At 36.6% G+C, this 72089-nt stretch overlaps 4 protein-coding genes and 1 non-coding gene across 11 annotated transcripts in view; 4 read left to right on the top strand and 1 right to left on the bottom strand.

Moving 5' to 3' along the window:
* The window catches only part of LOC129265621 (radial spoke head protein 9 homolog), a gene marked incomplete at its 5' end in the record, with an annotated part of 3410 nt that extends 1994 nt beyond the window's left edge, over positions 1 to 1416 (top strand). Inside the window, 2 exons of the mRNA XM_054903595.2 lie at positions 33 to 179; positions 580 to 1416. Coding sequence (XP_054759570.1) covers positions 33 to 179; positions 580 to 743 — 311 coding nt within the window. The remainder of the gene's footprint in view (positions 1 to 32; positions 180 to 579) is intronic.
* A 5977-nt stretch (positions 1417 to 7393) lies between these two features.
* Positions 7394 to 9358, top strand: LOC129265622 (uncharacterized). Its single transcript, XM_054903596.2, has one exon. It carries the CDS (start codon positions 7394 to 7396, stop codon positions 9356 to 9358), a length of 1965 nt encoding a protein of 654 aa, XP_054759571.2.
* A 4400-nt stretch (positions 9359 to 13758) lies between these two features.
* TRNAG-UCC (transfer RNA glycine (anticodon UCC)) lies at positions 13759 to 13830 on the top strand. The gene has a single exon. It is a non-coding gene; the product is annotated as a tRNA-Gly (tRNA).
* A 17645-nt stretch (positions 13831 to 31475) lies between these two features.
* LOC129264074 (galactose mutarotase-like) lies at positions 31476 to 47923 on the top strand. Of its 3 annotated transcripts, none has more exons than XM_064101586.1 (8): positions 31476 to 31640; positions 37941 to 38142; positions 39390 to 39544; positions 40170 to 40382; positions 42593 to 42677; positions 43441 to 43576; positions 44644 to 44818; positions 46668 to 47923. In XM_064101586.1, the coding sequence occupies exons 2-8, from the start codon at positions 37956 to 37958 to the stop codon at positions 46743 to 46745; spliced, it is 1029 nt and encodes a 342-aa protein (XP_063957656.1). In that variant the 5' UTR covers positions 31476 to 31640; positions 37941 to 37955; the 3' UTR covers positions 46746 to 47923. The 3 variants fall into 3 exon arrangements, with proteins under 3 accessions (XP_063957656.1, XP_063957658.1, XP_063957657.1); XM_064101588.1 differs by having other exon boundaries at positions 44644 to 44868; XM_064101587.1 differs by having other exon boundaries at positions 31521 to 31607.
* LOC129265169 (protein-cysteine N-palmitoyltransferase HHAT-like) lies at positions 46941 to 71279 on the bottom strand. Of its 5 annotated transcripts, XM_054903167.2 has the most exons (12): positions 70744 to 71279; positions 69298 to 69482; positions 67372 to 67439; positions 62195 to 62311; positions 61569 to 61763; positions 59266 to 59499; positions 58415 to 58586; positions 57622 to 57772; positions 57086 to 57121; positions 55072 to 55273; positions 54234 to 54378; positions 47371 to 50803 (listed from the first exon to the last, which is right to left on the bottom strand). In XM_054903167.2, exons 2-12 carry the CDS (start codon positions 69476 to 69478, stop codon positions 50679 to 50681), a joined length of 1626 nt encoding a protein of 541 aa, XP_054759142.2. In that variant the 5' UTR covers positions 69479 to 69482; positions 70744 to 71279; the 3' UTR covers positions 47371 to 50678. The 5 variants fall into 5 exon arrangements, with proteins under 5 accessions (XP_063957654.1, XP_054759142.2, XP_063957652.1 ...); XM_064101582.1 differs by lacking the exon at positions 61569 to 61763 and having other exon boundaries at positions 70744 to 70833; XM_064101584.1 differs by lacking the exons at positions 67372 to 67439; positions 69298 to 69482; positions 70744 to 71279 and adding an exon at positions 63914 to 64031 and having other exon boundaries at positions 46941 to 50803.
* Between the last annotated feature and the right edge of the window lie 810 nt (positions 71280 to 72089).

Here is a 72089-nt window from a genome sequence, read left to right as displayed (position 1 = left end):
GTATTTTGTTTTATTTTATGTATAATGGTCAGGACTCTCTGTCACTGAGGCGGGGAAGCTTCACAACTACTTCCACTTCCGAGAGGCAGTGCGATTGAATGAGAAGACTCTGTTAGAGAAAGCTGACCTTGATAAATCAATAGACTTTCTAGATGCTATCCATGAAGACATTCCAAGAGGTAAGTTATTTTACTTCTCAGTTTGCGGGAATAGACTTCAGTATGTGGTTCATCCCAACATTAAAATCGTATTGGGTAAAATATTCTGCCATTTTTTCCCCGAGATCAAACATGCTTAATATGGCATATTTTTATGTTTGTTAAGAAGTTTCTTTTAATCCAATGATTTGTGAATTTATTTCACTCAACATGGTTGCTTGATATAAACTGCCAAGGGAGAAAGGAAAAGGGGTGTTAGATTACTGGCAGGTCACTTTTATTGAAAAGGAATACAATTCAAGATTGAATCTGACATTGCGGTCTTTATATACATGTAGTTGCAAAAGCTGCTTTAACTGCATAACACTTAAGTTAGTGCAATTGCTTATATTAGAAATGTTTTTTATTATTACCGTTCTAGGCGGTTCCTGGTCCTTGGACTTTGCACGTGGGAGTGGACTGGTAATCATACGCAGTCTTCTTTGGCCTGGGTTGAGTTTCTATCATGTGCCAAGCTCAACAAAGTTTGGTTATATCTACAGTGGTACAGGAGAACAGAACAAGGATCTTCCTTTCATGCTTTGAGTCAGATTCTTGTCTTGAGTTGACTCTTTAAAAATAAGTAAGGAAGCCCCAAAACTGAGCAACTTTTCTGCATGTTTAAATTCAACCTTTTACCGCAGTAGAGCTCTTACTGATACATGTTAAGCAATGTTATTTCATGTACATGTATTTGACAGAGTTTTTATCTTTACAAATGACTTGATGTCAGGGGGAGGATAGAAATGACTTTAGAAATTTGGAGTTGAAGAGCTATGGAAATCCATGAAAAATTAGTTCCCTGAGGCAGCCAAAAATCAAAGCATTTATATTTACCACATGTATACAAATTTATGCTGTGGTCATTCAATTCTAAACCTTTCATTGTACTTTGAAAGGAATAAAAGATTTTACCGTTTAACACTTTATTTGTGTGTATTAAACTAGCAATTTGTTTGTCCAATTTCAAGTGTAAGAAAAAATGAATAGTTTATATTTTGGTTTATGGGGGAATTTCAGCCAAGGTGTTACATATATGTCATCTAGGAAAAAATAGTTTAACTGGTTATGTTAAGGCCTTCTGTGTCCGATTTTTTACAAAATCTTTAATTGAAAATATGAGATCTTGACAGTTTTGTCTGTAATATATTACAGCCATTTCATCCTTCATTTATTATGTAAATATGTAAATAAACTTGATGAGAGGTACGTTTTATTATCACAGTGTGAGATGGTCATTCTTCTCAGCATATTATTTATTGCCTGGACAATAAATAATATCCATGTCCGTGTTGAAGCACATAGCAATGTTTTAAGGTATGTGTTATACAAGAACTGAGTATTATTATCATTGTTGTGTCTTCTACCATTGTCATCAATCAAAATGTCATGTCAGCATTCGTTTTGAAATTAGATATTTGATGTCTCTAAAAAATATATAAAGTTGAGGCAAAAGTTTACAAACACCCAATGGAATTCAGTGAAATTTGTTCGCTTGCCACATAAATAGAAATATTACCTTGGCGAATTTGGTATCAAATGAAAGAGCAAATTAAGCTCTTTCACATGATTGGTACGCCGTTGGGATTAAAGTATATTTCAGGTGGAATTTTCTTTGAAGAAAAAAAGTAATATTCATGCCAAATGTATGGTTATTATATTTTCAAACATCGTTTCATATAAATATTTAAATGTCAAATCTCTGATTTATATTACATTTTCTATCATGATAAGTCACCACTGAACAAAAAAGTGTATCTGAAATGTTTGTGTTGAGAAGTAACTAGCACAAATATGAAATGTTTTCGTCAAGTTTTTATTTTTAATTCGTCCAAAATATGAAGATTTTTTTGGGAAAAAATGACACCTAAATATTTTTCAGCTCATGATGACAAAGCAATGTGATGAAGGGGCATGATTTACTCATTTGTTTGATATCAAATTTGTCATAGCGCAAATATTTTGTACGATAAAGTAAATTTTATGTTTGGCAAATGTCAACTTTCCTTTCAATTTCCTGGGTGTATGTAAACTTCTGGCCTCAACTTTATATATATATACTGTATATACAGTATATATATATATATATATATATATATATATATTTATATACAGTATATATGTATATATATATATATATTTATGCATGAGTCACTTTGTTGGAAACACCTTCATTCTTTGATTAATTTATTATACTAAAGTATGAATAATATATCTCACAAATGGTATGCCATTTTTGATGGGGGGGCGGGGGCAGGGGCACCTAAGGAACGGGAAACGTCATTATTTTATTGAATAATATGGTTAATATAGAAATACACAACACAAATATTTTTTCAGTCTATATTTCCCCCGATTACTGAGGAAATCATAAAGGTGTAGAGGCCATCCACACTGTTATAGTGCTGCCCCTGGAAGCAATTTTACAGCAGTCATGAACAAATAAGAAATTGCAGTGTCTAACATTGATATTACATGACATTTGTGCCAGCTACAAGCTGGAAATTTCAATCAATAACTTTGAAGCTTTGTAACTGATTTTATTAAAATTTTCATAAATTTTCCTCGTTTTTTTCCACCAATTTATCTTTAGAAAGGACATTCCATGTAATTGCAAACCAATTCTGAATTATCTGTTTATTGCAGGAACATCAAGTTCATTTAGTTTGTCAGAAACAATGTTTTAAGTATTCTTCTAAAGGTATGTGAATGTTATTTCAATGTTACACATGAAAGGTGACACAGTAAAGGCACGTTATTGTTTTTTGAAAAGGTTGTCCAATTATTTATTTGTTTGTTAAGGATGTATTCCTTTCTTGTAATAAATTACTTTATCAAAATATGTAACTAATGATGTATTTTTTTTCTTTTATCTCCTGTACTTATTTTCTTCTATATGAATATAAAAAATTCCCCAAACCCTTGGCAGATCAATTCGAGCTAATCAAGGAAATAAAATCTATTTACATGTTTGTCCAAAGTTATTTTGGTCAGTTTTTTCAAGTTACTTATTAGTAGAATTCTGATTCTGGGATATCAACTTACACAGAAAATGGGCTCATACACTCTTAAAATGTTGGGCAACATACTGTCCACACAACAATTGGTTAAAAAAATTATCCAACTCTGGGTAGCTTTCAACCAATACCGTGTAGTTTTCACCCAAAGCACACATTACTGGTTTAACTACCCAGAATTGGATCCCGGGAATTTGATAAAGTTTTAACCAGTTGTTGTGTGGACAGCATGTTGCCCAACATTTTTAAGAGTGTATGCAAGTAACAATTTCCAATGTTTAACTCAGTTTTGGTAGTTATCAAGTAGTCAAGCGTTAAAGATATGCACAAAAAGATGATTTCGCTTGCATTTACTAACGATTTTTCAAGCTATCTTATGCGAGCTCAAGCTTTTGCACAATCTGATTTTTTTACTTTTCGGAATCATATTTTAGGAAGAACGTAGCTGAAATGTTGCACGAATGAAATTAGTTATTAGAAATAAAAAAATATCTCATTTCAAGACGAAACTGAATACCTGCCAGATTGTCTGGTTACAATAAAGAAAGATGTAAGCTATCCACATATGGCAGTCAATAAAGCTGCCTTTCATTTTTTTTCTCGGCTTGACTGCTAAACCAAACGCAAATGCTAGCTCGAGGCAACGGATGGCCAGTGAGGGGAGTGGCATGTGCTTGCACGAGAGGAGTGAATGGTCAGGCGACAAGCATATAATGGTAATGAATGGGAAATTGAACATATGATTTAGTTTGCTTTCTCTGAGCAAACATTTGTTAGTCACACTAGTTCGAACTCAAAGAGTTATAAGCTTTCTGTTACCAGCAATTGCTTATTCGTATACATGTATATACCAATTCAAGCAAAGGCTACCAAATTGCTAGAAAAAGAAACTGCTACTTTTCATGTATTCGGCTCATTGTCTAGAATGTCACAACTGAATCTCCATTTACCTTCACCAAGCTTTTGGGAATCTTTATTTGATAGTTTGATCACTTGTATAATCATGATCAAGATCAAATATGTAAAATCCATTGAGGGGATGCGGCTGCTAGTTGAACACTTTTAAACAAAGTGTTTTTAAAAGGTTCAAAATGATGAATATAGCAATTATGTAATTACATCAGGTATCTGACAGAGTCTGTTATAGCTGGCATGAATAATTCTATTAGAAAATTGATCTAATGTACCGAAAACCGAGAACTTTCAAGGAATTGAAGAAAAAAATCCTATTTGAATATAGCAATATTAGCAGCAAATGGCTGTTCGCAATGTTACATGAAACTCTACAAACATGACAAGGCAAATGCAGACGTCTCACTTATAGCAGATGCCGATAAAATAACAATTTATTGTAACAGGTGAAACACATCACCAGGGTAAGGACCATATTTTGCCGTTATTTGAATATAACTAGTTGAAAGACGATACAGGCGTAAATTAATTTATGCCATACTATACTCTTGACTCAATTATATAGCACGTCACATCTAGTTATTCATAAAGATCATACTATTTATAAAAATAAACGGCTTGTAAAACTCCATCCTGGATATGGCATGTTGTTAAAACCCAATCCATCTTTACTAAAAGGTCTGTTGTCGCTAAAATGCAATTTGTCAAATTGCTTGCAGAACTTGCAGAATGTTATATATATGTATATATATATATATATAAATCAAAGAGTTATATATATATATATATATTGTTACTGCGACGCATTGCGCGCATTAATTGTGATGTAATTAGTGTAATTTTAATCTTGATTGCTGCGTCATGGTTGCCATGTATATTTGCGCATAATAATAATAATAATCATAATAGTTGCGCGCGTATTATAAATAATTGTCATTGTTTAAGTATTACGAAGGAAAAGAACTGTGTCCAGTCCAGTATACAGAAAGAAACAGAAAGCCATATGTGGTAAGTTTGATTACTTTTATTTGATTATTAATTGCACTCTGTTATTTACCAAATATTTATTATGAGAATAATGATGAATGAATGTTGTTTTTATGTAAATATGAATCTAATGTGTAAACGAGAAAATAATATGTCTGTGTATTTATGATTCTTGTATATCTGTTTTATAATTTTCAGAATGTTATCTGCAACGCTAAATCTACAAAATATTTCTACGATCATTAATCGACAATCATCTATATTAAAGAGTTCTTTAAATCGTATGAAACTTGTCCTGTCATTCGTCGTATATTATTGGAAACTCCTCTTTTATAGACACAGCCACAATAACATTCAAATTAAGCATCAAGCTGAATAACATTCAAAAAGCTGACAATGGACATGATGGAGAGAAAAGATAAGCGTGATAAGGAAGAATGCGGATCTCTCAAGTCAAAGTGCAGTTCCACGAGGACCGGAGTAAGTCTAGCGGTCTCTGTAGAGCTGGAAATGTTGGAGTTAAAAAAGAAGGCCGCCGCCATGCAAGCAAAATTGTCTTTCAAAGAAAAGGAAAAGAAAGTAAAGGAAATGGAAAGAAAAGCCAAGATGGCACAAGAAGCATACGAAGAGATGCAAGATGCATTAGTCTGCGAGATAGAACTCGCAGAAAACGAAGCTAAGTTAGAAGTGCTGGAAGAATTTGGAAAGGAGAATGGATTAGAGAAATCATCCCTATTGGAAGGACTTGATATCAATAAAGAAGCTGATATGGAAAGATTTCTGAAGTCATGCGAGGCAGATGTAACGCCTCCTCCAAATCTTGTAGCGGGGCAGTCGCCGCAGAATTTCCAAGTACCTTCTACCCAACAGTCAGGATGGGAGCATATTGCCAAATCACTGGAAAGATGTGTTACTCAGCTCGGCAACGTAAGTCTCCAACAATGTGCCGCTAATCAGGAAATGTTGGCATCTCTTCAGCTACCTAAGATAGACATTCCCATCTTTAATGGAGACCCCATGACCTACCCAATGTGGAAGCATGCATTCATAAGTATGATAGATAGCAAGCCAATGGGATCTACCACCAAGTTGATGTACCTGAATAATTATGTAACAGGAAAACCAAAGGATGTCGTCCAGCATTTCATGCTGATAGGAAGTGAAGATGGCTATGAAAGAGTGATGAGTGTCATAAGTGAGAGATATGGAAATCCAAGCATCGTTAGCACAGCCTACATGAATAAACTTGCCGCCTGGCCAAAGATAGGACCAAAGGATTGCAACGGTTTGATGGAGTTCGCAGATTTCCTAGGAAAAGTAAAGGCAGCAAAGCAATCAGTAAAATCTCCTGGAATCTTAGATTATCCACAGGAGAATGCCAAACTTCTAGAGAAATTGCCTGTATATCTCGAAGGAAGATGGAGAGATGAGATTGACCGTCAAAGAGAAAACATCGACCAACAAGAATATCCATCATTCTCAAAGTTCGAAGAGTTTGTGAGAAGGGCAGCTAACAAGGCCAACATCCCTGAACTTGCAGGCCTCAGAGAAACCTCGAGAAGTCTTGGAGCATTGGGTCCTAAAGCAAGAACCTTCGCTACAGATGGAAGGAGGGTAAAATCGGAATGGTCGAAAAATGGAAGCTATGCAAAATGTCCTTGGTGTAAGGAAGACCATACCCTAGATGAATGTGATGATTTCGTCACCAAGCCTATGTATGACCGGAAGGCATTCTTCAAGCGGAGACTGTGCATGGGATGTGGGAGGACAGATAGTCATCGTATCAAGGAGTGCCAAGATCGACGATCGTGCAAGGAATGTGGCGGTAGCCATCTGTCCTGTCTACACTATGCTACCAAGAAGACTGAGCATGCAGGTTTTGTCAACTGTACTACAGTATGCTCAATCCAGGATCAAAACGGCAGAGATCATAGTATGATTGTACCAGTCTGGGTGAGACATCAAGAAAATCCAAGTAAAGAGTGCCTTGTGTATGCAGTGCTTGATGATCAGTCAAATGTAAGCTTCATGTCAGAGAAACTGCGTGACAAACTCGGCGTAAAGGGAGCTTCAACAAATCTGCAGCTGACAACAATGCATGGAAGTTCTAACATCGAAAGTAAGAAAATCAAGGGTCTGGAGATACAAGACTATAATAAGGAGCATGTAATTCAACTACCAGTGGCCTTTGCAAGACAGGAAATACCAGCCAGCAGGTCACAAATACCCAAGAAGGAGGTGGTAAATCACTAGCCTCATCTTCGTCAAGTTGCGGATGAAATGATACCCTATGATAGAAACATTGATGTGTCACTCTTGATCGGAAACGATTACCCAAGAGCTATCCGGCCTCGACAAGTAATCACTGGAGGGGAGGATGATCCCTATGCTCAAAAATCTCTCCTAGGTTGGGGAATTATTGGAAAAGTCTGCCTGACATCTGAAAGTTCAGGTGCTGTTGTTTGGAACAAAGCTACAAGTTGTGAGAGCGTGAAGTTTGCAGTCCCGTCAACAGCGAAAGAAATCCTCTGCCCGCAGAAAGTCATTGCGATTCTCGAGAAGGACTTTGCTGATGAAAACATGGGAGGGCAGTCTATCTCAATGGAGGACAAGAAGTTCCTGCGAATCATGGAGAAAGGAATAAGGAAACGACCAGACGGACATTATGAGATGCCCCTCCCTCTCAAGACGCCTAACACATCGCTACCATACGATCGCAAAGTAGCAGAGAACCGATGGAAACAACTAAATGCCAGGTTTAGAAGGAACCCAAAGTTTATGGAAGACTACATAGAATTCATGAAAGATGTGCTTGAAACATGTGCTGAAAGGGCTCCCTCTAGCTACAAACAAGGAAAGGTAAACTATGTACCCCATACTGGTGTCTATCATCCCAAAAAGCCAGGGAAAATACGTGTGGTCTTTGATTGCTCAGCAAAGTGTGAAGGAATCTCACTCAATGACAACCTCCTACAAGGACCAGACTTGACTAATGGCTTAGTTGGAGTACTGTGCAGGTTCCGCCAAGAAGAAGTTGCTGTCGTTGGAGACATCAAAGGAATGTTTCACCAATTCTTCGTGTCGGAGGAAGATCGGGACCTTCTCCGTTTCTTGTGGTGGGAAGATGGTGACCCAAACAAAAACGTGATCGAATACAGGATGAAGGTTCACCTATTCGGCGCTACTAGCTCACCTGGATGTGCTAACTATGGCTTCAAGAAAGCAGCAGATGATGGCGAAGCTGAGTTTGGGTCCGATGCAGCTTCATATATTCGAGATGACTTCTATGTCGACGACAGACTTAAGTCAGTCGCAACCCCAGATGAAGCCGTGAGTGTCATGAAAGCAAGTCAAGCAATCTGCAGTAAAGCTGGACTGAGATTACACAAGATGATGTCTTACAATAAGGAGGTTCTGCAGAGTTTTCCTATCGAAGACAGAGCTAAGGGTATTGCTGACTTGGACCTAGAAGTTGATCCACTACCAATAGAGAGAGCATTAGGTGTATTCTGGTGCGTGGAAAGTGATACATTGCAGTTCCGAATTGAGCTTAAAGATCGCCCTCTTACTAGACGGGGAGTTCTATCCACTGTTGGCTCAATTTATGACCCTATCGGCCTTGCAAGTCCAGTGACTCTGAGAGGAAAGCACATTCTCCAGGACCTCTGCAGAAGGAAACTTGATTGGGACAGCCCCTTACCCGATGACGTCAGACCACAGTGGGAGAAATGGAGATTTGAAATAAGTGAACTCGAGAAACTAAACGTCCCAAGATGCTACAAGCCTCCAAACTTCGGCAAAGTAAAGCGTACAGAGTTACATCACTTTTCAGATGCAAGTTTTGATGGTTACGGACAGTGCTCTTATATTCGCCTGGTGAATGAAGAGGACAAAGTGTGTTGCTCTCTCGTGACAGCCAAATCAAGAGTAACCCCACTCAGACAGATGACTATTCCCAGACTCGAACTGACGGCTGCCACTGTATCAGCAAAGATGAGTACATTTCTAAGGAAAGAATTGACAGTGGCTAAACCTCAAGAATTCTTCTGGACAGATAGTCAAGTGGTCTTGGGTTACATTCGTAACGAAGCAAGGAGATTCCATGTCTTCGTGGCAAATAGGGTGCAACAGATACATGACGAAACAAACCCCAAAAGATGGTTCTATGTGAACACAGAAGACAACACTGCTGATGAGGCGTCTCGAGGGATGACAGCAAAGGAGCTCGTTGAAAGTAGCCGCTGAATGGTTGGACCGAAGTTTCTTCATGAGAAAGGAGAATTCAAGATTCCTACAGAGCAGTATAAAGCCAGCTGTGAGAAAGATGACCCAGAAGTTAGACATGTGTCGACTTTGTCTACAATGACTGCTAGAGCCAACCACTTCGAGATTAGTCGCCTCCAGCATATCTCAAGCTGGCAACGTGCCAAGAGAGTGGTAGCACTATGTATGATGTTCAAAAGTAAACTACGAAAGAGAGAAGTGAAGAGGAAGACAAGCCCTAAATTGAACCGTCCACTCCAACGTGTTATCTTGACAGTTGCAGAAGTCGATGCAGCAGAAACTGAAGTAATCCGAAACTTGCAAATAGAACATTTTCGTGACGAATTGATGGTACTTCGCAACTTAGGCTCTGGTGAGCAAAAGGACAGACAAACAGCAAGGAAGAGAAACAGTGAAATCAAGCCAATCAGTTCTCTATATCGTCTAGATCCATACATTGGCAGTGATGGTATCATGCGAGTTGGTGGACGAATCGACAAAGCTGCCGTACCTGACGAAATCAAGCATCCCGTCATCATGCCGAGAAATTCTCATATGACGACATTGCTCATAAGACACAAGCATGAGCAGGTTAACCACATGGGAAGAGGAATCACACATAATCAACTGAGACAAAATGGATACTGGGTGATTGGTGGTTCTTCTGCAGTTTCCAGTATCATATCAAAGTGTGTCTTGTGCAGAAAAATGAGAGGACCATTGCAGCAACAGAAGATGGCAGATCTGCCAAAAGGTCGCCTAGAACCGGCACCCCCATTCACATACTGTGCTGTGGATTACTTTGGACCTGTCAACATCAAAGAAAAAAGAAGTATTGTGAAAAGATATGGAGTACTTTTCACTTGTATGGCATCGAGAGCCATTCATCTAGAAGCGGCAAATAGTCTCACAAGCAGTAGCTTCATCAACTGCCTCCGGCGGTTCCTCACTCGTCGTGGACCAGTCAGACAGATCAGATCTGATAGAGGGACTGCTTTCGTTGGCGCTAGAAACGAGTTGCGGGAAGCAATGAGAGAGTTGGACCAGGAATCTATCCAGACGTATCTACCAGAGAATGGAGTTGATTGGATACCCTTCCAGATGAACACGCCGAGTGCATCTCACATGGGAGGAGTTTGGGAGCGCCAGATTGGTACAGTACGCAGAGTCCTTGAACCCCTCTTAATGAATTCAGGGTCACAACTAGATGATGAATCCTTCCAGACGTTCCTTACTGAAGTGGAGTCAGTTGTCAATTCCAGACCACTGTCTACAGCTAATCTATGTGCAGGAGATGCCCCTGAACCGTTGACTCCGAACCATCTTCTAACCATGAAGGCAAAAGTTGTAATGCCTCCCCCAGGCAAGTTTCAGCGAGAAGACGTATATGCTCGGAAGTGGTGGCGTCGTGTGCAGAATCTAGCGAACGAATTCTGGAGTAGATGGAAGCGTGAATATCTCCAAGACATCCAAACAAGACAGAAGTGGGTCCATCCAAAGCGTGACCTCGCGATAGGCGACATCGTTATTGTAAAAGACTGCAGCGATACTCGAAGTCAGTGGCCACTAGGAAGAGTGACAGAAGCCTACAAATGTGATGACGGCCGAGTTCGTAAAGTGAAACTGATCATGGCTGATCGCGATCTTCGAAAAGACGGTAAACGTAAGCATGAGCCTAGATTTTTGGAAAGACCCATACATAAGCTCGTTTTGATCCTAGCAGATGACTAGATTTGTTCTTAATGTGATACTGACACTATAACAGAAAGAGACTGCTTTTCACATGGGCTAGTATAATCCACGCGAAAGACATTTAGGGATTCCCCCGCAAGGAGCCAAACACAAGAACAATTAGACTGTTATATTATTATCGTTTATTTTTATATCAATAGGCAATGAGCAGATTGATATGCAAAGTTATTGATAGCTTGGGAAATTGTTTCTGTGCTATTTGAATATGTGATCTTTCATTTTGTCTTGTTTAACCAAATGAGCGAAACATTGCTTATATTGCAGTGTGCATTTTTTGGCATGATACATATACAAATTTAATATATTATCTTCTTGATGTTTCAAGAATCAAATTGGATAAAAAGAAATGCATTTGAAAAGAAAAAAAAAAGTCTTGCTATATTTTCAGATATCGTTCAAAATATTATATAATGCATTCTTTTATTTATCATTTTATGATTTGATCGTATAGTTTTGACCTGAATTTGCTTTCGAACGCTTGAAACTTCGATATATTAGAATTATTCACTTATCAAACTGTGATGAGAGCATGCAAGCATAATACTAAAGCATGAATACTTTATTGTTTATTGTTATTTTTTAATAGTGGTTTATAGTGTTATTCTTTTTATGCAAGCGCTATATATATTTCTAATTGAAGTTTATAAGTATATATAAGTAACTGTTTTGGATAATCAGTTAAAGGAGCCATGTTACTGCGACGCATTGCGCGCATTAATTGTGATGTAATTAGTGTAATTTTAATCTTGATTGCTGCGTCATGGTTGCCATGTATATTTGCGCATAATAATAATAATAATAATAATCATAATAGTTGCGCGCGTGTTATAAATAATTGTCATTGTTTAAGTATTACGAAGGAAAAGGACTGTGTCCAGTCCAGTATACAGAAAGAAACAGAAAGCCATATTTGGTAAGTTTGATTACTTTTATTTGATTATTAATTGCACTCTGTTATTTACCAAATATTTATTATGAGAATAATGATGAATGAATGTTGTTTTTATGTAAATATGAATCTAATGTGTAAACGAGAAGATAATATGTCTGTGTATTTATGATTCTTGTATATCTGTTTTATAATTTTCAGAATGTTATCTGCAACGCTTAATCTACAAAATATTTCTACGATCATTAATCGACAATCATCTATATTAAAGAGTTCTTTAAATCGTATGAAACTTGTCCTGTCATTCGTCGTATATTATTGGAAACTCCTCTTTTATAGAGGCAGCCACATGTATATATATATATATATATATATATATATATAATGTATATAAATGAGGCAAAGTGGTAATGCATTGTAATTAGTTCCAACAGTTTATTTTGAATTCCAAATTTTCGACGTTAAATGAACTGAAATAATAACATTTATGATTGTGGTAGTCATGGAACCGCGCACAAAACAGCATCACCATCATAATAATAATTAAAAAAAGCATATTGGAGGCGCAGGCTGTAAAAATTATCGCGTGAGGATATCATTGTTACGTAACAATCACTTATTATGACGCCACCACAATCATGAAAATGCAAGAATAGAAAGGATAAAGGCTTATAATATATCAAGAAAATAAATTACGATAAAAGGAGGTGACAATGGCCTCCCAAATCACTCTATCTTGAAATCAACTGTTAATAATGTATGGAGGAGAGTAGAGCAATAATAATGATAATAAACCTATGAGAAATTCTTGAAATTATTTATAAAAATTGTATTTGTCCAGCCAAGACAGATCCTTGTTTAGGCCATACTGAAAACTTCGGCTATGAATAATGGCTCGAAGTTCAGCGAGTTTCCTCTCTTCCGCGGACTGATAACCTCCTCCGAAAAGGACTATTTTGAGATCACTGATAGAGTGATTTTCTCTGTTGAAGTGCTCAGCTACCGGGAAACCATCGCGGTGATGTCGGATAGTAGACCTGTGATTATTGAATCTTGTCCTAAATTTAGTACTGGTTTCTCCAATGTATGTTACATCTGGGCATTTGCTACAGAGTAAGCAATACAGAATATTGCTTGAATCACAGTAGGTTTGATTGCATAACCAGTAGGGAGGTGTACTGAGCTGTCGGTTATGATGTGCGGACATATTTGACAACGGGCTTTTCAACAGGGTTGGTTACCCTTAGGTTGAGGGGGTCCCGGTAGCCGACTCTTCACGATCAACCTTTTAAGGCTGGGAGGCTGCCTCTGTGCATGCAACGGGGCCTTTGGCATGACCTTAGTGAGATGCTTGTCCGCCGTGATTTCACCCATTTCACTCCACTCTTTCTTGACCGTCTGGGCAAGCTTTTTAGTTTGAGGGTGGAATGTGGAAACGAAGGGAATTCTACCTTCATTTTTATCTTCATTTTTGGATTAAGTAGATATATATTTATATATACTCTTAATATAAAGTTTCACGTATTGGCTTCAGTAATGTAACAAAATAATGCTGATGATAATGCTTTGATTGCCAATGAAGTTTTTATTATTCACTCGAATTTTCGACGGTCCTCCCTCTGTCTTCTTCAGGAGTTTACAATGTGGTATCAGATCAAACAGAGAAAATTAAAATTGGTTTGTGTCGGAAATCTGTTTATCTGACGGTCAATCGGATCGGGGTCGCCCTAGCCACTAACCCGTCTCTGTGTACTAGTGGTTAAGGCACTGGCGTTCCAAGCCGGGGGCCCGGGTTCGATTCCCGGCAGAGACATGCATTGCTCTTCTAGTCATTGCATTGCAGAATATTGTGATGAAGAATATATATCTTATGCTGAACAGGCATGAGTGAGTAAAACAATTAATGGCATCCCTTAGTATATACATAATTATATTCAAATTCCCCATATATTGATTTGAAATTGTCACATTTCATAATCATCATCATATACCTGTATAATTATATCGGTGATTAATCGAAACATTTTGTCCATTAATAATACACTATGTAAACATTTACACACATTTTCTTAAAAAAAAACCTGCCATATACTCGGTGGTCAATATTCGTAGATATTCTGTCAAATAAAATTGAAGAAAGCATTATTAGAGTCATGGGCTGCGGAGTAGAGAGTCTAGTAGAGGATTATCCTTTGGGTGACATCTATTGCTGCGTCCCCCAAATATCAAAATATTGTGTTTTATGGAGCAAGCACAAAAATAAAAAGAAAGAAAATTAAAGGATTGAAATATTATTTTCTGAGTATTTTGTCATTATCTATCAAAATATTGTAGAATTTTGCATCTTTTTAGATTATTTGCTCCACCCTCCATTTCTGTCCCCTAAAATTGTTGATTATTATCCCATTACAAGCAAGATTACCTTATTACACAGCCCTTAATTAAATTTGCTTGTGATTCACATTGTATGCACATTAAACATGAATGTTAACATCCTTGCTTATATAATCACAAAATTAGTGTACATGTACATGTATAAAGTGAAAAACGCGAGTGCATTCCCAGAATAATGGGACGTTGCAAGAAAAGATACAATTAAAAATCATACATATGAATGGGGGTTGCAAAGAAGTTGACATTGAACACAAATCTACAAAATTTGCGTTTAATTAACGGACTTATACTTGACTTTGACCTCTGCTTGATTTGGAACTGAATGTATAAGTTTCTTGCAGCGTTGCAGCTGCGAATTTCACTTAAAATATTTGTTCATATAAAAATAATAAAAAATTATATTCACTAAACCACGATTTATTGCATACCATCTACATCAAAGCAGCATTAAAACAAATTTAGTAATACAAAACAGGAATAAAAACATTCATGGGAAAATTTACCAAAGCAGATGAGATTTTGTTACATTAAAAAGGCGATATCATGTTCGTAGAGAAAGAATGCTAATCATGATCATGATCACCCTTTGTGTATTTTGCTGTGAACATTCTCAAAAACGTGAACAAGAAATTTCCTATGATGCAGCAAATGGTTATGATAGCAGCTTTATGTTCAACAGATGACGCGATCAGCTTCCCGAGTTCAGCATTTTCTGACGCGGGGATATTGGATAGCCTTGAGGGACTCCTCAGATCTGTCAGTACGCTTTGTTCTGGACAATCGTTGGGGTTCGCCGTTTTGACCAGATCTGACATGTCAATGGTGATCTTCACTCGATAAACACATCATACATTGAGGTACAGGTCTTGTGTTGGCGAAGCTGTGCATTCGCAGAACGAGTGCCTCTGCTATCAGAGATGCACCTGCGACGACTACCATCGTACATAAGTAATTGGCTGGAAAATAGATGTTGGCGATATAGTAAATTATATGAATATTATATCACAAACACGAAGACAGACAAGAAGACAACAGTGAATGAAACCGCTTGGTTTGTTAAACTTATCATTAATTGCTCTTGATGTAAGATCTCCAAGTGGACCCTTCAAAATTATGATGTAATTGTTAAAAGTGTCTATTTATGCTGCGCACAATAGATAAGAAAACAGAAGGTATCACACTCTTCGTCAATGCCCACGGTGTGACAAAAATGGAGATTCAGAAACAGTCGGAAAAAAAACACGTCCGTATTATGACTGTTTTCGGAAACATATTTTGAACTATTTTTTGTCATACCTTTGATTGGCACTGACGAAGAGTATGACGTTGCCATTCATTTTTTAGAGCTAAGCTCCGTTTTATTTTAAAATCTATTATTTCAATTTGTTTGAGGCATTCTTCTATTACTAATCGTGATATTTCTTGCATTCTTTAGATGCCAAGGAGGCTAATTTTTTATTTACACATAGACCTATTCATTTCTATCGCAATATATATATATATGCGTGAAACTCAGAGTTGCAATTAAATTTGATGAACCTCCAGTCAACCTTGTGAACTTGTGTTTATTATTCAAAGCTCTTCCTGTGAAGGACATCGAGTACTCTATACAAGGATAGAATTCCCGAAGTACATATATATATATATATATAATACACACACACACACACACACACACACATATATATATATATATATATATATATATGTGTGTGTGTGTGTGTGTGTGTGTGTGTGTGAGGGTGTGTGTGTGTGTATACATATACAAGTACATATATATGCTAATTACCAAAGATTGGAGAACCTGTCGGTGGCATGGCAGATCGGACTGTTTCTTGGCATGGCTAGAAGATTGGTGATACCAAATGAGATCTTCTCTCCAGACTCTGGAGGCAGTAGAAATATTATCATGGTTGATAGAGAGAGTAAGACGGACGGGATAATAATATCTATGACGTACACCTTCGATTTCCTCCTGAATGTGATGGCATAACAAATCTCCACAAATGGTTCGGGAGCGGTACTGTAGGTTTCTTCAGTCCTATATGCTGTGTCATCCAAGATCTCCCATACGCCGTTGTCAACGTATCGGTCTGTGGTCGTTTCGTTACGTTCAAAGAAGTAGTCCATGTCCTGAATGTTCACGGGATTCGACCAGGGCCCCCATACAAATTTACAAGTTTGAATATCGAAAGGGAAGAGTTTGACATCAATGAGGCATAAACTGGTGATCATAGCAGGAGAAAGCCAAATAACCATACCATTAGAAAATACATCCGCGCGACGGTGATTCAAAGTCAAGAATTCCTTGCTGTTACTGTATATAGTAAGAATAAAAAACATGACTAAGTATTGGTTAGCCCCACGCCCCACGTACGGTCAGTCTTTTAATCTTGCAAGGACAATTAGCCACCTTTTATGGTCTCAGACCATCGGCCCCGGGACGATTTTTTTTTATTCGTCAGTACTTGTGCACCCGACGCGAGAGCAGTGGCGTAGCTAGGATTTTTTTCCTTGGGGGGCACTGGGGGGGTCCTTGCTTTTTCAGGGGGGCACCATTTTTTCGGTGTGTGTGTGTGTATGTGTCACAAGGGCGGATCCGACTTTCGCCAATAGGGGACGGTGCCCGAAATTATCTTCACCTATATTTTCCCCGATCAGTCACTTCTTAGTTTTATTCTTATAAAACAACATTAACATGAAATAAGCCTTATAAAAAGTGCGAGCGCGAAGCGCGAGCGATTTTTTTTTATACTTTTATGTATTTTGTCCTGAAAATTTAATATTCTGGGCAATGTTATGTGTGATCCTGAACAAGATTCGTATGTAACTAGATGGTTACTGCGAACGCCAAGCGCGAGCAGAATTTTTTTTAAATGAATTGTTCTAGCATTATTGAAAAGGGACCTGTTAAGGACTGCTTACAGTTACCCACGAAGACGGTATATATTTCAATAATTCGAGCGCGAAGCGCGAGCAAATTTTTTTGACATTCCGACCTAAAAATGGTCATTCTAAGCACTTTTTGTATTAATAAATGGGATAGGTATGTAACTAAACAATTGATGCGAGCGCGAAGCGCGAGAGGTAGAAAATTGAGATTTCAGACCTAAAAGCGGGACACTCTATTCATATTTTGTAAATCATAAATAGGATATAGTTAATTGGGTATCATTAATAATGCGATCATGAAGCGTGAGCAGACAATTATTGATATTCTGACGTGAAACTGGATAATTTAAGTACATTTTAAATAAAGAACATGCAGGCCATCGCGCATGTTTTAGATTTAGACCTAGAATCTGGGCATTCTGAATACATTTGTTTAATGGAACATTATGGAATACACCTAGTGAGCTTAAAATGCTGATATGTAGACCATAAAAACAAACATTTTACAGAGCACTTAAATTTGTAAATGAAAAAAAAATAATGAAAGCTCGATGTCTGAGCTAAAACATGTTTTGTATATAGACTTCAAAACTTGCTCCATATCAGCCTATTGAGCAAGATATGAATCTCATTGAACAGGCAATTCTGGCGCAAAGCGCAAGCAAAAAATTTATAGGTAACATGATAGATTTTTTTTTTGCAAGTCTTCCCCTCACATTATTTCATTCACTCGTCTTCCTCTTCTTATCTTCCTCTTCCTTTTTGTTCTTCTGTCTTTCTTCTTTTTTCTTTTTCTCTTTTCTTCTTTCTCCCTTTTTTTTTTGCTCTGCCAATTTTTTTCAGGGGGGGCACCTGGGGGGGGCACACCAAATCTCAGGGGGGCAAAGCGATCTTGAAAACTACATCGCGAGGTGGTTTTCCAAACTGGTTTGAAAGATCGCTTCCAAGACCGCTTCGACCGTTCTCACTACGCGTTAAACTAGTTTCCACTAAACTAGTTTCCAGTAAACTACACTGTTGGTCATAAAGGTGGAATAAAATATTTTTAAATAAAAATCGACAGTTTTGTTGGTATTTGAAAGGCTACGCGTAGACAAAATGGTAATTGAGTGATTACATAATGTTTCCCCATTACACAGGTGACATTATAACATGAGAAATTTGGATTACGTAATAAATTCTTTTGTTATAGACTATAGCCTATGCATATGATATTCTGTCCCATTCCCTGATTTAGCACTGTGTATAAGAAGGTGGCATTTTTTCGAGTTCCTTTTACCGTTTGAAATAAAAATCGGTAGAGACATTCACTGGACTATGCCTGGTCCAACGGCAACAGCAACACGCGAGAGAGTGGTAGCACTGCGACAGGAGGGCTACAAGCAGATTGATATCGCAGAAGTCCTAGGCCCGGGGGGGGCACTCGACCAAAAAAGTAGTAGGGGTGTGCCGCGGGCGAGACAAAAAACGGGGGCCTTGGAGCGGGCTCATAGTAAAAAGGAGGGTCCTCGGAACGGGCTTCGGAACTACAAATGTTTGTGAAAACGGGGGTCCTTGGAACGGGTCGCCTGCGTGCGAGTGCGTATGCATCCCTATGGAACGTACGTGCAGCTAGCTCGACGGCACGACTGACGGGCGCGCTAGCGCAGAGGCGATGGTCGGACAGCGAGCTGCGGCCGCTTTTCACCAAAATTGCGACCGGAACGGCGTAACGGAAAATATGCGAAGCCCTGGAGCGGATTTTTTTCTTCTTTTTTCTCGAGAAGAAGAAAATGCTATGCTCTGGAGCGGCTTTCTTTGTTCTTTTTCTCAATAAGACAAAAATGCTATGCCTCGGAACGGAAATTTGAGTGTAAACATGGGGGTCCCCTCCGCGGCACATACCCACTATGCATTATATACTGAGTGCCCCCCCCCCCGGGGTCCTAGGGATATCACAGAGTGCAGTCTCTAAGATCCTGAAACGTCAACGTGAGGCGGGGAATGTGCGGCCACGCAAATCTCCAGGACGTCCCAGGTTGACCACAAGAAGAGATGATCGCCAACTGTTGAATTTCAGCCGCAGAAACCGGAAATTGCCCACGAGCCGTCTTCGTCGCTTGTGGAGGAGATATCATGGGATAAACGTTTCCCGGTCAACCGTTAATCGCAGATTGCTCCAACATGGTTACCGAACACGACGGTTGACCAAATGTCCACGCCTGCCTGTTCGCCACAGAGTAGCTCGTCTTCTTTGGGCTAGGGAGCACAGAAGGCTTCATCCAGGACATTGGCAACATGTACGTGGTCTTCACGGACGAGAGCCGGCTCATCCTTGACCGAAAGGATGGGAAATAACGAGTTCGTCGATGAATGTATCTACGAGACGACTCAAGGCGGAGGCGGCTCAGTGATGATATGGGCCGGCATCCATTATGGAGGGAAAACGCCACTGGTGGTTCGACAAATGCAGAAGTTTAAAAAGTGAACTCCAGGGCCCCGCCTTACAAAGAGTTACGATAAATCCAATCAATCGTAACTCTATGGAAATCCATCAGTGTCATAATTTCTTCTACAGGAAATTTGTAAAAATGTCCTTTGTAAACAAAGGAGAACATACCAGATTGTCAAGAAATCAATGACTTTATGGATATACATTCATATCTAGAAATTTTTTTGAACAAACATGCATTTCATATGTTGACGTTGCTGGCCGTCCATAGTTGCGATTGATCGGATCAATCGCAACTCTTTGTAAGATGGGGCCCAGATGTTATCTCGACTAACTACAGAAGAGAGCCTTATGACTATCATTTAGAGTGGAGAGGGGAAAGGCCAATATTTGGCCTGGTGGTCAGATACAAATTTTCTGGACTTCGGAATCTGTTGAAGAGGAAATAATCTTTCCATATATCTACAGATATATTTATTTCCTTCTTCATAAATGAAAGAGAATGTAAAATGTACCTCTTTCCCACATTTCTGATTTTAAAATCAACAGTACTTGTTAACTTTTTTTATGTGAATTTTTCATTTCATGCAATGTGAGATTTAATGTGTGACAAATTTCAGCAACTTAAAACACGAGTACAAAAACGCAGATATATGAGAAACAAAGGGTGTGTACTACATTCCGGGTCATAAAAGTAAACGTCTTTCACAAATCATGATTTGGAGGAAAATCTAAAACGTCGCAAAATATGCGTTTGTAAACGCAGTCAGCTCAGATTACGATCTTCAGCATTAAACACAATCGATTTTGAAATGTCTTTAAAAATTAAATTTGCTCTCGCAGTGGAAGCCTACAAAAGCATCTGCCAGAATTGACATTTCTTGTAACAGGTCAAACTGCGCACTAAAGCTAACGAAAGATGATCGACAAATAATCAGTTTTATAATTTCAACAGTGAACAGTGCCCCGCTGATCGTGTTAGTGTTCTGTGTTTTGTGGAATGTACATGTAACTGAGTTTTCAATCATGATTCATGTTGCCATTTGAATTAAAAAATTGACATTGAGCACACCCTTAAGTGTTCCAACATACATGTACATGTAGTGATAATGCTATATTTGTGCATTATATGCTCCAACACTCTTTTATCTTTTGATAAAAGGTCCAAAGCAAGTTGCCAAACTCCAAATGGTTCCACATGATGTCACAGTATTGTCATACTGAATTTATTTTCATCATACAGTGCGTCCAAGAAAAAAGGATACCAGAATTCAGTGTAATTTTTGCCACCATAATTACAAATTTGCTTTATAAGATGTACATCAATTAAAAGATGCACTTAATAATAATAATAACGGCATATTTACCCAGGGTAGCCACTTCAGTTCCTAAAACTGTTCTCCCAGCGGGCCCTGCTAATATTATTACCCGGCTAAGCTAGGCTACCGGTTCAGGTGCACACAGCTTTTGAGGAATTATTCCCTATTTCATTTGAAGCCTATCTCAATGTAATGCATGCATGACTGAGTTAGAACAATTGAAAGTGGTGCTAGCAAATTTCCATTTGCACGAGCAAATATCAAATTTGAGTGAATTTTTCTGGCTTTTACTGCTATATGTACTCAGAACACAAAGTTCATAAATTTAAAATTAATTTTTTCATCTTTCGTTTGAGACCTCGTGCAAAAAATATGATTAACGCATTGTCAAGAAAAAGTTGCATGAAAACACAATGTGCTTGATTTCTACCTGTTGGGCGGATCATTGAAAAATGAGCATTCCCAACAAAGCGGCAAAATACAGGCTTTTTCTCGACCATGCGTCATTCATATTTCATGCATAAGGTCTCATTTTGAAGAGGAAAAGATGGATATTGAAGTTATAAATTTTTTTTCCAAATAGCAGTAAAAACCAGCAAAACTCATTCAAAATCATAATTTGCTTAGGCAAATGAAAATTTGATACCTCCCCTTTTCGTTGTTCTAACTAAGTCATGCGTGCGTTGTTGGAATGGGTCTCAAATGAAAGAAGAGAAACTTTATCTTTCTATTCATGTACATACAACATTTTATGAGGCAAATATATGATCATGATGGGAAAAATTTACACTGAATCTCGGTTTCCTTTTTTCTGGGACGCACTGTATATCAAGTCATTATATGATGCATGTATTATTGTCTGGATGGGCATAATACTATGTGCTGTGCTGTGCAGTTTAACTTTTAATAATACCTCTGGCTTTGCATAAATTGTTCCCTAACCAAGCCATAAGTTCTCTTTCACAAGACAGTCAGGAATATATTGTGAATTTTGGTTGAAAATGTATAATGTGAATTTCAAATTTATTGGAAACTAATGTTTGAATTTTCGGAAGTATACAGTGTGTACATATTTCAATTCTCCCTAAAGGAAATATGCAAATAGAAGGAAAAAATTATTCCAAAATATAAGACTACGTGTACACATAAAAATGTTGCATCTTGGGTTAAGGATCCAGGGGCCCGTTTCTCAACAACGTCATAACTCTAACGTGCCCCCCCCCTGAGATTTGGTGTGCCCCCCCAAGGTGCCCCCCCTGAAATTAAATTATCCAGTTTCAGATCAGAATATCAATAATTTTCTGCTTGTGCTTCACGTTTGCATTATTAATGTAGGAAGATACCCAATTACCCATCCTTTCATGATTTACAAAACATGAATAGAGTATGTGTCCCGTTTTTAGGTCTAAAATCTAAATTGTCTTCCGCTTGTGCTTTGCGTTCTCATCAATTGTTTGCATACCTATCCCTTTTATGATTAAGAAAAGTGCTTCGAATGACAATTTTTTTGGGGGTCGGAATGTCAAAATTTAATTGTTGAAATATGTATCATCTTCATGGGTAACTGCAAACAGTCCTCAACTGGTCCCTTTTTTGATCAGACCAGAAGGTTTATTAAAAATTTCTACTCACGCTTGGCGTTCACGGTAATTATCTAGTTACATACAAATCTTATTCAGGATCACAAACATTGCTCAGTATGTTACAAAATGCATAAAGTTCCAAAAAAATTAGCTTGCGCTTTGCACTCCCACTTTTTATACAGGTCTCATATGAGATTATTTCAGATTTGTGTCGTTTTATAAGAATAAAGCTAAGAATTTACTGTGAGGACTACCCCTTAAAACAAAGAAAAATTAACTTTGAGCGGCTGATCGGCCCCACCTTCTCATTGGCGAAAGCTGGATCCGCCCCTGCGACACATACACACACAGGTGCCACCCCCCCCCCATTAAAAAGCAAGGACCCCCGACCCCAGTGCCCCCCCCCCCCCTCCCCCAGGAAAAAAATCCTAGCTACGCCACTGCACGGTCCACATGTGATTTTATAGTCATGAAATGAATTGTTCATAATTTAATTTTTCTCAGCGATAGAATGCTCCAGTCTGCATGGAGTAATTTAGGCCTAAGTTTGCTATTATTTTCATTGGATGTATTTCCCAACACATCACATACATGTAATTGCAGTTTTATCATAATTTTGCTTTTTGAAAATTATGCTATTTTGTGACCAAGGCTACGTCTCATCAAATGCCGATAGTATTGATATCAAGGGATTCTATTTAGGAAACCTTTTGTGAAACGGATTAGTAAAACAAAACTAGACAAGTTTTGGTCTGCGTGGCATTATGTTCTGCAGTCTTGATCCTTTTCCAACTTGGTTGCTCAAAGACTGTATTGATGAACTTCTACCGCTTCTCATAAACATTATCAATTCATCACTCACAACAGGTGTTGTCCCTGAATCATTCAAATCATCACTAGTTCTTCCTCTGTTGAAAAAGCCCAATCTTGATCCGAATGACTTTGGCAATTATCGCCCTATCGCCAACCTGCCATTTGTTAGCAAGGTTTTGGAGAGAATCGTCGCATCCCAGCTCATGTGCTATGTGGACAGTCATCATTTGCTTCCTGAGAAGCAGTCAGCATATCGCAACTTTCATTCAACAGAAACGGCTCTCTTGAAAGTACTCAACGATCTACTGCTTACCGTCGACAAGGGTAACGAAGCTGCACTCCTTCTACTGGACTATTCTGCGGCGTTTGACACTTTAGACCACTCAGTGTTGCTCCAGCGTCTTGCACATGACTACTCCATTACCGGAACGGCTCTAAATTGGATTGAGTCATACCTGCAAGATCGTACTCAGCGGGTGATTATCAATGGAACTTTCTCAGCACCTTTCGCTTTGAGCTGCGGAGTCCCCCAAGGTTCTGTTGTGGGCCCTCTCCTATTTCTTCTGTACACTGGTCCTCTCGCAAAAATTATCACTAGCCATCGGGGTGTGAGTTATGCCATGTATGCAGATGACACGCAAATCTACGTATCCATGGCATCCGACCAGAAGACATATGCTGTTAATCTACTGAGTGACTGCCTCAAGGACATCAAGGTCTGGTCAGCGAAGAACAGACTCTGTCTCAACGAAGCCAAATCAGAACTGGTACATCTTTCTTCGCAATTTAGAGCTACGGAGCCTCTGCCAGACTTCAATATGGGAGAGGGCATACTTAAGATGTCTGACTCTGTCAAAGACCTTGGTGTCACTTTAGACAAGCACCTTACCCTCCAGCCACATATCAGGAACATCTGCAAATCAGCATCATGTGGTTTATTTAGGATTGGTAAGGTCAGGCGACTACTCGACCAAGCCTCTACTGAAAAACTCATTCATGCCTTCGTCTCATCCCATCTAGACTATTGCAACTCCCTCTTTGCCGGCCTCCCAATTTCTTCCATCTCTCCCCTCCAGCGAATCCTCAACACTGCAGTGAGAATGGTAACCTTGAGCAAGAAACACGAACACATCACCCCTATTCTCCGATCACTTCATTGGCTTCCGGTTCACTCTCGCATAACGTTCAAAATTCTACTCATTGTATACAAAATTACCCATAATATGTCACCCAAATATCTCCAAGACCTTATTTCCCTTCGTTCTTCCTCTTCTGTCAGATCCTTACGTTCATCATATTCCAATAATTTAATTCATGGCCCTCGCACTAAGACCCGATATGGTGATCGTGCATTTTCTGTAATTGCTCCCACCCTCTGGAATAAACTCCCAATTCATATCCAAAATGCTCCCTCCGTAGAAATTTTCAAATCGTCACTTAAAGCTCACCTTTTCTCATAACTTTTTTTTTTTTTTTTTTTTTTTTTTTTTTTCCCCTTTTTTCCCCCTTTTTTTCCGACCGATTGACTGTATATTATTATAATCTGCCAACCTGTGCGCTTTGAAACACCAGTATAAAGCGCCCTACAAATGTTATTATTATTATTATTATGTTCACGCATGGGATTAGTAGTTACTGCATTGGCACAGCAAAGCACAAATAGCACAGATAGCAACTTATCCAAGCTAGGAAGACAATGTACAGTACAAGATAGACCTGGAAACTTGACTGCAGACACAACTGTATTTTTCCAGTAGATGCGGTATAAACGGTATAAACGTATAAAGATATGACTAACTTGACCGAGCTGGCAATTTTCAAAGTACATTGTAGCTGTGATAAAGCTGGCTTTAAAGTGACGAGCACTCTACTAGAATTCATGTCCATGCAAGAAGTACATTGTTAGTTAATCAAAAAATGAAAATCCATATTTCATTGTTCGAAATAGACATGGATACTGCCTTTAAAATGTCCATGCAAGGCCTACATTGTAAACATTTTACAATAGGGGACCCCCAAATTCCGGCACTTGCATCCTATTTGACCTTTCATCTCTCATTTTAATGATAAAACCCTCTAGGAAATCATTCGCTTATCTGTCAGTGTTTGCTAATTCAAAATGAAGTCACTATCCAAATAGTTGGCCCCTTGGAAATGAGTGCCACATGGCACGTTCCTGATGCATGTAAGCTGATTCTTCATATTACCTACGCAATGTTGGCCACAAGAGGGCTAACATATTCAAGAAAATGTTCTTTGTTTTTTAAGTTTATTAGAATAAAAAGCACTGGAATAAAGAGACAGTGGAGATTTTTTTTAAGCATTTTTCTTTAAACCCATCAAAATTCAATACTTGGAATTTAATACATGCATTATAAACAATTATTATCATAATAATTATTTATAATCACTTATTAAATTATAGTACTTGTTATGTAATAATTTTTATCTATAAATTGTTCTAGCTTCAAAACCACATTTTGTAACATCGCTAATCTAATGTACGTCATAACGAAGCGGTTCAAGGGTCAGACCTATTGTATTTGCTTTGTTGACAAACTGATCGAGGGATCTACACGAGATTGGTCTGGTAAGAAACCTTCAATTTTTCACCTTTTTATTAACCAATTTTTGGAACCTTCACACGCATAAATCATTAGGTGTATGAAGGTGTAAAAATAAATAAAATCACACACATTTACGTGATTTCTATGATCTCAAAGATGGACTTCCTAGGGAAATCCATCTTTGTTATGATGTGTCTCTCCATGATGAAGTATAGGGGTCACATGAGTATTACAGACCCCCATTCACTCACGTGTTAAATCATGATAGCTCATCAAAAATCAATCCCACGTACGATAGATTTTGCTTTAAATCAGTGACATTAGTCACAATTAACAGTACATTAAAACTTGATATGTCAATCGGGTACTTGTCCAGCTCAATCAAAAGTTAAATGGCTTGAAATAAGACTAACCATAATTTTGACCAGTTCATTGCCAGAAAAACCCAAACTGCATTGTGGGTAATAATAATTAAAATGAAATACAAAAATGCAGTCTAGCCTCCCCATGGGCCTTAATTATGAAAGAGTATGAACATGACATTGTTTCTATCATTTATATTTTGTACAAACATTTTGTCTGTTTTTAATGAATTATTTTTATCAATAAAGTCATGTGATCTTTACTTACGCCTGCTTTACGACATGCTTTGCTCGCGGATGAATTACTCTAATGTGTCCTATGGCTATATATGTCAAAATATTTGAAAATATCATCATGGAGTCCTCAACGGGCTCAAGGCTAACTTCGCGACCCCTATCTCCAGTCCAGATCTGATTAATATTTTTGAATAACTTTGATTTGAATTAACAATAGTTGGGTTTCCCTTGTCAGTTTCAATTATTTTAGCCCTAATTAAAGAAAACAGGTATTGTAAGAACCAGGTGATAAGAACCCCTGCATTTTCATTAGAACAGTATTAATCAATGGTCGACTGTAGTGTCCCAGGACAAAAAACCAGTTGAAACCAATTGGAGGCAACTGGTTTCAATTGGTTCCAGTTGAAACCAATTGGAGGCAACTGGTTTCAACTGGAACCAGTTGAAACTAATTAGTTTCCAACTGGATCCAATTGGAAATTCCAGTTGGAATGACTTAATTAGTTACAAATTAATTAGAATTTGCACTAACTATATTGCTCATGCCAACAAAGAAGCAGTGCTTTATGTTTATTAATACCAATGTAAAGGGCATTGATAAAATATACATTCTTAATGTACATAAATTTATATGAGAGATCTTCAAATATATGTATTTGTATTTGATGTAATTTGGTAACAGTTAGTGGTGTACTAATTATCTTATAATCTGTTTTAATTATAATCTATAACATTTATGAACATGGTTTTCACTGCTAAGCATTTTAAACACTTATCTGAAACAAGTATGGTACTTGAATTTTAAATGATGATGAATCACATAAACCATTAATCTGTGCACACTGGCAGATAATATGCAAATAAACTGGTTTCAATTGGAACCAGTTGGGTAACTGGAAAATTTCCAATTGGATACCAATTGGAAGTCATTTCCAGTTACCCAACTGGATCCAGTTAGGATTTCCAGTTACCCAACAGGATCCAGTTAGAATTAATTTCCAGTTAATCACCTTTCCAGTTAGAATTCATCTCCATTTACCCAATTGGTTCCAGTTACCCAACTGGTTCTAGTTAAAAATCATTTCCAGTTGGAAGTCATTTCCAGTTACCCAACTGGTTCCAGTTAGGATTTCCAGTTACCCAACTGGTTCCAGTTAGAAATCATTTCCAGTTAGAAGTCATTTCCAGTTACCCAACTGGTTCCAGTTAGGATTTCCAGTTACCCAACTGGTTCCAGTTAGGATTTCCAGTTACCCAACAAGTTCCAATTATAATTAATTTCCAGTTAATCACCTTTCCAGTTAGAAGTCATCTCCAGTTACCCAATTGGTTCCAGTTAGGATTTCCAGTTACCCAACTGGTTCCAGTTAGAACTCATTTCCAGTTAGAAGTCATTTCCAGTTACCCAACTGGTTCCAGTTAGGATTTCCAGTTACCCAACTGGTTCCAGTTAGAAATCATTTCCGGTTGGAAGTCATTTCCAGTTAGCCAACTGGTTCCAGTTAGGATTTCCAGTTACCCAACTGGTTCCAGTTAGAAATCATTTCCAGTTAGAAGTCATTTCCAGTTACCCAACTGGTTCCAGTTAGGATTTCCAGTTACCCAACTGGTTCCAGTTAGGATTTCCAGTTACCCAACTGGTTCCAGTTAGAAATCATTTCCAGTTGGAAGTCATTTCCAGTTACCCAACTGGTTCCAGTTAGGATTTCCAGTTGCCCAACTGGTTTCAATTGGAAATTGTTATATTCCAGTTAAAACCAATTGAAACCAGTTGAAACCAATTGAAACCAATTGAAACCAGTTGGAAATCCAACTGGTTTCAATTGGATTTTGGTCCTGGGTCCGGACGGAACCGTCAACGCCGCCTACAGGGATATCTTGGAGTTCCACTGTCTTCCATATGCAAAACGAGTGTATGGGCACAATTTCCGACTGCAGGATGACAACGCTAGACCGCACAGGGCCGCTGCAGTAAGGGAATTCCTGGAGGCAGAGGGCGTCGTACAGTTGCCATGGCCAGCTTGTTCGCCGGATATGAACCCCATAGAGCATGCATGGGATGCCCTAGGCCGAGCCATCAACGACAGAGAGGTCATTCTTCAAAATCTGCAGGAGTTGGCAGATGCTCTGAGGGAAGAATGGGACGCTATGCCTGTTGACGTCATCAACAAGCTAGTGGACAGCATGCCACGACGTCTGCATGCGCTGGTTCGTGCCAGGGGTGGACATACCCGATACTAGTGACTGAGTAAGAACAATGACTCAAGTTTGATACAAATTTGTCCATGAAATCACAAAAAAGAAGTCATCTGGAATACTGAGAGAGATTGAAAATAAATATATCATGATCCTTTAATTTACTGTATATTGTCGTCATTGTTGTTCTATGCTCATGACATCCATCGCTTAGGAGATAAACTTGTAAAATATCACTGTCAAACGTGTATAAAAGGCAGAATAATAAAGTAAAGTGGTTATCATGCACCATAAAGGCCATATTCAAATCATGTTGTTATAAATACGCTGTGAAAATTTGGTGAAAAGAAATATTCCACCTTTATGACCAACAGTGTAGTTTTAGGAACGTAGTGAGAACAGCCTCAGGCTCAGGTATATGCATTACGCGCGAACCTCGACGGTCAATTCTATAGGCCTATTTTTTTTCTCGACCCCCCCCCACTATAGCTTTAAAATGTTTCTTCTTTTCTCATCCCTTCTCTCTTTTCCCTTCTTACTTCTTCTCTTCTCTTTCTTCTCTTCTTATCTTTTTCTTCTCTTCCCTTTCTCCTCTTCGCTTCTTTTTATCCTTCTGTTCCCATCTCTCTTCTTCTTTTCCTCCCCAATTTTATTTCTTTCTTTTAGATTTTTTAAAGGAAATTCGATCGCACCCTTAGACCCCCCCCCCCCTCGTCTACGGGCTTGAGAAGTAGTCATTAGTACTAGTTACATGTTACCTAATGTGTCATTTTGTAATTAAGTATAGTCCATGCACCTAGCACAACGTACCAAACATAGGCCTATAGGCGAGGAGTCAAGAGAAGTATCATCAATTTATATATTGCTATAGTCAATGATGGTAGGCCTAAATTGAAGTTAACCTTTTAAGATCAAGTCCACCCCATAAAAAGTTGATTTAAATAAATAGAGAAAAATCAAACATGAATAACGTTGAAAATAACGGATGTAAAATAAAAAAAGTTATGCCAATTTAATGCTCAACTCAGTGATATGCAAATGAGAGAGTCGATGATGTCACTCACTCCCTTTTATTTTGCTTGTTATTGTTTGAATTATACAACATTTCATTTTTTACGACTTTGACAATTAGGACCCCCTTGCTTGAACCACAAAATGTTAAAATAATGGAATTCCACAAGTTGAGGGAGGAATCAAACTCTGTTTCACATGACAATGACGAGAAAATCAAAATATTTCATATTTCATAAAAATTATGATAAAAATACAAAAGAAATAGTGATTGGGTGATGTCATCGGTCCCCTCATTTGCATACCGAACAGGATGTGCATATAACTGTTTTGAGAAATTAAGCGAAACTTTAAAATGATATAATTTTCTTATTTTATATCCGATTTTGATGAAATTTTCAGTGTTATGCTCGTTTGATTTTTCTCTTTCTATTCAAATAAGCTTTTTGTTGGGATGGGCTTGTCCGTTAATGGCCTACAATCCTTGGCCCAATTTCATTTTATGAAAATAAAAAGCTCTTGCTTAGCCCAAAAGCCCCTCTTTTGTTTTATTCTTCTAACCAGATAAACCTTGTAACGTATTTGCTATGTATAGAATATTTTTCTAGCGTATGAATTACTACATATTTCCTCACTACAAATGTGTTATCTACAATGGGTCATGATGGGTAGGTGCGCCAAAAGCAAAATGGGGCAAACGTCCCAGGGGTCACCTTTTTGGGGGGTGAGAAAGGCGTACTTTCATCAATTTTTGGAGGCAATAAGGGTCGTACATAGAACTTTTGGGAGTTTGGGTTGATGAATAATATTTTTGTCGAAGAGACTTAGCGAACATGAAGCCACTTCTGCACTTTTAAATTGAAATGGAGGGATTTGATACTCCTTTTCAACTTCAACTTTATTTTTCGCACAAGTAAATGAGCCAACAAATAAATTGTGGTGAGTTAATTTTGATTGAATTTCCAACAAGAGTGTAAGCTTCACGGGAGGGGGGGGGTAAAAAAAATGATCGAGTTCACTTCACACCACGGTACAAAATTCTTAGGGCATTTTCATACGTGAATCTTGAATCATCATTGTAATGATGATTGCAATTCGTCTTTAGAATCATCGGACCTTTCACACGGAAAACTCTTACCGTAATTTGAGTGAAACTTAACTGGAATTCACCTCCAGAGTAGAATTTGAATTCGTGATTGTGATTAGCGTTCGTCACTTTAGTTTGGTTTCACACTTGCTAAAAATTCGTCATTAGCCTTATATTTTACTGGAATCAACATTCAAATTACGATTTTTTTTTACCGTGTGAAAGGGCGGTTATAGTTTCACTGGATAAAACATCACTGGAATGCCATTCTGATATGGGGATACCGAACTTAGATAAAATAGCATATTTTCTCACTTGGTCTATAGTTTAGGAAATGACGTCATAGCCCTATGTGAGTTTGCAGACAATTCATGTTTCATGTATAACGAGATTGTATACCCCTTCCCTTCCACACTGAGTTGGCCCCGAGGGTAAGACCCCCCCCCACCCTATCCTCGATCTGCTTCTCTCCAGCACCCTTTGTTCCATAGATCCTTGAAGATTCATTTATTGATTATATCAATCATTCTGATTGTATACCATTGACGTATCATAGTCCAACGATCACAACATTTCACCTTTGATAGGTAGTATATGTGTATTATATTTACACACATAGTAAACGATACATTAATATTATCACATTGATGTACAACGGTCATAACGAATTCGACATATAGCGTTTGGATAAGGAACAGGTACTTCCGTTTATCACTTATTCACTTCCATTGGTAAGAATAACAAATTAGTATTTTTTTTGTAAATTAATTTAAGTTGATGACAAAGATGTGAAATTGCTTCAAAAAAGATATTACGGTATATGAACTCTGACAAAACCTCACACGCTAGTCTATCACGTGCATATTCACACATGGAGACAATCAACTTTTTCCAATTTAGTGCAGTGATTTTTATATTTGCCTCTCCCTCCCCTTTATTCGTATTTTACTTTCTCTTGCTTTGTCTGGGGTTTTGAGGTCTAGTATCTCTTTTCTTTTTTTTTCCATATGTAATTTATGTATTCCATTTATTTCTTTCATTGGGGATTGACCTTGATAGATCAATATGGCCTTTGTCAATCCCCTCCACATTTTGATTTTCTATGTATTTTTTAAGTAATATATTGTAACTTTTTATATTTGTATTGTTTATTATTTATGTATGTATTCGATTGTAATGATATTGCATGTTTTTTACTCAATATGTGGAAAATGAAATTGAATTGAATTGAATTTTTTTCACTGCATTGTCAGCTGTTTATGAACTACTTTTGTAGTACTTATTTTTTTAAATCCTATATCAATATAGACTCTTGTCGAGGCCCTGGCGACTCATCTTTATTCTCTAACCCCTGTCGCTCGCCAGGCCTAACGCACTTCGCGAGGTATGTAAGGTATCACTCTCTTTGCTCGGGAGAGCCACCAGAGCCTCGACAAGAGGCTAATACCATTTCTGCTTCCCACTGTGTCTCTATCATCTACACACCCATCTGCCCTAATGAATTGAAAATAAAACTTTTTAACGCATCCTAATTTTCCCTATAACCTTTTCTCTCGCCAACATTCCAGACCAGTTGTCTCTCAATTCCTTGATCCATGTATATTTATAGGATTATAATCATTATTATTATTATTTTTGATATTATGATTATTATTGAAAACCAAGAATGCATATTGCATTTCCATGTAATGCAGGATAAAAGAGCACTGTTGCTCTCGGACATAGATGCCTTGTCCGGGGATCGAACACCCTCGAGCCCCGGACTTTCAAAGTGGCTTAGTCGGGAGCTATAGGATGTTCGTTTCAAACATATATAAAATAAAATTCACCGGAAAATATAATTCTATACACCTCTCAGTTCATTGGCCTCATTCATGTTCTCACGTCAAAGATAAAGGTTATAATGAGTTTGCTGGGTGAACGAGATGTATCGACCTACACAAACGCCGGTGTTGATTTCATTGCTATCATTTCAGTGTTTTTTATCAGTGAATGAATTATACAATTAGTAGTTTTATAATTAGTAACTGTTCCCTTTTGATAAATTTGATTCATATTATCATTTAAGTAAAAATATTTGTTATTTATGTTACCAAGCATTGTTAGATTTTGACTTTATTTTTTTTATCAATTGACTTTATTTTTTTGTATGATATGATGATTTATGTTGTTCTTTATGTTTTCGTCAGGTCATTGATGAAAAACAGTTTTATGCTGATCTTTTTTACCTGAATTAATATGTTCTAATAAATGAATAAATAGATAAATGAATAAATAGATAGATAGATAAATAATAAATAAATAAACACCAGTCCGGAATCCCGGCCCGGAATCTATGTCCACACCAGAGAAGTTTTCAAACAACACCAGGTTGGGATCAAACCGATGCTGTTTCAATACTAAATTGGTGTATTAACACATATCTTGTGTTAGACCAAAACCAAACTGGTGTTGTTTAACATTTCTCTGGTGCGGGCATATAGATTACGGGCTGGTGGTAAATCTACACCGGAGTTTCTGCATTAGGTTAGTCATTGAACTTCATGTAATTTAAAAGGTGATTGACCTATACGCATATCTCCTTCCCACTGTCGTGTGATCAGTTACGATTGGCCTTTCGTAGTTGATCGCGAACATATTTGGGCCATCCATAATTTCATTTACAATCACAACGATTGCCATGACTTACCTCAAGATCTGATAAGATCTGACACGATTAGACCAATGTTTCAATCGTGGCGCGAATCGAGACAGTGGGAACTGGGTGTTTCAATCATGTTGGAAGAATGAATACGATTGCTACGACTGACCTCATGATCTGATACGATCTGACACGATTAGACCAAAGTTTCAATCGTGGCGCGAATCGAGACAGTGGGAACTGGGTGTTTCAATCATGTTGGAATAATGAATACGATTGCTACGACTGACCTCAAGATCTGATAAGATCTGACACGATTAGACCAAGGTTTCAATCGTGGCGCGAATCGTGACAGTGTGAACTGGGTGTTTCAATCATGTTGGAATAATGAATACGATTGCTAAGACTGACCTCAAGATCTGATAAGATCTGACACGATTAGACCAAGGTTTCAATCGTGGCGCGAATCGAGACAGTGGGAACTGGGTGTTTCAATCATGTTGGAATAATGAATACGATTGCTACCACTGACCTCAATATCTGATAAGATCTGACACGATTAGACCAAAGTTTCAATCGTGGCGCGAATCGAGACAGTGGGAACTGGGTGTTTCAATCATGTTGGAATAATGAATACGATTGCTACGACTGACCTCAAGATCTGTTAAGATCTGACACGATTAGACCAAGGTTTCAATCGTGGCGCGAATCGTGACAGTGGGAACTGGGTGTTTCAATCATGTTGGAATAATGAATACGATTGCTACAACTGACCTCAAGATCTGGTAAGATCTGACACGATTAGACCAAGGTTTCAATCGTGGCGCGAATCGTGACAGCGGGAACTGGGTGTTTCAATCATGTTGGAATAATGAATACGATTGCTACAACTGACCTCAAGATCCGGTAAGATCTGACACGATCAGACCAAAGTTTCAACCGTGGCGCGAATCGTAACAGTGGGAACTGGGTGTTTCAATCATGTTGGAATAATGAAGAAAAGCTGAGGCCTATGTGAGATTGTCAAAATGTTGCCATCTTGGAGGTTGCCGCTTTATCTTTACTGGAAAGGTAAACGATGCGTCTGAAAATCAATAAGCGAGACTACAGTAGGAGATTCGCAGTCATTTTCCGTAGTTTTGCCGCATCAGACATATTGCTTACGTTTCGTGAAATTTTCAGGCTCGTGAAAGCAAAGAAAGTAGCTGCAGCCTCCGCCTAGATAATAGACTAGATTATAGGCTAGTGTTGCCTTACAAGTTGTGCCGAAATTAAGATGTATTACTTGACCTTTTGACAGCTCTCGGCCGAGTGCAGTGTGCATGGTGACTGCATCCCGGTATTTCTATTTCATCATTCATTATTTTATTCAATTCAATTCAATTCAATTCAATTCAATTCAATTCAATTCAATTTCATTTATTTCACACCTCTCATAAAAACATTCAAATGACAAATACAATATAAAAACATATTCATACAAATATACACAATAGAAACAAAGAAAAAAAATACACGATAAATCAATTGTAAAAAAGTGAACAGATAGGAGTGAATAACATTAAGTAGCAGTGGATGTGGGGGATCAGCAATAAGCCGTTGGCCTGTCTAGGCTGATCCCTTGTATACTGCAAAAAAAGAAACCAGTTATTGGATTTAATAGAAATAGAAAAGAAAGACCCTACATAAAAAAAGAAAAAAAGAAAGAAAAAAAAAAAAACATGCAATAAGTTGAATTTACCTATTAATGTAACAATTCAATAAAAATATCTTATATTTTCTTTTAAAATTACTTATGGTTGGGCATTGCTTCATATCTTGGGGCAAAGAATTCCATAAAACAGGTCCACTATAACATATAGTACTTCTAGAAAATTGATAACCCCATGAGGGGATATTCATAAGAGTTACGACAATTATACCTATTAAAAAAATATCTATACACAAAATAATCATTAAATACTTGAGGTAGGAGCTTCTTCATTGCTGAAAACACAAAACAAGCCGTTTGCAAATTGTACAAGTCATGAACTTTTAAAATTTTAAGTTTGTTAAAAAGGGGATCAGTATGATCAAGATAATGACTATCTGTGATTACTCTAATTGCTCTTTTTTGTAAAATGGAAATTCTATTGATAAGGTATTTCGCACAATTACCCCATACAGTAATACAATAAGTTATATATGGTGAAATCATTGTGTGGTACAAAGTAACACATACATTTAATGGAAGGATTTTTTTTAGTCTATTCAAAATGCCAATGGCTTGAGATATTTTGGTACATAAGTTATCAATGTGCACTCTCCAAGAGAGGTTGGAGTCAATGGTCACTCCTAAAAATGTTGTATTGGTTACTCTCTTAATAGTGATACCGTTAAGAGAAATGTTGACAAAGTCGTCATCATTGTTATGTTTTTTAGATTTGAAGATCATGTAACAAGTCTTATCATAGTTTACCAACAATCTATTTGCAAAAAACCAATCACTAATATGAACCAATTCAATTTGTAGTATGTTATTTAAATCTATTAGATTTTTTCCACTTAAAAAAAGGTTGGTATCATCTGCGAAAAGCAAAATTGACAGAATACTACTAGCAAATTGAAGATCGTTGATATATAACAAAAACAAGAGCGGACCGAGAATCGAACCTTGCGGTACGCCTACGGTTATATTCCTACAATCAGAGATGAAATCCTGAATTTTTACAAATTGTTTTCTACCGTTTAAATAACTAGTGAACCATTGTAAAACTAAACCTCTGATTCCATAAAATTGTAATTTCTTAAGTAAAATAGAATGGTCAATTGAATCAAATGCTTTAGATAAATCTAAAAAAATGCCAACTGTGGTTTGTTTATTTTCAAAAGCCTTTGCAAGTCTATCTGTGAAATCAATGAGTGCTAAGTTTGTGCTATACCCATGTCTGAATCCATATTGTTTAGCACATAAAATATCATTGTTTGAAATGTAAGTCATCAATTTATTGTAAACAAGTCTCTCAAATATTTTACAAAAGGTGCTCAAAACAGATATAGGTCTATAATTGGTAAGTTTACTTTTATTTCCACTCTTGAAAACTGGTATTACTTTTGCTATCTTAAGAGATCTAGGAAAATTCCCTTGGGCAAGAGATGCATTAAAAATATCACAAAGTGGAGTAACTATGGCAAGAATACTACATTTAATGATCTTAGGATCAAGATCATCATACCCTGAACTCTTACTGGGATCCAGTTTATGAACAACTTCCAAAATATCTCCTTGTGTTATTCTAGAAAAAAACATTGACTTGACAAAATTCCCATGTAAAAATTGTTCAAAGTTTCCAATGACAGAATTACTTGAATCAAGTTTATTTTGAATGTCAAGACCTATGTTACAAAAATATGAATTAAACATGTTTACTATCAAATTCTTATTAACAATATGTGAACCTACATTGTCTGCATCTTCAAGCTGAAAATCATGAGACCTAGAGGCTTTATGAAGAACTTCATTTATAACTTTCCAGGTTGCACGTGGATTATTTTTTAAGTTTATAAATTTATTATTATAATATTTACGCTTGCTATTTCGAATCTCCTTATTTACAAAATTCCTATAATTTTGATAAGTGGTTTCACGGTATGAAGAGGGATTATTTACAAACTTTCTATATAAGTCGTGTTTCTTCTTACATACTTTTTTTAGGTGCGAATTAAACCAAGGTTTCTTATTTCTTTTCAGGTTCAGTGTAGTTTCAGTGACAGGAAAGCATTCGTCAAATATTTTCAAGAAGATACTTAAAAATTCATCAAACTTTTCATCCACATCCATTAAGGAACTTAGGTGACCCCAATGAACTTCATGCAATCTCCTTTGAAATATTCCTTTGTTTTCATCACTAAAGATTCTCCTTTTTATAGATTTGATCACATCATTTGACTTGTTCATAAAAGAGGGAGCACTGGTAATGATAAATGGTGACAAGTGATCACTCACGTCAGTTAAAAGAATACCAGCATGAATTACCTTATCAGTTTGATTACAAAATATATTGTCAAGTATTGTGGCAGAATGTGATGTTATTCTGGTTGGCCTGCATATTTGTGGATCAAAAGAGAATGAATGCAATACATCTACAAAATCATTAACATGATTTGAGTGATTATATTTCATAATATCAACATTGAAATCCCCAAGTAATACACATTGTTTATCTTCACGAGAAATGACATGAAGTATAGGTTGAATAAATTCAATAAATTTCACAGGATTATAACGAGGTGGACGGTAGGCCACTAAAACTATGATACTAGTATTATTCCCAATGATTTCGATGCACACACTTTCTATATGTTCATTGAAGACTTCAAGATCTATTCTTCTTTTATTATCACTTTGTAGCCTACTTATTTTGGTATGCCTGTCACTAAAGAAGAATACGGTCACACTGCAAACAATCAACTGGTAGAACAGTATACATTGAGCAATGTGAACGGACTGGTTGCTAAGATCATCAACTATGGTGCTGCTATAACCGAGCTTTGGATACCTGATAAGAATGGAAAGATAGATGACGTTGTCTTGGGCTGGCCTGACATCAAAGGTATATTATATATATATATATATTATAGTACATGAACTTTCTCATGTTCAAAATATCCCTAAAATCGTTTTCCATGTTTAATGAATTTCTGGGGAGAAAAGTTTAGGTTTGCTCTTTGACCATGTTAACATCGACAGTACCACTGGGGTTTCATATCGCACCCTAGTAAAAAAAAATGGTGCAAATAAAATGCATCTTTTTTATTATTTGCACCACACTTTTAGGGCGGTGTATGACATTTCACGTAAAAGTGGATTCAAATTTGAATCTTCTTATAATGCTCTCATCTCTATATGCCCTTTCTACATGCTGTATACTGCACAATAACTGCACCATTCAAGTTGCTTAAATGACTTGCACATTAAGTCTGTTTTATCCGACAGTTACTATAGTAACAATCTCCTATACTCCTTAGCCAATTAAAACCAAGGAAAATAATATTTAAAGCACATTCCCATGAAAAAATACCTATCATCTACTTTCTCCCTGTTAATTACCATTTCATAGCACTTTTTGCTTTTGGGCTTCCGATGGCAATGTACAACATCAATGTCACTGACTCTTCACTATCCTATAGACACGATAGAGTTACTTAAATTCTACCAGGTGTCGGGGGGGGGGGCACAAAGCTTATTGCTTTGAAAAAAGGAAAGATTTTTGTTTTACACAATAGTCATGTTCGGGTATGTTCGCAGAAATTTGATAATCTGTGCTCCTACACAACCCAATGTCACAATGGTATAATAATCTCTTCTCTTTTTTTAAAACAGAAAATTCATTAGCTGCCGTTATGAAGTTAAAGACACTTGGTTTAAGCTCAAGTAGTGCTAAAATTCAAAATCATTCTGAATACGGCATTGGTCCATTAAGACCGCCTGTATAGCTTCTTACTCAGGCAAATGTCTTTACATAATTTTACTTGTGTAATAACGAAAAGGGATCATTTTTTTCAATCCATTTTTGTTCAATATTCTGTCTTTCGCTTATTATTTTGAAGACATTCAATTCAATCGAAATAAACAGTTATTTTCTTCCTTGTGACAAATTTCTACATTATTTATTACATTACATTATTTCTACATTATTTATATAAATGCACAAAATGTGAGAACCTTGATGGTTTGGGGATGTATACGCCTACGCGTATAAGGGCGATTATCCAAATAGTAATTAAAAAAAAAAAACTTATTTGTATATTCACTCATTCATTGAACCGCTTTGTTGCTGAATGACTCTTCCTTCATCAGGATATGAGAGCAATTCCCCTTATTTTGGTGTTATCGTTGGTCGTGTTGCAAACCGGATAGCTAATGGACAGTTCTCCTTGGATGGTGTTGCTTATCAGCTAGAGATTAATAATGGTCCAAACCATATCCATGGAGGTGTAAGCAGTTTCTCACATGTAAGCACAATCAGACAAATAATTAATTTGATACACCAATTATGTGGATTAAATTTTACCTTGCTCACAAATTTCAGAAATCCAATTACTTGAAGTTCTGCTTAAGCACCTATCGAATTGTGCTTATGTATACGAACATTGGCATAGTAATGAAAGTTTGGGGGTCTGGTTTTGATAGTATTTCTTATTTTCTACTACCACGATGATCAACATCTCCCGTACTATTTGACAGTATTCACATTTTTAAAAGGATATTTACAGTAGAGCAAAGTGAGCGAGCCTTAAACCAATTAGATATTTAAAATCAGTGGTTGACATTCTAAAAGATTGTTAGTGAAAAATACACGGGGAAATACATGTATATTCATCAAGAAGATTCGATGAAAATGACGAAGGTATAGAAAAATCAATAATATAAGAAGTGTGATTATGACCTAGAGGGGCTGTTTGAATATCGATTTCTCACAATAATTTAAAGGGAAAATAATACTCATGCGAATACTCATCTTATTGTATAATTAATTAATTAGTATTATCATTATAATTATACATATATATATATATACAGTATATATATTATATAGATATGAACGTCCGATTTTTTTTTTCATTCCGCTCTGTAAAGCGAGTGTGGGATGTGGGTCACATCAATGGAAATGGTGTATCTTTCAGCTACACAAGCCCCGATGGTGAAAATAGTTATCCAGGCGAAGTAACTATCACCATCAATTATCAACTCACCAATGATAATAAGCTAATCATGTCGTACGCTGCAAAGACAACAAAAGCCACGCCCATCAATCTCACCAACCATTCCTACTTCAACCTTGGGGGTCACGTGAGTATGAATTATTTATATTTTTATTGCTGGAATTGAAAGCTTGGATGTCTTGAAAATACACAAACTCTCTTTGTTTTTGTCTGCATTCGATTTTTGTGTGAAATACGGGTAATGATATACAACCCGATATTCGAAATTTAATCCACTGTCTTAATTGTAAGGCTTATATAGTACGAGTTTTTAACAATGACGTAATGATGCATGAAATTATGGAAGATTGCGATATGATTTGATCATAATTGTTACATCAAAATTATGAATATCGTGATTGTGACCAATACTTTTGTATTCTGCTTTTCTTATTTATGTATCGATTTTCAACGATATCATTATATTTCATCATCGTCACCATGTGCACCACCACCACCATCATCATCGGATATATTATCTGTTTTCTGAGTTCATTAATTCATTAATTTTCAAAATATAATCAATTAATGGCAGAGACATGTTGAAATATACATGTGCGATAATGATACGTGATATGTCTTTGAATACGATAACGACACCACTGGTCATCATTTAATGGGGTTCCATATTAGTTGATCGATCGTTTGCAGTTGTTCGTTACCAGTGGCGTACCGTGGGTCACAGCATTGGGGGGGCACCAGCAAAAAATTTGAGTCACCTAGTGAGCGCGCTTCGCGCGCTCAGTTGCTAGGTATGCTGACCTAATAGAGACATTTTAAGGACAGTGTCATTAAACGGATATGTATGTCACTGATCACATAATGCGAGCGCGAAGCGCGAGCTTAAAATTTTTGATATTCAGACCTAAAAAAGGGACATTATAAGCAAATTTTTGTAATCATGATGTGTACCTGTCTCGCTAAACAAACAATGCGAGCGCGAAGCGCGAGCTGAAATTTTTGTATATATTGACCCCAAACGGACATTTTAAGGACTATATTTTATGAATCTATTAAGAGTATACATATCTCACCATAGTAATCTAATGCGAGTGCCAAGCGCTTGCTGATTTTGTTAGAATTATATGCATCCAAACACATAAAGCACGTGTAGTCATTGTAATCATGATTAACATGCGCATCTCACTAATCAAATATTGCGAGCGTGAAGCGCGAGCTGAAAATGTAGGAAATTCAGACCTGAATACATGGAAGAGGGACATTTTAAGGCTTGTTTGTAGGAATTCACGAAGACCATACGAATTTTTATTAACCAAATGAAGCGAGCGCGAAGCGCGAGCTAAAATTTTTGTATATATTGACCCCAAACATGAATATTTTAATGACTATTTTTTAAAAGAATCCATTAAGAGTACACATATCTCACCATAGTCATCTAATGCGAGTGCCAAGCGCATGCTGATTTTGTTAGAATTACACCTAAAGACATACTTTTTGTAGTCATTGTAGTCATGATTATCATACGCATCTCAATAGTCAAATATTGCGAGCGCGAAGCTCGAGGAGAAAAATTTGGAAATTCACACCTGAAGAGGGGCATTCTAAGGCTTGTTTGTAGGAATTCAAGTAGACCATGCGTATTTCACTAACCAAATGATGCGAGCGCACGCTGTAATTTTTGATATGCAGATCAGAAAAAGGGACATTTTAAGGACTGATTTTAGGAATTCATGAAAAGCAGACATATTTCACTAATGCGAACGTAAGCACGGACGGGAAATGTTTTATATTAAGACCCTAAAATGATATTTTACTACATAAAACAATAATAATTCGAAGTGCGAGGAAATATATTTGGTGTATATTGACTTGAAAACGGGAGGTTTTAGTACAACAGGATTATATATCTCGTTAAACAGACAATGCGAGCATCAGGAACAATGAAGACATAGGCCCTGAGCAAATTATGTTTCATAAAGTTATGATTTTTTTTATTTTAATGTAATGTAACATAACATAATTATAATATAATATAACATAATTAACAATATTTTTTTTTTTTGCCAGCCGATTGGGGGGGGGGGGCACGTGCCCCCCCATGCCCCTCCCCCCCCCCCCCCGTAGTTACGCCACTGTTCTTTACACTATACACATGTACTTTGCAGAAAATCGCAACGCTTGCAACTTTTCGCACTATCAATTGTCACAACCCTTTTATTTCTTGACCACGTCATGATCCATACTCATTAGTTTCATATAAGATGAACATGATTGATGGATAGCATTCTCGCCTCTAAAGACAATGAATTATTATTTTTCTCCCCACTAAAATAAAAGGATTCTGGCAGTGTCCTCGATCATATAGTTGAGATTGATTCTGATAAATACACACCTATAGAGAAGGAAACTTCTATACCAACAGGTTTGTTGTTCATAAAAAATCTTTGCAATTAAACGCAACTCAAGAATTCATCTAAGCTAGCAATGGCTCGTTCTTCTTTTACTAGTGATGACTTTAATGTCAAGAAATGACGAGGTTTACCTAGATTTAGTAGATTACTCTCAAATCGATCGGCTTATTTTCCTCATATTATAATTATAATTATTCAATCTTACGACGATCGTTATTGTGAATTATTATAAGTTGTATAATTATCATCATTATTATTGTTGTTATTATTGTTGTTGACATTATTGTTATTATCAATATTTTTATCATAATTATCATTAGTAGTAGTAGTAGTAGTAGTAGTAGTAGTAGTAGTAGTAGTAGTAGTAGTAGTTGTTGTAGTAGTAGTAGTAGTAGTAGTAGTGGTAGAAGTAGTAGTAGTAGTAGTAGTAGTAGTGGAAGTAGTAGTAGTAGTAGTAGTTGTTGTAGTAATAGTAGCTTTGCTGCCCAGATTTGATAAGTTTAATATGGAATTGAACAGTGTCATCATCAAGACGATGCACGAACAAAAACAACAACAACAAAACATCCCGGTGGGTGTTTCATAAAGCTGTTCGTAAGTTAAGAGCGACTTTAAGAACAACTGGTAAACCTTTCTTGTGGTAAATGGCATTTTCATTGGCAATGCTTTAGCGCGTAAGAAAGGATCACCAGTCGTTCTTAAAGTCGCTCTTAACAGCTTTATGAAACACCGACCAGGGCCTATCATTAGTTTTCTGTATATTGTTGCAATCAGGGGAGATCAGTTGTGTTGATAATACGGTTTTTGACCTGCGAAGTCCAACCAGACTTAAGGATAAAATCAAAGATGTTCCAGGACTAGGATATGACCATAACTTCTGTGTGAAATCTTCAGAAAGACCTTGTGCCACGTAAGTAGTACCAAACTCAAACATTGACTGTTATTTGATATTACGAATATGGGTATTTAAATGCTTAGGCCTATTTGTTTAATCTTTGGTTTTATAATTTTTTCCACTGCCTAAACTTACTCAAATATATTCTAAAAGCCAATCGAATCACACGTTTAACGAAAGCTATCATTGATGATGACAAAGTTACCACCGTTGCATGACAAATGGGGGTGGGGGCGGCTGTTATGAAAAAAAAAAGTATGTGGTAGATTCGGGGTCTTGGGTGTTTAAATCACTGGCACACTGTTAGAAAATTTATCCTTAAAAATAAAAGAAGTTCCTGCAGCAGAGTCTCGAGAACACCTGTAATCTTACCAGATTGCGTAATCTTACAGGAAATTGGTATTTGGTGTAGGGAACCTTACAAATTTCCTTAAAGAAAACACCCTTGTCCCCTTTTGAAACAGACCTGTTCTGATAAATTGCAGAAAAATTCCTGTTTTATGATTTTACAGAATGATTCTTTTATTGCTTTCTGCAAAATCTTTTTTTCCCCTGTAAAATCAGGGTTTTTTAACAGTGCACACTGGGGCTGAAGACTCCCCCACCCCCTGCGGTGAAAATGTTATCATTATTATATGTGTCATCGTACTCTCTTTATAGATTGAAAATTAACCATACGACTGTGTACTCTAATTGTAACCAATCCAAAATTATGTAGTTAATTTTTTTTCTGTAAAATCAGGGTTTTTTTAACAGTGCATATACTGGGGCTGAAGACTCCCCCACTCCCTGCGGTGAAAATGTTATCATTATTATGTGTCATCCTTGGTGTCATCGTACTCTATTTATAGATTGAAAATTAACCATACGACTGTATACTCTAATTGTAACCAATCCAAAATTATGTTGTTAATTTCTATTTGTATGTTTTAGATTTTTAATCTAATTAAAAATGGCAATCTAATTAGTTCTTTTTATGCTTATAGAAATTCTCCCAATTCTATTTTCTTATACTAGAATAGGGCTGGAGATATTATTCTCCCGTTTAAACTCGATCCACACTCGATGGCATTTCTTTACAGAGTAACTTACAAGGAAAGTGGTCGCAAGATGAAGGTTTATACGACCAAACCTGGTATTCAGTTCTACACTGCAAACTACTTGAATGATTCTACCATGGGAAAGCATGAGGCGGTCTATCCTAAACACAGCGCCCTCTGTCTGGAATCTCAATTTTATCCAAATTCAGTGAACCAGGTTTAAACTTTACTTATACCTCAGTCACATTTTCCATACGACGACCTACGGTGAGTCGAAAATAGCAGTTTTATTCATTTATATTCAAACCACCTCTATGTAGCTGATACACACAATGTTAAAACGGCTATTGTCGACTCGACGTACGGACGCTACGGCGCGCCGTAGGGGAAATGTGACTGCGCCATTCAAGTTCTTCTATTTGTCATCTGATAATATCGTCTGGGATATACATGCATGTGCGATTATTTGAGTTTCTTCATTAATTCTGCAGCTGTTTTACATATATGAATGCTTACTAAAAGGTCAAGTTCACCCCACGAAAATGCTGACGTGAATAAATAGAGAAGAATCAAACTAGCATAGTGCTGAAAATTTCATCAAAATCGGATGTAAAATAAGGAAGTTATGACATTTAAAAATTTCGCTTATTTTTCACAAAACAGTTATATGCACAACTAGGTGAGTCAGTTGATGATGTCCATCACTCACTATTTCTTTTGTTTTTTATTGTTTGAATTATACAATTTTTCATTTTTTATAGATTTGACAATAAGGACCAACTTGACTGAAACATATAGTACTAAACAATGCTAATTCCACATGTTCAGGGAGGAATTAATCGTTGTATCACTTGACAATGAGGAGAAAATTAGAATATTTCATATTTCATATAATAAAATACAAAAGAAATAGTGAGTGGATGACGTCATCAGTCTCCTCATTTGCATACCAGCCAGGATGTGCATATAACTGTTTTGTGAAATTAAGCGAAACTTTAAAATGTCATGACTTTCTTATTTTACATCCGATTTTGATGAAATTTTCAGTGGTATGCTTGTTGGATTTTTCTCTTTTTATTCAAATCAACTTTTTGTTTGAGTGGACTTGTCCTTTAAAGGTCAAGTCCACCCCAGAAAAGTGTTGATTTGAATAAATAGAGAAAAATCAAGGAAGCATTATGCTGAAAATTTCATCAAAATCGGATGTAAAATTAGAAAGTTATGACATTTTAAATTTTCGCTTATTTTTCACAAAACAGTGATATGCACAACTCAGTGACATGCAAATGAGACAGTCGATGATGTCCCTCACTCACTGTTTCTTTTTTTTTAATTGTTTGAATTATACAATATTTCATTTTTTACAGATTTGACAATGAGGACCAACTTGATTGAACCATATAGTATTAAACAATGCCAATTGCACATGTTCAGGGAGGAATAGATCGTTGTTTCACACAATAGGGAAAAAATTTGAATATTTCATATTTCACATAATAAAATACAAAAGAAATAGTGAATGATATCATCAGTCTCTTCATTTGCATACCGACAAGGATGTGAATATAACTGTTTTGTGAAATTAAGCGAAACTTCAAAACATCATAAGTTTCTTATTTTATATCCGATTTTGATGAAATTTTCAGTGTTATGCTTGTTGGATTTTTCTCTTTTTATTCGAATCAACTTTTTGTTGGGGTGGACTTGTCCTTTAAGTACCTAAATGTCAACTGAAGTATCTAAATGTCGACAGGATTTGGCAAGTAATGAATTCCCATGTTTAATACTGTCCGAAGAACATTGTTAGACGTGGTTACATATTTTAGTATGCTACCGTTAGACATAGCATGGACCTACTACCCTGACAGAGTAGTAGGTCCATGGACAGAGAAAGGCAGGACTGCTAGGTGGCAGAAAGTGTGGTAATGTGAGGAATTTTAATTCGTTATCGAGGAAATGATGTGTGATACATCTTCTATTCCATTCTTTCCTATCCTCCTTCCTTCAGTGCACTGGAATATATTTTGTGTGAAGATTATTAATCATTTTTCCTCTTTTTTTTTCAGCCCAACTTTCCAAGTTGCATATTACATCCTGGGGACACATATAAACATGAAACTACCTATGCCTTTTCTTGGAACTAGAAGAACACAGCTTAAATAATAGGATCTTACATCTTTTTTGTATAACTTTAAGCCTACTTCCTAGGTATGATTTCCAAGGTATGAATTACTGGAGACCCTACTATAAATAATTTCATATTTATTTTTCAATAATTTGATAATTTGGAAACATTTTACACCTGCATGAATGATACTAAATATCTGCAATAATTTTTTGGGCAGAAAGGAGTATTTTATTATAAAAAAACAATATCTTAAATCTACCTCATCTGATTACAGACTTTACTTGTTTAACAATATAAAAATGGGGAAGAAACATTATTCCATAACTTGAATATTGATTTTGGCATTTGGTGAATCATTGAGAGAGAAGGGGTGGTGGTGCTGGTAAATACTGAATGACATTTTATGAAAATAATGTAGGGGATCTATGAATCTGTTCCATATACATGGATAAAGTTACACTTTAAATGAATAATTTTATTCCGAAAAATTTGAATAGCAACAACACCTGTTTGAAGGTGGTATATTTACAGGATATGAAAAATTTAAATAAATTGAAAATTTAAAATGGAGATTAACTAGAGTAGGCTGATGGAATATCAAAGGAACAGTATAAATGAATTCATCAATAAATACAAACAAGAACCAATATGATGTAAATTTAATGGAATAAATTGTATTTCAATCAAAGAATAGATTTATAACATATGTACAAATATTATCAGGTGAAACCTATGATTTCAGATTTGATAACACAATACAATAACAAAGATTAGGATATGACATAAAACTTCCAGTCATTGAAAGTAGTTCTTGATAAGTATTATTTACTCTCTACTGTTGTCCATTATAAAGATCTCTGTAGATGTCTGTCATACAAATCACTAGTTTGGCACTGAATTTACAAACAAGTAGTAATTAACTTGTATTAATTAAGTTTTTAAGTTTCAAAACTGGAATTCTCAACTGATCATAACTGGTTTCAAGTGATATTGAAATTCAAAATGTATATGTATTTCTAGGGAATGGGGATACATTTGGAATTGAATCCCGTTATAATATAAATTATGACAACACTGATGAATGGAATAATGATTGCTATACACAGATTCCATTTAGAATATAATTCTAAATAATTCAGAAAAAAATCTGAAAAACTGTTATCTAAGGGAATAAAACAAACAAATTGAAACATACATGTGTTTTCTTTGATTGTTTGATCTTAAAATGTGTCATGTTGTTATATTCATATTGACTTATTTTCTTAAATTGCTGTTTAAAGGGGAATCCAGCCTTGGCCATAAAATGTTGTGTTGGGAAGGAGAAAAATAAATTAAACAGAATGGTGAAAGTTTGAAAGAAATCGAACAAACCATAAGAAAGTTATAACTGCTTTAAAATTGAGATTACTATTACTATGTAGATTTCAAATTGGCAACTGAGTAAGTAAATTATGACAAGGGGCAAGGACAACTTTCCCAAAGCCCATGTACTTTATTATCAGGGATTTGTGGTTTTCTCCTAAGTACCCATTCCCCTGGGGCAGTAATCTAAATATAACCCAGGTAGTATATTGTTTTATGTCCTCATGAAAGAAAAATATAATTTGAAATAAAACTTTTGGGAAAAATGACATTTTAGCCATAATATGTATTGAAGTACATGGAAGAGTAGTCCTTGCCTTACATCACTATGACATCCCATATGCGGCCAATTTGAAGTCTCCATGGGTATAGTGATTACCAATATTTACAACTTTTAAAACTTCATAACTTTCTTGTTGTTTGTCCAATATTGTTCAAACTTTCGCCTATCAACTTGTCTGACTTTTCTTTTCCTTATAAAAACAAGTTTTTATTTGGGTTGGATTCCCCTTTAAGTATGATTAAGAACACATCAATACACTCAAGCCCTGTAACATAAAGGTTAACAATTAATTGTGGGGCTGAATTCTATGATTGATTGCATTGATATTGTCAATCATAAACTTTAACCCCATGATCAATAGCTAAGCTTTATACTACTTAACATGAGGTAAAGTAACAAATTTCAAACAATGACATTTTAACATCAAGTATTGCAATTGTGAAAGATAAACATACATATATTATATACATGTAGCTGTTAAAATTTCAGATATTTAATGTAAATTATTTACATTGTGAGATGAACATATAAATTTGAAGTTCATGTATGATTTGGCAAAAAAGTCAAGTTTTTCATCATTGAATATTAATGATAAAATGTGTAATCAATTATCATTTGCATTACCAATGTTGCATTAGTACATTTATCCTTAAATTACTTCTTACTACAAATTTTGAATTTCACTGTAAATACATCATAATTATTTTAAATGACAAAGTTTCTACCCCCAATGATAAGTTTTATATTTCAAGTTTTTCAATGAAAAAAAAGGACCTTCATATATTTTTGGTATGTAAATTAATATAAAATGTGAAAGCTGCATTTACAGAATTGATTTAGGTATATTGAAAAATTCTGAATATGCCAACCATCATTGGCAACATATGATACAAAAATCATTAAGAGCTATGATTGCCCTGCAACATTCCTAGTCAAGAAATAATATACAATCACACACAAGTATGACACTAATTTTCAATAAATATGCAAAATGATTCATAAATTGCAAGGTCAATGTAATACCATCATTTTTGCACAGCATTAATTACAGATGCTGAACATATTTCAAGTATTCCAATGGAAGTAATTGATTACCACAAAAAACATCCTAAACTTGATTGAGAAACTGGCTGTTAGAATTTATCATCAAATAAATTACAAATGCACATATTTACAAATAAGACACCTTGTATTATTATGAAAGACAAGTAAAAATAATATTTTGGTTGAAATATGTGAACAATGTTAATCAATCTTCAGCCAAGTAATGTGTGTTTTAAATTTCTGCAGTAAAGGAATACTTGTTAAATCATTTTTAACATGTTGGCAGCCATTTAATGGCTTCAGGTCCAGTTTGGACAGCTTGTGTTGCTGTTGGGCTGACTTTACACCACCCATAGCACAGAACTTGAATAAAACAGGTGCTTGGAATGGCCAAAATAGTTATTGAGCTATCAATAAAGAGACTTTCTGTAAACCTACTTTGGAGCTTGGTTAGTTAGCCTAATTCATGCCCCTGGCACCAAGAACAACACCCACACTGAACTTGAAATCACAAACAGTACATCCAAGTTCATAACAAATTTAAATAGATATTTGGGTTCACACAAGTAGGTAACAAAGCAAACTGTGTGAAAGTATTGGACTAATAATCCGAAGGAAAAAATATTTTGAAGAGACGTTAAAGCACTTTGGTCATCTGAAATTCTTTGGCAAGAGGCTGAAATTGATCAGAAAAGGCCCAATACTGTATAAAACTTTATATGGAAGGTATATGACTTTGGAATATGAGGTTGGAATGAAATTACAGTCAATAACTGCATTTATGAAAGCATTTGTTTGGGTTCATTCACAAGATACCTTCATATGGCAGGTCCAAATGTTTTGCTCACACTCAGAAACTTAGAGGTACATGTATGATTCAAAGTGAAAAAAAATAAAACAACATTTGAAGTGTATTTTGCAATACATATGCATCCTAAGTACTTAGGTTGTTTCATACAAAGTGGTTGTACTAAATTTAAAAGAGTATTTGACATATTCTTATTGCATGAACGGAAAATGGAAATAGTGTCTCCAAAACTTCAACTCCTTCAACTTGAAACCTCAGTCAGTTTTTGTTGGTATGTCAGTCAGCAGGGACAAAATCTTAGATAGTGTTACAAAGTTACAATACACAATTTATGCTAAAATATTGCCACAAATTTGAAGAAAGCTTCCTCTGAGTTGCTTCCCCTTCCGAACAAGTTACAAATGACACATAGCAAGAGCTCAAAACAGACAGATGTTGACTTTAAGAGCGTCTTACCATGAGCGATAATAGAACTTGTTGCACATGAAGTCTTTACCATACTTTCTATTGATGGTCATGATGAGTTGGATGGTGCAGTAGAAAGTAAAGAATGTAGCAAGGCAGTTATTGGGCCAGTCTGCAAATAAAAAGAGAAAATATATTGTAAACAATATAGATCAAGTTATTTGATCAATCTTTAATTTCTTCTATAATTAACCCAAGTTTATAACATGTTTTCATTTCTGAAGATGTACATCATCGCGGAGAATTCAATAGAGTTGGTTGATCAGTTGTCTCGCGAAGCGGTTGAAACTGTAAGAGATTTCACGACGTTTCGTTGGCTGCTGCTCAACTTTGTCAAGTGATGGAGACTTCAACTCTTACACGGTTTAGCAACCACCTCTCCTTTCTCACACGATGCATCAAAGCAGCTGTTATCCCCAAGGATCTAAGAATCAAATCTCCGGTCCACACCAGGGGAGCAAGGAGAGCAGCAGACAACGCATCTCTACGGTTTCTCTGGGAAAGAATTTTTCTTACCCGTCTTATCAAGGATGAAGCCAGAAAGGAAGTCATTTCCACCACTAAGGAAATTCGAACCACACTCTCTTCTCAAGACTCCGAGGCTGTCTTCCAGACACATGACGCCGTCTACCATGACATCTTCAGTAAATGCAAAGAGAGGCAACAACAGAAGTTCAACGAATTACTCGAACCTGCTTCCAAGACGAACAACATCACCAACAACAACTGGGTGATCAACATGTCTTCCAGGAACCTCTCAGACACCGAGAAGACTCTGCTCATCAGAGGTATGACCTTTGCCACTGTCCCTAAGCGGATACCAGCAGCAGAAATCGTTGCCAGAGTAGAGTCACACATAAGCCAATTGACACCAGAGGACAGAGAATCGCTACGCAATGATATCGGCTCTGTCTTAGCGCAAGCTAAACCACCGAAATCTAACATAACCAAAGATATGGAAGCAGCTCTCAAGTCCTTGAAGGAATATTCTACCATTATGATCTTACCCGCCGACAAAGGAAGAGCAGCCGTAATTCTAGACACCACCACCTACAGGGACAAGATGGACAACCTCCTCTCCACTGGCCCATACAAAGAAATCAAGGAAGATCCTACTGACTCCCTAGAAAGGAAGTTAACATCTTCACTATCGGAACTAAAAAAGAAAGGAAGCCTAGATGAAAACACCTACCAAAAGCTCCGACCCAAACGGAAACAACCACCAAGGATCTACGGTTTGCCCAAAATACACAAACCAGCCGTCCCGCTACACCCCATCGTATCCTGCATCGGCTCTTTCGCCTATGAATTATCCAAGTTTTTAGCCAACATCCTCACTCCTCTCACCGGGGGTTCACCACACACCGTCCGGAATTCCACAGACTTTGTCGCCACACAATCGATACAAGATGACGACGCAATGATCTCATTCGATGTGGAGTCTCTATTCACGAACGTCCTGATTGAAGGAGCATGCAGAGTCGCCCGCGATTGCTTCATAGCAGACCCCAAGCTTGCCGCAAGGACCAGCCTGACACCAGAAGAAATAACCACTCTTCTAGAATTTGTCCTAAAGTCTTCTTACTTCCTATACGACGGCAAGTTCTACGAACAGACAGAGGGCGCCGCCATGGGTAGCCCCGTATCAGCCGTCATCGCCAACATGTATATGGAAGGTATTGAGAATACTGCCCTCAACGATTGCCCGCCAAAACTCAAGCCTAAGATCTGGAAACGTTATGTCGACGACACCTTCATCACCGTCAACAAGCACAGATCAAAGGATCTCTTGGACTTCATGAACGGAAGGGAAACCACCATCAGGTTTACCGCCGAACATGAAACCAACGGATTGTTAGCCTTCATAGACACCGAGGTACACAGGCAGACAGACGGCACCCTCAAGACAACTGTCTACAGGAAACCCACTCACACAGACCAGTATCTACGCTATGACTCCCACCACCCACACGCTGTCAAACGCTGTTTAATCAAATGCCTCTACGACAGGGCAAATAGAATCGTCTCTCAACCATCGGATTTGTCACCAGAACAGCGCCATCTCCAGTCGGCACTAGCTCTGAATGGTTACCCCAAGGCTTTCATCAAGAAGTCACTCAAATCTAAGGAGCGGATCATCTTAGAGGAGAAGCAGTTCACTTCAACAATAGTTCTGCCCTATGTCTCCTCCATAGCTCATCAGCTGCGACGACAACTGGAGAAACTCAACATCCGCGCTGTCTTCCAAGTCGGACACCACTCTTAGGAACCAACTCGTCAGAGCCAAAGATCCAGTACCAACTCACAGGAAAGCCGGTGTTGTTTACCAGATACCATGCAAGGGCTGCAACTTCTCATACATCGGAGAGACAGGCAGACCAGTAAAGGAAAGGCTAACCGAACATCAGAGAGACGTTAAGCAGTGAAACACCGTACTTTCGGCAGTAGCAGAACATGCATGGGAACAACAACACCAACCCGATTGGTCTGGCGTCAGATGCATCGACTCTGCACAGCAGTGGCATACCAGACGTGTGAAGGAAGCCATCCAGATTCGACTACACTCTAACACACTCAATCGAGACGTAGGCTTCGAGATCGCCGAATCATGGATGCGATGCATCAGACGACACCACAGCAGAAGAACGCCCTCAACCGACCAACAACAACCACCGCCGGCAACACCAACACCGAGCCGTCACCCACATCCGCATCTCGACACACCACCGACGTACAGCAACCTCCCTTACTTTCGGCCGGATCCCTCTGACGTCGGCATACTCGCTATAACCTTCGCCCTCGCACCGAAGTCTCTATCACTTGACAAAGTTGAGCAGCAGCCAACGAAACGTTGTGAACTCTCTTACAGTTTCAACTGCTTCGCGAGACAACTGATCAACCAACTCTAATGTTTTCATTTGTTCATACATTCTAAATGCAAACCTCTTTCTACATTTCCACCAACAATCTTTTATACTTATGCAAAAGATTCATTATTTGGATGGTAGATTTGTTTGAAAGGAAGCTAATTATATACAAGTTATGAGCTTGTATATTATAGATGTTTGTCAATATGAAGAATTTTATCATGAGCAGAAAGAAAGAAAAACAATAAAATTAACAAATCAAAACAACAGAATAATACAATCAACCTATGAAAACAAACAAAACCACCCAAACAAAAACAGGGTGGTATTCTTATAGCCATGGTTTAGTTAACCCTAGGTATCTTAGATCATACTTTGTTGGAGTGCCACTTGTCAACTCATTCACCAAGTAAAGATTACTTGAATTCTGTGTCAAAAAGTTACCCAAAGCAACCAATTGTGTCATGAAATGAAAAGAATGTGTTAATATGAGTTTATAATGAATGTTATTAAAATTATTTGGTACATTACCTTAGTCATGAATACCAAATTAATTGAGAAAACACCCTGCATTCAATCAAAGTGTGGACTAAAACTCTGGGGATAACCAGGTTTAATTATCAGCATATCACCCAAAGAATACTGTATGATGATGAGGAAGATTTGAACACTTACCTTGCCTTACAAGAAGATCATAATATGAGTAAGATGTTCTGTTCCCACAAAGGAAGATCAGGTTAGATAGAGCAAGGCACATGTAGTTAGGAGTGAGGAGTATAGCTATCAGTCTTCTATACATTCCACCTGACAAGTACTTAAGCTAAAACACAATGACAGATAACCATATGAATATTAGATAAATATTTAAATAAGTACATTGTATCACAGTATAAATACCCAAGCCGTAATCTCCACTTTCTCTCACGAATAGTGGCTTCAGAAGATATATTGTCATCTACTGAAAATAGTTCAGTAGATGACAAAGCAGCTGGTATGTGACTTGGCATAAGAGCAGAAATATTCACATATAAGGTCCTAAGAAATGAAGAGAAATCCATCAGAAAATTTGTTAGGGACAGTTTGCATAGATACATGTAATCCTAGTCAAATATGTGCTAAATTCAAATTAACTGATTGACAAAACTCTGTTTTGAATGATTATATTATTGATAAGCATGGTAATAGAATACACTGGATGAGAAGAAACCAGCAGACAAGAAAACATAGGATGGTTTTCTTCAATTTAAGCCTAAAATCTTGATCAGATTTCGAACAGCAAACATCAAACTAAAAAACTAGATGGATTCTTGATTACATGCAGTAAAATTTTATATTTCTACCATTGCTATATATATATAATATATTGCAAACTAAGCTCCTCACATCTAAAATTAAATAAAACAAATCACATTTAGCACCCAAAACTACAGCAATTCCACAAGAGATACATAAAATACCATTTACATAATTGCCATTGACTACACTGAATAGTTTGAAAGGATATATTGCTTACCAGCATATTATTGAGACAAGTCCAATGAGCAAGTTTGCCAATCAGAACTTCAGTCTGGAGTCCAACACAGTTGAATAAAGCCCAGTAGATAAGATGTTCATCAGCACCATGCCAGAAGCAGACAAATGAGAAGCAACAGATTGAAGCCATGATCTGCCATATAATACCTCTTCTAGAACCTCCAAGAGGGATGTATATACATCTAAACAAAATACAATCAGCAAAGATAAAAAAAGGAATTTAGAAAAAGGAAAAGCATTACGGTACATGAAAGCTATATGGTGAAAAGGAAAAGCATTAAGGTTGGTCTAACATAGAGCATGCTTAACCATTATTTCACAAGGGGTGGGGTGGGGGTCAAATTGACCCCCCCTTGACAAGCTTCGTCAATCACGCGAAATAGTTTTACCGGGCCGCTTGCTGACTTTTCACTTTCAAGTCTTGCACATCTTTTGAGACCAAATAAAAAAATATATACAATTAATTTTTTGAAAATTCTACTATACAGTCTTTGACTTTACATCCGACTCTACGCACGTGCAAGTTTTCGCGGTGATCGCACAATCAGCAGCCGAGATCTGAAGGGGGGTCAAATTGACGCCCTCCAGTATTTCCTGGTCTGAAATAGCCTAGTAAAAATAGGATTTAGACAGACTGAAGTAGGTGGGAGTGTTATCATGGCTCAAGAGTCAATAACCCTTCATAGGAGGGAAACTCGCAATGAAATATAAAGTGATGAATAGAAAATAGGAATGCAGATAAGAAGTACATAAAAGCAATGATCTGTTATACAACACCCCTTCTTTTCCACCACTAAGAGAAATGTCAATAGATCTAAATCAAAGAAATAATCAATTGAAAGCCACCTCATCCCCCTCCCTTCCCCCCATGTCCGGATATTCTAATGACCATTTCAATAACACCCACACAACCCATTTATTAGCTTATACAGTGCGTCCCACAAAAAACGAAACCGAGATTTATCGATGATTTATCATAACTTAATCGCAAATACAATAGACAAATGACCTACCATTTTAAAGCTTAAAATCTCCTCTTTCATCTGAAATTACTTAGATTATTTCTCATTCACGCATGAGTGAGCAAAAACAATTTTAAAAGGGGATACCAAAAAGTCACTTGGCGGGCCGTATCTGGGTTTTAAAAAGAAAACCACATTTTTTAAAAGTTCAATATCTGCTCTTTAATTTGATACCTCAATTACAGAAAATGGTCAAGAAATAACAAAGTTCTGGTTATTTGAAATAAGGCTTGAATTTCAATAATTTCATAAAATGAAGAGGTTTTACAGGCTAGCGTTCAAACTCACTCGACACTCCGTTTTGTTGACGATCAGCCATGCATTAAGTCTTTTGTTACCGTGCGATAGCTTCAGTGGGAAACCGGTGAAAACACGTTTATTTAATGAAATTATGGAAATACAAGCATTGTTTCGAGGGATCATAACTTTTTTACTACTTGACCATTTTCTGTGATTTAGGTATCAAAGAAAAGAGAAGATATTGAACCTTTTAGTCATGCGATTTTCTTTTTGAAATTCAAATACCCCCCGCCAAATGAGTTTTTGGCATCCTTTCTTTGAATTGTTTTTGCTCAATCATGCATGAATGAGGAATAATCTAAGTAATACCAGATGAAAGAGGAGATTCTTAGCTTTACATTGGTAGGTCATTTGTCTATTTTATTTACGATTAAGTTATGATAAATCATCGCTAAATCTCGGTTTCGTTTTTTCTGGGACGCACTGTATAACAAAGTCAAAATATCCTCCAACAGATGCTGATGCAGCTAGGGAACCATGCAGGTATAGCTAGCCACAAGAGGCATTAAAATCTCCTGATATAGCTTTATCCCACCTTCCTCCTCAATCATCAAATTAGTATTATATTCTCCAGAGAATCATATTAGAAACACCAAGAAATAATCTTACTGTAAGTTGGTTTTAAAAATCACTTTCCATCCCCTATATTTATATTTTTTTAACTGATCTTACCTCACAAGCAATGAATGCAGACCTCTATCAAAGTACCTGAATGGATTGAAAGCACAAAAATAATCATTAATTGACATCAAGATATCTACACAAGCTATCCAATATGGCTTCACTTTCACAGGGGGAAAATGGGCCCTGTTAGGTCTCAGGTTTCATTTCCCCTTAACAAAAATTATATGAACCATTATCTCAAGTTATTCGAAGAGTGTATCTTCAGCATTTTACTGGAAATAGAATTGTTGCTAAATTGTTTTTGATATTATTTCCATGTATAATTTCTATCATCTTCATCAATAATAATCATAAATTTACTACCTCCACCACCATCATTATCATCATCATCACCACCTGCACCACAACCATTACTGTCATAATCATTGTCATCTTCATCAATATAATAATTATCATCATCACCACCACCATCATTACCATCATCGTCATTGTTGTTCCCATCATTAATGTTTCCGTCATCATCTGCATACAGAAAATAAAGCATAAATTTTATAGTACAATAACAGCATTTGAAAGTCACAAACCTCCAGAAATCTTGGAATAAGTACATGCCTAGTGTACAAACAGGTGGAAGAGGAGCATTGATGTGATCAAACATAGCATGAACTCTTGGTAGACCATACATCACTGTGTACTTCATCTGGAAGAAGAGCAGCTGACAAAGGCCTAAACCACCTGTATGATATACCATAAGATAACAACATTATATTGTCACTTAATTGGTCTAATCTAAATTGGAGTAACTCTATAGCCAGGGGCTGATTCAACCCACTCCCCTCAACTTTTTTCTTGTTAAATCATGAAAAGCTTGTGCTACACCATTTCATGACTTTTTTTTCGAGTCTATTAAAACTATTGCAAATTTTTAGAACAAATTTGTGACCCCCGGTAAACGGTTCCAAAATTACGCAACATTCATGTACATATCCAAAGCAACATGTTTTTCAAAATTTCTGACATAAAAACTATCCACCTAATATAAAAACAAAATACAGGAAAATATATGAAAAATGCTAAATTTTATAAAGCTATACATGTATTTCCATATTTCATTGATTCCTTGGAATGATGATCTCTTCCCAAAATTGAACCCATTCAGATAAACAAATCACATTTCTGTGCAGCCTTTAACAAAATAAGACAAAGATCACATTAGAGAAAAATAAGCATTTCCTTCCAGTGTAGTTTTGCTATATAAGTCAAATATTTCACTGTGATGTTAAATAATATTGTTTGAAAGGAAAATAAAGCAATGCTGGCATTGGGTTGACTAATTGACAATTCATCTAATGCTAATAAATGTTTTTAAAGACTTACCCACGGCCCATACTGACAAGCTATTGAATAGGGTCTGCCTTTGATGAAATGCAGGGAAGTACAAGAAATGAAGGACAGTTTCAATGAACATGGCCCAGAAGATGTACCTGAAAAGCTCCTTCAATATGTGCTTCCATTCAACTATGTTCAACATGTGGATTCTTAAATTTATCTGCATAGGCAGAAGAAAACAAAGAATTATACCCCTTCATATGGGAGCCTTGATTAACAACAGAATGATTATGACAGGGTAGATCCAAATCAATTCTGCACTATCCCAGTGAAGAACCTTTCATAGATTGCAAATCTGAACTAAATAAGGAAGACAGTATCAACCTTCATTTGCACATCATGTCTCCAACAATTGAGAGGATCAGCTCTGATAATTTAGTGAAATTCTTAGTTTCAATTGGCCAAGAAACAATAGTTTATGACTTTCAACTTGTCAGTGTTAATATGCTTCACAAAATCTGTCCATATATATCATAATAATCATGATGATATTAATAGACAACATTTATATATAGCTTTTAATATAATGCTTCTAAGTGCTGCATACTATTATTCTGGCTTTAGCATGGTTACTCTGATCAAGTCAATAGTGGCAGCAGCAATAATTAGTCATTTTAAGAGCATGGCAATTACAGCTGCATTCAATGATTTTATTGAATCACTAAATAATCAAAACAGATCAAAATCACAAATCAAATTCAACATAAGCATAAATATGCATGATATCAACTTGTAGTAAAGATTGCACTTTACCACAGCAAATGAGACAAAGCCTTTAAAACATTGAAGTTAATGTTTGGAAAACACAGTCATACTTGATCTTTCACCTTTATGCTTACCTGTTTAGAAAATTTATCGTATGTGAGAACAGGTCCACCAAAGAAGAGAGGTAAGTAGTAGATATAGAGTAGGAAATCTAGGATACTCCAATACTGTTTATCTGCAGGTCTATCAGCTACAGGCATGGAATGGTAGTGGCAGAACTCGTAAGCAAAACTGATATGTCTTAAAGAACACATTGCTAAAGTGAAAATCATCATGTTCAGATCATCCTCATCTGTGAATATATACCGCTGAGAGAAAATTGAGAATATTGTGTTGATTCCTTTTGTGATTGAACAAAAACCTTGCATAGAAAGGTTGATATTAATGTTACATGTACTTATTGGATTGAAGCTACATTCAAGAGCATGCTTAGACTTAAACTTAAGTTTCAAAAGTGAACATTTTCCAAGACACAACAGCACAATGAGGTTAAATTATTAATCTTAAATAATTTATCCAAATAGGTCCATAAATTTATGGCAAAAATATAAACACTGAATTCTATGCCTGGGTATTGTAAGAAAATTACTTGTACCACTCATATGTAAGATAAATGAGATTTCCAACTGATATCTTTATTATCTCATACAAAGCACTATGCACATAGACATAGAACACTTTCAGCTAAACCCCCAAAGTGTAGCCTAAACAGTAACAGTTGAAATGTAACCACTTGACTAATTAACATGAGATGATCTTTTGCATGAAACTTGTAAAGAAAGTTGGTCAATATGAGACTATTTTTCAATCAATATCACATGAATTTTACTTTTCCTATCACAACTGAACCAAATCTTCAATAGCACCTTAAAAATAACAAGTCATTAATCATAGAAATTTGACTTTATAATTGGTTGGAAGAAAATTCAAGTAACATTTATGCACTTGTCAATTATATTCCCGGCCCTGGGAGTCCCAGGACATAGCGGGAAGTGTACGTTTTGCCGGCGTGACATCCCCGCCTACGTCCCCGCTACAATAACTCGAAGTCCCGGCCCTGCCGGGCGCTCATTTTCTGTACATCCCCCGCTATGTCCCCGCCCCCGCTAGCAGGGTACGATGTGACAATCCCCGCATACGCCCGGCCCACCTACGCCGGGACTCACTGTACATCCCCGGCCTCTGCCCGGCTACCGTATTTTCATTGCCATTTTTAATCTCGTACGTGGTATGTGGCAACTTGCATACCATATCTATTGCATTTCATATCGATCGACAAAGAGTAGAAAATCTTTTTAAATTAAATGTTTACAAAAAAAAAAAATCAATCACAAAGCCAGTAAATCAAAACATAATCATAGTAAAACCGATAATGTTTTGTAGTACTTAATGTATATGGCAAAAAAACGAAAGTTTATAGATCTAGATCCAGATAAAGATAAGTTGTAAAAACGTGTCGTTGGTCTCGGAGCAATACCAACATCGCTTGTTTTGTTGTTCATCAATGTTGTTTTCAGGATAGCCCTCGAAGATCAGCTGCAATAAAACATTGTATTTTTGTTGCAATCAGTTACAGTTTATCTGTGTTTTCTGACAACAAGATCACAAAATCTTTGGAAATGGAGCTGAAAAACTCGGACTATATAAAGTACAGCTGGTGCGCCCGTCGTTCATGGCGTTGGCGTGGCCAGGAATTCGTGAGCGAGCCTGCCTATACTAGCCCATCGGTTTTGGGAAGAGTGTCCTCTTCCAAGCCGCACCGTCTGTACTGTAGCTGTACGGACTACCTTCGAAAGATTGCATGGATGGATTTCTTGGCCTGAATATTCCGATCCTTTGAAGGCAATTGATTTTATTTGAAGCCCCTGATTTCGGATCAGATTCGCAAGCTTGAGTGCTTTGGGTCGATTTCTGTGGACATTTCTGGTGGGGCAAGATGCACATATTTGAATTCTAGAGGATTTGTGATCATGGTCAGATGGTGATGTCTTCTTACATGTAGACCTAGTAGATCTAGATTTTTCTAGATCTCTAGACGATAGATAGGCCTAGATCTTTAAAAGGGAGTGATAGGCCTATACTTTTCCCAATCGCTCAATTTCTATTCCCTTTTTAGGGGGTATCAATGCGAGCGCAATTTCAGAGCGAAATCGCTCGTTGGTCGTCTGATCCCGTGTGTTTTCCCCCTGTACTATGGTGTGACATCTTTGAGACAGTCCCCGCTATGTCCCAGCAGTGCCGGGAAAAAAGTTTGTACACGTCCCCGCTAACTTCAATGATTGTCCCCGCTATGTCCCGGGACCCCCAGGGCCGGGAATATAATTGATAAGTGCATTATTGGTTAAAAAACCCTTACAAAACAGGGTTCTTTTCATACCTGGAATTGAAGAAAGGAATTGAGGTTGATAGAAGCTATCTGCAACAGCACAATAAACCAAACTGTAGACATGCTACCAGTGCATATTATTGTATAGATGAACAAGGAATGACAAAGGAAATACAAGAGGAGTCGAAGACCCACAAACAGATAAATGCTGACAACAGCAAAGCAGAGTAAGAACACAGTCCGATACTGCATGAAACAAATGCACATAAAACGGATCATAAATATATGAAATTATCTATATTACATATACAGAAATTGAAAAATTAATTAATATCTATCTTCTAGGCATAATTTGTAAACACATGTTATCCTTGAGAACCTGAAACTTACCAAAAAGTTCCAAGCCATTCAAAAAAACCTATGTATGCATACTTCATTCAAAGTAACATAGATTGTTCATTTTGAGACATATCTGTGAAATCCTGTGTAACAAACAACCCATGAATGGAACATTCACAATTTGAATACATTTTCTCAACAACAAGTCCATTTCTGACTTTTTCTTTGAAAAACCTCTTCTGAAAATAGCAGTATTCAAACAAATACAAACGGGACATACATGTAAGATTGGTAATGTATTATAAAAACTGTACAGAGAAATTTGAATGAATGTTTACCTTGGGATAAACATAACCTACAATCCTTCCTAGAGCAGCATGTAGAACCATTACAATCAATACACCAGGAGAAAAGAAAATCTTCCTCCAATGAGTCCACTCATAGTCACCAATATCCTTCAAAACCATACAAAAGAAAAGAGTGAAAAAATATCAACCTCATTTTGCATTCATGTAGTACCTCCATCTCCCTCTACATAACAACCCAAATCAAACCAAAATTGAAGCTGAACTTGAAATAATGACAGGGCCTTATACCATGAAAACAAAACCAAAGGATGACAATGACCTGTTTTCATACAGAGCTTAGAGATCATTTAAGTAGTGTATTAATATAGATTAAATTTACCCCAATTCCAATTGAATAATAAAACAAAGCCAGGGCCAAGGTTTAAACATTAAAAAGTTTGATAGATAAGAAAAGTAACAGATATCATAAATACATATTACCTCTTTTCATTTATGAATAATCAAACAAGGGCTTACTAAAACTAACAATTATTAAGAAAATAAAATAATGATAAAATTCACTAAGCCATACTCTTAAGACAAAACAACAACCTGTAAGTAATGTTGTAACCCGCAAGTGAAAACCCGAACCGTACCGTCCCGTATAATCCAATAATTTGCAAGCGGGACCCGCTGACCCGTCGGGTTTTAAGGACGTTCCACAGTTATGTTTGTGCGCATTATGATCTGCGCATAGTTTACACTCTGCGCGCTGACGTCACAATGGATGAACAGGTGATTAATTAGCTGCGGGTGTGAGCTGATTTTTCTCATCTTCTGCACTTTAACTGTAGATCCGATGCGTTATTTCATGAAGCTAAAAAATGGAATTATTTCATGGACCATTCAAAAAAAAATCTCTACAATTTCAAAATACTTCACTCTGCAGTGCTGCCAAGAATCACGAATATTACCCCGAGTTTGAATAAATGGTAGAGTGTTTTTTATTTTTTCTTCACATAGATACAAAGCATTCGGCGCATTTTTTGTGTTTTAAAAAGCACATTTGCTCTAATAAAAATGCTGATAGTTTAAAAACAAGCACATGAACCCCTATTTTTTAATGTTTGTACCTCTTAGGTATACCTACCTCTACAACTCTGCAAATTTTGGTGAAAATGACATGGATTTTTAATAAAGTGCAGCATTTATTGTACGTTTGTAGTTTGTTACTGAAATTTTACATTTTTTAGATCGGGATTTTGTTATCTCTTACGCAGTTTTTAAGAACTGACAGTGCTGTTAAACTTAAAATTGCAAACAAATAGCACTATAAATAAATTCTCCATTCTAACGATACAATTATTAACTCTCTTGCGAAATTTGATGACCTTTTCATGTATTTTGACTGAGTAATAGAGGTTTAAACTCATTGTAGTAATCTTGGGCGGTCTAAAAATGCCAAATTCTTTTGAATGCGCAATTCTTAAGAACATCAATTTGGGTGAACTTTGAAGCTCTATAGCGAAAAATCAAGCACATGGACCTATGTTAATTTTTGCATATTTCGAATATTAAGGTTCTTAAGTATCAATGTGCAAAGTTTGGTGAAAATGACATGGATTTCACTTTAACTGTGGAACGTCCTTAACCCGCAAGTAAATTTATCTTTGAAAAATGAAAATTATTTCTGCAATCCCCACACTATACAGGCACAAATCACGAAAATATATGCCAACTACTAACCTAGCCTAGAGTGAATTTACTTACAATTTGCAAATTCGCCTTTTATTCCGGAGAGAAAATGTTTTTTGGGGTTACTTTGTACCCGAAATGGGTCGGCTCTGATCTCGTAATCGAAAGCATTGCGCAATTAACTCCTCGGATCGGAGCCGCATCTCAGCGCGCGCTAGCTACATGTTGTAGCCCAGCAAATTCGATGTTCAGTTTCCCGTCGCCCGCCCGCGTTATGAAATTTGGACCGTGTTTAAAAATCAAATTCTGAAAATAATTCATTATTTTACTATTTTGACATAGATCTAGATTCAGAACTGATATAAAACATTAATATAAGCTTTTCAGTCACAATTACTTGTATATCATGTAAATACCTGTAATTATTTTCTTGTTTTTTTCTTGTGAATGGAATGACACTGCATGCTCAACCACACCTCGAGCGATGTTCGTGCAGGCTCCACTCAACTTCACTTCTGCTACACTACGCTCTACCTACCCGATGTAGCGGTAGTGAAGTGGAGTGGAGCCTGCACGAACATCGCTCGAGGTTTGGTCGAGCTACCTCAATAAATCCCATAGTCTAGTAACCTTGCATTGGTGAGTTGTCATACGGCATATCAGACAAAAAAATCATCAAACAAAACTCAATCTGTTTTACAAGGCCGACGAGAGGCTCACGCACGTACGCATTGGCGCTTGTACTAGCTAGCCAGTCTGAGCTCTGTCTCTCTGCCAGAGCTCTGGGGGACAATTCGCTCTGTAAAGGCCTCAATGATGGTGATTTTATGTTTCAGACAGAGTTTATATTTCGGGAATATTATTCAAAACTGCCAATAAAGTTAGATGATTTCTTCATTGTCATGTATTTTTAAGTTATTAATGAGTTCATTCTCACCAAATTTAGACTCCCCCATAGAGAAATGCAATTTTCGTGGAGATCTGCGTTTTCAAAGAACATCAGGAAAAGTTAGGGTATGTGGGCCTTTATTACATGGCCAAGTACTGGAATTAGATGGAGTAGAAATTAGATATTGAATTCATTTATATCCAAGTTCAACTCATAGTCACACCCACACAAACACACCCACATCCAAGATTCTAAGCATGAAAAAAATAACTTTAAAATCATGCAATATTAAACAATAAGTAATAATTAATTTAATAAGTGAACAGGGATTCCTCAAAATACAAAAACGTAGCATTTGAAAAGAGCCCCCGAAATGAAAAAAGTAGCCTCCAAAACGGTAGAAATGGAGACCCTGAAATATTACAAAAAAATGAAAATGGAACCCCCGAAAAAAAATGATTGGTTTGCTCCCTGGCTTCAAGACAGTTCCACAGAATAAAAGTGCGTTCAAAGGTTACAAAAGGTCAAACTTTCATCTTCTAGAAAATAATGAATAATGATATCCTCATTATGAGCTGGAAAAAATGGGACGGGAAACTCGACATCGAGTTTCATTGGCCTATGCGATTGCTTTTGACTAGACCAACGAACGTAGAGGGCAGCAACACACAAGCGTGTTGCTATAAGGAAGGTCAACTCGATACGCGCATGCAACTGAGCTGCGCGCGTATTTTATTGTTCATGCCAACGAAATCAAATGCCGATCCAATACAACAACAAATTAGTAGCGATCAAAAAACGAATATGAAAGAATATGACTACAACAATATCAAAGATAAATTAAAAAATATGTTGAGGAATATACATACATATAAAAACATACTTTGATATCTAAAACTTTACAAATATAAGTTTCAGGAAACTAAAATCATTACCAAATCGGTGATTGTTGTTATCAGCGATTTCACCAGACGGCTGTATTAGGTGATTTGCGTCGAGACGATTTTGTGACCACTCGCAAAGCATTTCGGGATTGAATATAACCACCTTATTTTCTCTGAGCTCTTCGCTGAACCCATCATCACAGTGCAGCTGCAGCGCAGCGCGCAGCCAATGCAATGCATCCGATGCATGGGTTGTTTTTTCGCCGTCCATGCCATGGTCTCGGACTCAGAGTTGAAATTTAGACCTTGATTTCGGGGATACAGCGCCTTTATTTAAGATTTATAGACTTAAAAGTCAAATGACATTTAAAATTTGAAATCTAACCTTGAACAATCATCGTTGATAAACATCAGCCCTGAAGCCATTACACTTCAAATCAGGCCAGGCAAATTAGACGTCATTGTCTAAGTTGCTAGATCTATGACGAGTCGCCTGAAGCCCCAGCGCATCATCAACGTCACTAGCTAGCTGCGCGACCGGCCCAGACTCGGCGCACCCAGGCCAGAAAAATGACCTCGATTATTACGGTGGTTGTCTATGCATTTATTAGTGGTGCAGCGAAATTCAGCAGAAGAAAATAAGAGATATGAGGTATCCTCGTCACAGGCTTAATATTCCAAAATGAGAAAAAATGTCAAAATCATGATTATTTAAGCTAAATATTTTCTTTAAAAATAAAAGTAATATTTTTAATATTTATACTCAGAATAACCGATGTAATAATTGTCCATTAAAAAATATTTGAAATTAACAAATGAAAAAAAATCAACTCGACAAATTTCCCAAAACCCCACCTTATTTTTTAAAGTGGTCACAAAATTCGAGCGGAGTTGACCTTCCTTAGAGCAACACGCTTGTGTGTTGCTGCCCTCTACGTTCGTTGGACTAGACTGTGCTGGACTGCTGCGCTGCACTCGCGCGCGCTCCTTCTTCGAAAGAGCAACTCGATGTATTTATGTCGAACATTACCTGTAAGGATGACAATCAATGACTTCAGCACTTATGATTTGTCATTTGTTTATATGTTTCCAACTACAGAAATATCTATACACAAGTCATGGTAACTGCAATTTCTTTACAATTTAATTACATAGGAATATAAGTAATTCTTTAAAGGAAAAGTCAACCCCAACAAAAAGCTTATTTGAATAAAAAGACAAAAATCCAACAAGCATAATTAATTTCATAACAATTGGATGTAAAATAAAAAAGGGGTGATAATTTAAAGCTTTGCTTAATTTTACAAAACAGTTATATGCACTTCCTGGTCAGAATGCAAATGAGGGGACTGATGACATCACCCACAAAATATTTCAATTTTCTCCTCATTGCCATGTAAAACAAATTTTAATTTCTCCCAGAACATGCGGAATGATCATTGTTTTAACAAATTGTGATTCAGTCAAGTTAGTCATTATTATCAAATCTGTATAAATTGAAATATTCTAGCAATAAAAAACAAAAGAAATAGTGAGTGAGATACATCATCGACCTTCTCATTTGCATGTCACTGAGTTGTTCATACACATGTAGACCTAACTGTTTTGTGAAAAATAAGAGAAACTTTAAAATGTTGAAACTTTCAGATTTTACATCCAATTTTTGATGAAATTTTCAGCGTTATGCTAGTTTGATTTTTTTTCTATTGATTCAAATCAACCCTTTTCTCGGGTGCACTTTACTTTTAAAATATCGATACCTTATCTTTGTTCCAGAATATGTACCAGCCTTCTTCAAAGTTGAATGAGTAGAGAACATCTTTGTATTCTGTATTGAGAAAAAACAGTTGAAGGTATTCATTTGAATCCAGTCCACAATTCTTATCATAGGTTGCATAAAATGTAAATAATAGAATTAGAATGATTACACACATAAACAGCTCACACAAGTACTAGTATATAAAGGCAAATGAAGAGAAACATTGTCTATACAGTTTATTATTCAAATTCAAATACAGCATTTTGACAGATAAACAGGACATGTTTAACCTGAAAAATAAGATTGAATCATGATTAAAATTATGTGGCATATTCCTTCCCTTTTTAAAATAAACTCATCAAAAAAAGTTTGGAAATCTGACTTTGATTGATAATCCCTCCTCAGTTTTAGTAAATATCAATGTGTAATTAATATCAATGAATACATGTAGATCATTTAATTCTCTTTAAAATGATACCCTACATGATATGATTAAGGTTCACATGGAGGTGCAGTGCCTTGAAATGTAGGGCAAGGTCAAAATTCAAAAGTTGCAAAATTACACGATATTGAAAGTCACTGTTCTTTTTCCATGGTGATAAGTGCGTTTCTCAGCGGTTTCTTTTGACTTTGATCGCTAATCCCTCCTCAGTTTTAGTAAATATCAATGTGTAATTAATATCAATGAATAGATCATTTAAATGAGAATGAAACCCTTGAAACCAGCTGAATCCATATCAAAGAGAAAAATCAAAGAAACATATTGTTGAAAGTTTGAGGAAGATTGAATGAATAATAAGAAAGTTATGAGCATTTGAATATTGAGATCACTAATGCCATGTAGTTCCTCCCATTGGCAATGCGACCAAGATCTGTGATGTCACACACGTACAACTCCCTCATTACTTTAGTACTTATTTCACTTATATTCTCACTTTTATAGAGTCTATCACAAGGTGAGGTGTTCTCTTTATGAGAGGACAAGTACAGAGGTTTCACAACATTATCATTGATGAATTGTTTGTCATATGATTAGAATGAGCAAAAAGAGATGTTTTGGGGTATATTTTCAGTGTCCAAAGGGGGAAAGTTGTTCATCTGTGACATCATAGATCTTGGTCGCATTGCCAATGGGAGGATCTCCATAGCATTAGTGATCTCGACATTCAAATGCTCATAACTCTTCTATTGCCAGTCCTATTTTACTCAAACTTTTGTTGATCTTATTCTTTGATTTTTCTGCTTTCACAAAAGCTAACTTGCTCCAAGAGTTTCATTCTCCTTTAATTCTCTTTAAAATGATACCCTTCATGATATGAATATGGTTCACATGGAGGTGCAGTGTATTGAAATGTGGGGCAAGGTCATAATTCAAAGGTTGTAAAATGACAAAATATTGAATGTCACCATGCTTATTTCCGTGGTGATGAGTGAGTTTCTCAGCAGTTTCTTTTGTTTTCATGCACCTTAACATCAACATTAACATGGAATCAAACACACCTCTGCACAAGCAAACACATAACAAACAAACAAACATGCATGGGTATTCATGGGTACTCAAACCATACATAAACCACAAAAAACATAAAAACTGAAGAAGCAGGGGCTTGATTTGAATGGATTTTCAGCTCTATTGACACAGACATAAGAATCATGTTCTGTATTGACCCTTCATGACTATTTCTGCTCGTTTTGCAGCTTTTCAATTCAGACCTCATCCAACACTTTTGAATCCTACTCTTTTCGTGATGGCACGATCATAACACGCATGGTATCATTTTAAAGAGAATTAAATGATCTTTTGAATGATATCAAATATGCATTGTGTAAAATTGGGAGTTGGGAGAAATTAATGGCCAAACTCAGATTTCCAAACTTTTTTTGAGGGGTTTACGTGTAGATCAATATAAGAAAATGTTATTCTAACCTTTGGAAGCTTCATATAGTGTAAAGAAAGCCTTGGTAAACACTGTAAAGATAAATGCAGCATAGATGAATACCTCCAGAACAGGTAATGGTGCATAATCCTTACTGACATGTCTTGCTATGATAGGAGTTGTCTTTGGTGCCTCATTTTGAACTGGAGTCTTGTTTCTATGTCTAAGCATTCTCCTGAAGGTATTAAAGACAATAAGAACATCAAATCTCTTAATTGGATTGTGAAGAGTGAGATCTGAAATCCACAAATTTATATTTTTCAGCAAAATTTGAAATAATGTATACATGTATTTTCAATTGATAAGCTGCACTTAGTTTTCACTTGTTTTTTTATCTGCACATAGTATTTTTGTAGAATCTTTTAAAATGGCACTGTACAAACTCCACACCAGACCAGCCAAATACAGTACAATAATAAGCAGTCGGTAAACTGTACTTCATCATCATCAGAAGTTGGGTAATGTTCACGAATCTTTTGAACTTAGTGTAGAAAACACTATACTGGAAAGAGTAACCTCCTATAAATATCTTGGTGTATTCCTAGATCAATCCCTAGTATGGACTATGGAATAATCATTTAGATCAACAAGAAAATAGGATTTAAAATATCACTTCTCAGTAGGCTTTGGCCTTTCCTTTCTCAAACATGCTCTAAAGTACTTGCCAATGCACTAATTATGCCATATTTTGATTACTGTAGTCTGACTTGGTCCAATTGTAATTTGAATGTAAAAGACACAATTGTCAAACAACAAAAAAGAATGGCTCGAATTATCTTACAAGTTGATACTAGGACCCCAACTGTAGAAGTGCTGCAGAAGTTAGGATGGGTTTCAATAGAGAGATGGAAATTCCAAATAATCAAACTTGTTTACAATGCCCTAAATGGTAGTTGCTCACAATATATTTCAGATTTGTTTATCCAATTATCAAACACCCACTCACACCGTACCAGAAATGCTGATAGTTATGGGATCATAATACAAAAGTGTAAACAGAGAAGGGAAAGAAAAGGATTTCAGTACACGGTTCAATTCTGTGGAATAATATTCCATCTGCAGTAAGAAGGGCTACAACCTTGCAATCATTTATTTCATCCTATTGGAGAAACCGTAGATCTTAACCCAGGTTATAAGACACAACTCGCTAAACTTTATTATGTTTGTATCATTCTAATTTTGTTGTCCTCTGTTTTTTTTCTTTTGTATGTGTTTAAATGTAGCAGGGCCCTCTGGGAGAACAGTGTACATCACTACCCTGGATAAATAAGACTTTATAATAATAATAATCAGAAGATTCTTCAGATGTCACTTTATATCACCAGGAACTGGACATAGAGGAACAGAAGAACCTGTGTCCAGAATGAACCTTATTGTTATGTAAGATAAACCATACATGTGGTTAAAATATAATTGATCCAAAACACGGAGGTTACCTGGGGACACCCGCATGACCAGAGACAGAGTTCCTAATGAAGTATCTCTACTTGTTTGCAATAACTGCTTGTCTATTCACTATAGATGTCGAGTCTTGACTCCAGAGGTCCAAAGCATTCGCTGCTTCCTGATAGAAGGGATTCAGCTCAAGGATGTTCAGATCTGCTTCTACCATTCTCATCCACGGTCCTGTTAGGTATTTCCCTACGAGTCCAAGGGCGCAAAAACCAATCATACAATAGCTTAGATTTAAAACAATAACAGCTCGATGAAGGTCATTTTGATTATCTGTCAATACCTTTGTGAGGAAGTTTGCAATTAATGTTTAGCTGAAGGAAGAAGCAAGCTCCTGCATTATGAAAATAAATGTGGAACCTGTTTCCCATGAAGGGCTCCAAAGGGGGTTTCTTGATGCCGTTCATTCTGAGAAAAGTTCTAAGTTCATTTGGTAGTCCAACAACATCCTTGAAGCATAATCTGCACAGCGACTGGACAAGTGCAAATGCTTTACTACAACTCCTTGACCGAAAGCTATGAAGAAATGCATCATCCTTCTTCACTCCTTCCTCCCATGACTTGACTGTTTTTTCAGCTGTTTTCACAAAAGTATCTATTGTATGCATACCACAATAGAAATAATTGAGATTGCCCTCCGAATTCTCAAGAAGTTTTGAGTTTGCACATGTATTTATTTACAATGTGACGATCCGTCATAGTGTTTGATATATTACCGAGGATAATACATGACTGAGATAAAGAGTGAAGACTTTCAACAGATTCATTTCTTACATAGGACTCTGCTGTTCAATTCAATTCAATTTATTTGACAAAATAAAACAATCAAGAAGTTACAAAGTAAACAAATACATGTGAATGAGCCAGGACCTCTGAAAAAAAGCAACCTGTGCTTATATTTTATTAAGAAATACAATAAAATACCCCCAAAAAATAATATTAAATCAACTTTGTTTTAAAACATTAGTATTAGCTACAGGCCTGCACACCATACCCATAAAAAAGCACACCCACAATTGTTATATAATGTTACATTGTTATAAAAGAATAAGGAAAGTGAGAGAGAAAGAAAAATCAGATACGAGAGGAATAATAGAATCATAGTGAAAGTGAGAACGAGAAAAGAAGATGAAATGAAGAAAGAGGGGAAAAAAGAAAGCAAAAAAAATGAAAAAGAAGGGAGTCTACTCAGCCAAGGATGACAGTTTTTTTAATTAATTGTTTCAGTAATACTAAGTCTGAAATGAGAGAGTGTTGAACATGACTTAAGATTGATGCTCAGTGAGTTCCATTCATGAACATCTGTGTACCAAATAGAATGAGTTTGCAT

This window comes from Lytechinus pictus, chromosome 7 (assembly GCF_037042905.1).
Source record: "Lytechinus pictus isolate F3 Inbred chromosome 7, Lp3.0, whole genome shotgun sequence".
NCBI lineage: Eukaryota > Metazoa > Echinodermata > Echinoidea > Temnopleuroida > Toxopneustidae > Lytechinus > Lytechinus pictus.
Note: the sequence above shows the minus strand (reverse complement) of the source record. Positions and strands in the feature narration are given on the sequence as shown.

Excerpts from the sequence above, each read along its gene's own strand:
- LOC129265622 (XM_054903596.2), top strand. The coding sequence starts at position 7,394 with ATGATACCCTATGATAGAAACATTGATGTGTCACTCTTGATCGGAAAC.
- LOC129264074 (XM_064101586.1), top strand. The coding sequence starts at position 37,956 with ATGCCTGTCACTAAAGAAGAATACGGTCACACTGCAAACAATCAACTG. Across the intron at positions 39,545-40,169 it reads GTGTAAGCAGTTTCTCACAT|CGAGTGTGGGATGTGGGTCA; the intron begins GTAAGCACAATC and ends CGCTCTGTAAAG. Across the intron at positions 43,577-44,643 it reads TCAGAAAGACCTTGTGCCAC|AGTAACTTACAAGGAAAGTG; the intron begins GTAAGTAGTACC and ends ATTTCTTTACAG.
- LOC129265169 (XM_054903167.2), bottom strand. The coding sequence starts at position 69,478 with ATGCTTAGACATAGAAACAAGACTCCAGTTCAAAATGAGGCACCAAAG. Across the intron at positions 62,312-67,371 it reads TATTCTGGAACAAAGATAAG|GATATTGGTGACTATGAGTG; the intron begins GTATCGATATTT and ends ATGGTTTTGAAG. Across the intron at positions 57,773-58,414 it reads CTTGTCAGTATGGGCCGTGG|GTGGTTTAGGCCTTTGTCAG; the intron begins GTAAGTCTTTAA and ends TATATCATACAG.